This window comes from Eschrichtius robustus, chromosome 10 (assembly GCF_028021215.1).
Source record: "Eschrichtius robustus isolate mEscRob2 chromosome 10, mEscRob2.pri, whole genome shotgun sequence".
Lineage (NCBI taxonomy): Eukaryota > Metazoa > Chordata > Mammalia > Artiodactyla > Eschrichtiidae > Eschrichtius > Eschrichtius robustus.
The window spans coordinates 36,994,649-37,053,077 of NC_090833.1; the positions used below are offsets into that span (position 1 = coordinate 36,994,649).

A 58,429-nucleotide genomic window follows, 5' to 3' on the forward strand; every position below is an offset into this window, starting at 1 on the left:
TAAAGAAAAAAGCTTAGATAAATAGCTAACAAAATACAAACCTTTTCAAATCTTTAAAGAGCTGCCACATTGAAAAACAAGTAGACTTTTCCCATATGTTTCAAGGAGCAGAACTACGGGGAAAAAAATGAGATGCTATAGCAAGGCAGATTTAGCTGAACAACCCTCTAGTACCTAAAGCTAGACGACAATAGAATGGGCCACCTTCACCACAGGTGGCAGTAATCCATTGCATTCAGTAGAGACAGTTAAGCAAAGACCTCCTTGGTCATATTTCAGAGATAACAAAGAACTAGATGCCTTCTCAGTATCTAGTTTTGAGTCTACAATTTTAAGAAAAGAGCAATTTACAAATGAGATAAAAGTGAGAGTCATAAACACCATTTTAAAAGTCACTACTACCACAAGTAGACTGTGGGGCAGACAGGCAAAATTAAAGCACATAAGTAGATAAGGAACTTAGTCAAAATTAATGATGGTTAGCTGGGGGTTAATTATTAGTGGTGGGGCTATCATTTATGTACCGATTTATAAGCAGAAAAAAATTAAAAAGAAAAAATTGGTAAGAACGGTTCTAATGGTGCAGAGACAAGGCCGGAAAACTTCAATACAGGTTATCAAGAGAAACTTGACTATAGTTGAAACCAGTACCACAACCAAAAAATCTTTAATATTCTCTGCCAGAGAGAATATGAGCTGTTTGGGTACAGCAACTGTCTGTTCTTGGGACTCTGGCCCCTTCATCCCATCCTCCTGCCATTCACCACAGTCTTACAAGTCATCTCTCTCAACTCCTGAAACTCAGCCACCTTCAAACAGTCTCTTGATCTCCACAGGCAGGACTCTCTCCTCTCCTTCTCATCTGAATACAGAATGCCAAAGGATACTGTCTCTTAACCTTCTATCCTAGCTACGAATCTACTCATCCTCATCTTCCACCCCAAAATGTATTTGGCTTGATTATAATGTAATATACTGAATATACATATTCATAGTCATTTATGGTTCTATTATCTGTGTACTTTGGTGTGTATACATATATGAGAACATTCACGCACACACATGTGATAACATCCATTATTGGTAAGCATTTAGGAATCTGGCACCAGGATTATGAAATGCACTATACAGTGCCTAGCACGACACCAAGCTTAAGTGGTCACTCAATGGACTTTACAATAATAGCCACGTCATGATTCTGGATGCAAAATGTTGGAAGATGAGACTGAAGTAGATGTGAATTTGATGACTTTTTTTTCTTGTAGGAAACAGAATGGAAGCATAAGCATCTTGTGCTGTATCTAGAGGAAGAATGTTTAATCACAAGGAGAAGGTTGAAGCCTTGCTGAAAGCAAGCATAATAGAGTGCACAAAGAGTCCAGAATAAGAAAAAAGTGATAGAAGAGGAAGCAAGACAGAAGTGGATCATGCAGAGTAAATAAAGCCTAACCTTTTAAAAATCTGAGGTCTTACCAAAGAGAAAGGAAGAAAAAGAGATTTCAACATAAGAGAGTTTAAGATGGAAAAGAGCCAGAAAGGGCTGTAGGCTTAAAAAAAACAAAATCAATGAAGAAGCAGTGGTGTATGTTGGCAAAGAGAAGTGTAGAGTTGAGGGGAGGGAGAGAATTTATGGTAGAGGAAGTTGGTGTGAAGTTTTCCTCTAAAGATGCCCAGCAGAGCAAAGAAGGAATGAAGGCAAAGGCCACTAGGAATAAAGTAGGGCTGGGGCTGAAACAGCACAGGAGAAAACAACAGGGCCCAGAGTGGGAAATTATATTCTTTTCAAAAAATTAACTGACCCAGATTTTCTTGCTTGAGGCCAAAGGTAACTGGAATTTAAGGATCTTTAAAATAAATTATAACAACCCTAATCCTTGCAATTGCCTTTGGCCCAAGATAACATCAATTTAAAAGATCATGATAGAATTAGTGTCAGTTTCTGACACTGTAGAGTTGATTTTAGAAAAGAAATAAGACTAATAAATTGCTGTTTATAGAAATACTATCCTGAATAACAACTTTAGCTGTATCTATCAGCCACAGGGTAAATACAGAAACTTTATAGTTACATACATGTCCACAGAAAATAATAAGTAACCTAACATATATGGTAAAGCTGAGTTACTTATCTTTCTATACTGTAGCCCAATGAAATGTTTTACTGGATTTAGGATACATAGTGCAAGTTAAAGGGCTGCACAGACAAAAGTTAAGGTTAAAAGTAAAGACCATAAGATGAGGGAGAGGAAAACTAGAACTGCTATGCTACTGACATAGAACTGAAGCAGTAACAACACAAGAACTCCCACGCATCAGTGAGGGGAAAATGGCACAAAAGCAAGACAAAGGAAAAGACTCGATGCCATATAACTAATCTTGGTAGCCTCACTTTTGGGTTTTAAATCAAATACTGAATCAGATTCTTCAACTTTTCTATTTTTAAAAATTCAACGAAATTACTTAAATCGTTTGATAAATGTAGTCATGCAATTTTAAATGACTAAAAAATTAGAGGATCAATGCCTAATCCTTTGGCAAAGACTGAAGGCGGCAGTAGTGCTAGACACAGATAACCTTGCGTTTAAGCTCCTCCCTACTGCTTAGAGACCATCGATTCTGCCTGCGAGGCCAATCCGAATTCCTCATCTCGGAATTCAAAGCCTTTAGTGACCTCGCCACAACTGTACCCAAAGAGCCCTAACTCCCGCTACTCCCTAACCTACCTCTCACTCTCGGAGCGCACCGGCCTCTGGACAGACCTGATCTCTGGGGGGATGGCCATTTCCCCTTTCCCGCCTGGGTGGAAGTCTCCTTCCATCTAAGGCTCTGGCTGGCCCAGGCCTATCCAGCACTCCAGCCAACAGCGCTCTCGCTCCGCAGCCCCGCACTCCTCCCGGCCCTTTCCGGGCCTCTCCTCCCCGACTCTCTCGGTGTTGCCCCGGGGCCCCTCTCCCTCGGCTCCAGTGTTCCCCCGGGGACTCGCCCGCCTCCCCGGGCAGTCACAAGCTCTGCGGGTCGGTGGGTGTCTGTTAGGTGCTTCGTGCCTGGGCGAAACCCAGACCCGGACCCCTCGGGGCCCTCCCCCCAACTCTCTCGGGCGCTTCCACGACCCTCCCCGGGCTCCCCACGCCGGCCCAGCTGCCCCTCGGGGCTCCAGCCCCCAGACCTCCCCGCCGCCGCTGCCAGTCCTTCCTATCCTATCCGGCGGGGGTCGGCGGTGACTCACCGAAGGGCCAGCGGCTGGGGGGTCGGAATGCGCTCACTTCCTCGCCGCGCGCACCTGCCCGGAGCTGTTGGAGCGCCGCCCAGCCGAGCCTCCGGCGGATGTTTTTCTGTCCCCGCGTGGGCAGCGCTCGCCAGCCGCCCCCTCCCGGCCCAAGAGCCAGCCGCCGCGCCCCCCACCAACTGGCATCGCGGAGTTGAGCCCTGACCACAGAACCCCCAGCCCCCAACACACGCGGCAACCACAAGCGTGGCCTCTGGCCCCGAGAAGCTAGGCAGATGCACACGCGAGCGCGCACACCAGCAGGCGTGCAAGAAGCGGGTTCAACCAACACCTCCCCACCGCCCTCTCCCCCACCCAACTTATGGGAAAGGGCTCCTGGCTCCGCCCCAGCCTTTCTTTCCAGAAGCCCCCTACTCCTGCCCCTATATGCCTACCTCATCTTCATTACAGGCGGCTCTCACCTCTCCTGTCCCATGACCTCACACACGCCAATCCCCATCAGGCCCCCTCTGCCTACAGCATGACCACCACCACCACCTTCAAGCTCCCTAGCTCCCCCCCTAGTGTCCTCCCCCTATTGGTTTGGCTCCAGGATGCAGGAGCAGAAGGTAGTCTATGGTCCAAACATCAAGGGTGCCAGCTGGTGCCCCACAAAGGCACCAGCAGGGCTATAGACCACTGACAAGATTTCTGGGCCCTTCTATTAGTCAGGCCTTCTAATCCACCTGCTCCGGCGCAGAGCAATCCAAGGCCATGCCTCCCACACGCCAGCCTACATCAGGGCACCTTGCTCCTCTGTGAGTTTTCTTTTTTTCTCTTGGTGCTCCTCTGAAATGGAAAGGATATCAGACCTGACTAGGGTGAAGGTGCGGTGCAGTCCGCATCTCCAGCCACTTAAGCTGTCTTCTTGGAAAAAAACAGATAGGGAGTTTGGGGTGGACTGGCGAAGTTGTTTCTGAATGGTGAGGAGGTGAGAGGCAGGGTAGCCCTCTAGAAAAGTCAGCCAGAAGTAGTTGGATCTGAACCACTGAGTGGCAGGGAGTGGGAGTCTTGGGGTAAATGGAACTAGAGACTTACAAGGAAAAATAGAATAAATGCCAAAGTGATTGGCCCTGTGGGTAGGAGGGGAATAGCTGGAACAGGGGTCTTTTAAGTGTGAAAAAGTGAAAGAAATCCAGCTTGATTGGGGCAATTAGTACCAATGAGATGGCCAGCATTAGACTGGTCAGAAAGGAGAACCTGAGAGTTCACTTGAGTGGGGATGGGAGGAAGTGGATCAGAATCCTTACCAGAAAAAGCAGGAGTCCTAAAGTTAGCTGGAAGGATGGAAAAAGGATACCTCTTCCCAGGGTGGAAGTGAGGGTAATGACCTAGGAAAAGTAGGCTTATTAGCAACACTGTTTCTCAAAGCAGACATTTAGAATTTCAAGGATACAGGAACCAAAAGCAAAATGTTGCTGGAGGCAGGTTTTGAAGGTGGTAGGGATGACAAGAAGCATAAGTGTGAAAGGGGCAGAAGTCTGTGCCAGGAGATAGCAGCCCCAGCAGAAGCTTTCAGCTGTGCACACAGAGCTGCTCACCATCATTCAAAGAAAGGAACGTCTAGCACCAGCCACAGTAGTTACTCTTTTCGGAGGGCTATGTGCCAGGGACAGTACTAGGAGCATTACACGCATTATCTCATTTCATCCTCTTGACATCCCTATGAGTTGATATTGCTATCCCAATTTATAGATAAGAAAACAGGTTTAGAGAGGTGAACTAACTTGCCCAATGTCACACAGCTCTTAAGTAGAATCAGGATCTAAATCCAGAGTCTGACTCTATAACCTATACTCTTAATCACCCATCTTTAGGTTCTCCAGAACCTGCAGGAGACCCAAAAAAGGATGTCAGAGGATAAGTTCCTAAATTCTCATTCCATAATGTACAGGAGATAAGAGGGGTATCTCTGTGAAACTGGAGTGACCCATACCATTAGGGCATTTAGAGATGTTCTTCTTTGAAAGAACCATCCCCAGACATGGGGAGAACCTTTATTTGCACTATGTTTGGGGGTGATGAACAATGGATAATCTCTGGGATGCCTGTAAAAAAGAGACACCTGCCCCCCAGCCCCCCAGCCCTAACCTCTGAGGGGCAGCCATATCTCTAGGATACTGCAGGGAGACCCTGCCCTAGGGTCTGAGAGAAACATTCTCCACTCCAGGTGCCTGTTCGCTCTCCTGGAGCCTCTGGCTGTCGCACCCTACTGCATCTCCTCGGTTTGGCTGGGGCACAGGATTAGCCATCCCCAGGAAATGCCTCCCTCCGGTCCAGGCAGGGATCCCAGCATACACACCCCTGGAGTGTGTGAGTGAGTGTGTGTGTGTGTGTGTGTGTGTGTGTGTTACAGGGCGGGGGGAGATGGTGGAATGCTTCCTCTCCAGGCCAGGGAAGAGTTCTGGAGACCACCTGGGGGCCCTCACCCCTCCCACCTCCTTGCTGGGGAAGTGCCCAGTCCAGTGCCCCTTCCATGGCCACCTCCCTCCCCCTAGCTGTGTGGGGCATGAATCAGCTCTCACAGCTTGTTAAAGCTAGACCTCTTGTTTTCATGCCCTCACCTCAGGAAACAGAGTTACAGCTTTTCCAGCTCTACTCAGCAGGGGGCCAGGGTCCTCACTTTATAAACATCCCCAAGCCTGTGAGAGGGCACGGAGATGGTGCGAGACAGGAGCCCAGGGGAGAAAGACAGAAACTAAGACTCGAGGAGAGAAACAAAGAAAAGCCAAGGAGACAAGACCAGAGCAGCCTGAACAGAAGCCAAGAACGGTCCGAAAAGGCCGTACTGCAGGAATGGCCTTATGGATGCTCTGGGCTGGACAAGCTAAGGGGACCCTGGGCGGCTGGGGGATCACCTGCTTGGTGATATCTCTGCTCCTCCAGCACCCAGGAGTCCACAGCAAGTGCTACTTCCAAGCTCAAGGTAAAGCTGGGTGAGGCGTTAAGGAAGGACAGGAGCAGAGGGCACTGGGAGGAAGGGGGCTCAGGGGTCATCCTGTCAGAAGACCCAGACCCCCCGAGCTGGGAAACAGGAGAGGGTAAACGCGGGGGCGGCAGCACTTACTCCCTCCGCTCTAGCACACTAACATTTCCTGCTCTTCCCTAGCGCCCTGCCACCATGAAGGGAAATATTTCACCCTGGGCGAGTCTTGGCTCCGCAAGGACTGTTTCCACTGCACCTGTCTGCATCCCGTCGGTGTGGGCTGCTGTGACACGTGAGTGACCACTGAGGGCCAGAGAGAATGGCTCTGATGTGAGTGACTAAGAGATGGCCAGGGCATGACTAGATTGCTGCGGTGTGAGAATGAACAAAGTAGCAGTATGAAGCTGGCCGAACCTGAAGGTACCAACAAAAATGTGAGAGAGAAGGCTTCAGGCTACAAAGTAAGGGGAGTTGGGGTGGATCTGGAGGGAAAATATTCCTGCTATGAAACGAAAAAAATCCATATATGGCAGGCAAGAGCTCGGTTAGGGGGGACAGGGGCACTGGGGGAAGATATGGGAGGAATGCTGGGAGGGGGGATGCGAGACAGGGATAAAGGCGGACCTTCACTGTCCTGACTCCTTCCCCGTCCTTTGGTTCCCCAGGTCCCAGCATCCTATCGACTTCCCCGCTGGGTGTGAGGTACGTCAGGAGGCAGGAACGTGCCAGTTCTCCCTGGTGCAAAAATCTGACCCTCAGCTGCCCTGCAAAGGGGGAGGGCCCGACCCAGAGTGGGGCTCAGCTAACACCCCTATTCCTGCGGCTCCTGCTCCCCACTCCAGCTAAACTCAACTGACCGCCCTTTTGCTGACTGCCCACTGCTGCTGCCACTTCCAGGGAAACCACTAGCAGCTGCCGATTTATTCTGAATAAATAAATTAATGCTACAGCCGAAAGCCTGCCTCTCATTATCTGTGCCGCTGGACCCCAGGTGGAAAAAATGGGTCCTACTAGAGTCCAGGTGCTGAGTTCTCAGGATCCTGAAGAAAGTAGTGCCACGTGGGCCAGTTTCAGATGGTTATGGTACTGGTGCTGGGGCCTGGGGCCGCATATGAGGCCAGGGTAGGGCTTGTAGGCAGCACCTTGATGGGGAGGTCCCAGCTGAAGGTGTCCACGGGCACTTGCTCAGGCCCTGTCCAGGTGACAGGCTCGGGCTGTTCCATGGGAGGTAGAAGCACCAAACCTGGTTCTCGGGATGTTACAAATTCAAAATGCAAACGCCACTTCAGGGATACTGTGGGAAAAAAGATAAAGGTAGAAGCATTAGAAGCCAGAAGTAAAACCCAATGACAGGATGTGGTTAGCAAATGAGAAAAAAAAACATCCCTGTATTCAGGAAGAGCGGGGAGGTGTGGGGCAGGGAGCTAGGATCGAGAGTTTGGCTGAAGAAATCTAGCGTGTAAACTGGAACCGTGACAGTAAGGACAACAGCATCAACTACCTAATAACCCAAGTGTGGGACAGTCAAGACTTGGTAGCTTGAAGTAAATGCAATGGCGAGTCAGAGATCAGTGCATCACAGGGTCCCAGTGGGTAGGGGGAGTGAAGATGTGCAAAGCTGTTAAGAATTTAGGGGTCAGTGCACCCAGGAAACAGGCTGAAGGTCTGAGAAAGTGTTGAGGGTCAGAGGCTGGATGTGAGTATGTCTGGGAGTTTGTTAGGAATCAGGATTCATTATACGCTACCTAAGCGCAGCATCTTACTGTGCCCCCCACCCCTGGTAATAGTCAGGGTCTCACCAACGGCTGTGCAGAAGCCTGGTGTGGAGCTGAGAGGGATGGGGAGGGAGAAGCTCGTTCTGGTTGTATGTAGGCAGGACTCCTGGTGCCGGGCATGAGTGGCATGAGACACAGAGGGGGCACCCCCTGCCCCGCGGCGCCGCTGGTACTCAGGCTGCACACGCTCCTCCGTCTGTAAGCTCACTGAAAACTGGGAGCAAGAAGAGAAGTGCATGCTGGCAGGCGCTGGGATGCGCTGACTCCGGGTGGGAGGGCAGCCCAACCTCACGCTGTTTTACCAGAGGGACCCTGGGTGACCTCACTGCCCATTTCTACCTGCCACCCCTCTTTATGCAGGCCCTCTCTTTCCACCCTAGACCTTCAGACCCAGTTCCCCCAAAGTCCTCTCCTTTCTCACCTGCAAACAAGCTACAGTTCCTTCCCCTAAGTTTAAGGTCCCCACCACGTCCTCGCCAAGTCTGTATACAGATTTGAAGATGCCAAATGTCCCAACTTTTCCTCGGCCATCACTGATGTTGTACAGATCTGGGGAGAATGGGACACAGTAAGCCTGGGGTCCACACTGGGGAACATCTAGGGCTGGAAGCCAGAGGCCAAAAGGTGGGGCTTTTCCTTTAGAATCTGGGGTGAGGTATCACTGGATCCTCAGGAGAATGTGGCAGTTAGGAGACTCCGTCTCTGAGACAGGAATACTATGAGGGGAGGATGGGGTGCGTCAACTGTGAAGGGCTTCTCACGGAGGCTGCGGCAGGATGTGGCAGCCATGAGGCGCTCCCCAGCCAGCTCAGCGAGCCATGAGTCCTTCTTGCCACATTCATCCTCTTCCAAGAATGGACTGGATGGGGCTACTGCCTCCTCCTGGGGAAAGCGGACATCTTGAAGGCCTGGAGAGAAAATGAGTGGAGAAGTGGTGGGAGAGAACAGAGAGAAGAGTAGTGGTTAGGGTTTTAGACTCCAATCTGAGAGGGCTGTAGGTAAGGTGTGCCACGGCTGAGGTACACATCTCACCTATGCTCCAGAACCTTCTCTCCCCAACCCCCTCACACCTTCACTAAGACCAGGAAGCTTCCCTCCAGCCCCTCTCACAAACCCTCTAAGGATCATTTTGGTGAGGCTCTTCTCCAGCCCTTCCCTCCAGGAACCCTTACTTACCAGTCAGCACAAGAACCCTCAGAGGGACCCTGAGTAAAGTGATGGGTGAGTTGACACGCTGGCAGCCAATGGTCAGTTTGTAGACATACTTGACTGACTGACCCCGAAAGGAGGGTGGTCCCTCTATAGGCAGCACTTCGCTGTAGGAGTCTGGTTGGGAGGTAGTAGTCAGGGCAGCCAGAAGCAGCCAGAGAGGTCCTCCCTCCAGGAGCCTTAGAAGGCAATCGAGGGGTCAGGGGGCAGTCACTCACATGATTTCGACTCTCCAGGGTCTAGCCTCAGGTCACAGAATAGGATTTTTGGTGGAGTGGAAAGGATACACTGACCCCTCTCACCTAGAAAAGATAAGACTGCAACTTAATAACCCCATTGTCTAGTACTGGAGAAGGCTAGCACAGCAAGTGGGGGCAGTAAGCACTGCCAACAAAGGGCAACCCAAACCAAGCCACTCCTCTTTTCTCGTGAGATAGGAACAGTTTTACGCCGCCAAAGCAATAATTACACTCTCCCACATCCCCAGTGTGACAGAGACTATAATGACCCACCAGAACAATCTGACAATTTCACCCTTGGGTAACAGTGATTCCATCCCCCTCCAAAGGCAAATGCCCCATCACTAACCTCGGTGTGGTAGAAAGACAGTCTGGCTCTCAGGCTGGACATCTGGCTGACTGGAGTCAGGGGGAGGCAGTGCTACTCGACTCTCACTGGCATGGAACTGGCAGTGGATTTGGGCACTGGCCCATGCCAGAGCCTCACTGTGGGAGGAGGAAAAGAGGACATCAGAGGGCAGTTCCTGACCTCACAAATGCTCCCCCAAACTCCCTACCACACTGAGAAGACCAACACCGTGAGGCGGCTGTCCTCTGGATCAGAGAATCCAGAACCCCAAAGAGAAACCATTAAACAAAGAAAAGTATACTGGGTAAAAGGGGGAGTGGGGGAGGAGAGAGGAAAGGAGAGTGGAGGGCTATGTCACCCACATCTTCTGTTAAATAGCCTTTCCTACAATGAGAGCACAATGAGCAAGAAGGTGGTGCTGTAGTCACAGGACAACCTGAGCTCTGGCTCAGCACTATAGATACCAGGCTTCCTTCCAGAAGGACCACCTTCTTCAGTACCAGCATCCCCACCTGGATGCAGAAGTGGCCGTGGGGGGCAGGGGGTTGGTGACGGTCACCACACACTCCAGCGCCTCCCCTGCCAGAAACACAGGACCTCTGCTCAGCTCTGCTACCACTTCAATCATGGCAGCTCCGGAATCGGATCTAGAAAGAAACAAGGGGTATCAGAGGTCAGTACCACGGCGCGGAGGGGTGTCTCAGGTGAGCTTGGGGGTGAGGACCCGGGGAATGGGCGTTCAGCACCAGGGTGTCAGAGGGAAGCGCCCAGATTTGGGATGTGGGAAGGCGGAAGGGAGGTATGGCGGCAGCTGACTCGGCACTGCGGAGGGAGAGGGAGTCGCTCTGGATCCCAGCCCCCCGCCCCTCTCAGCGCCGAATATTCCCCCTACCCCGCCGGGACCCCCCAGGCCGCCTCCGCCCCCTTCCCTCGAGGTTCCACGTCCCAGCCCAGGGCCGCGGCCGCCCGGCATCTCGCGCCCCTAGCCCGGACACCTCGCACGGTCAAAACTGGGGGCTCGGTGCACCGAGGCCCTCGGTCGCCCGCCCCTCCGGGCCGGGACCTTGGTGCGTGGCTGCGGCCGCGGCAGAGGCGGGACTTCCCTCGGCCCCCCACACCTCTTCCCCCTCGGAGCCCCTTCCGGCCGGAAGCGTCCGGCCGGCAGGGCCGGAAGGGGCTCGAGTGGTCCCGCCGCCCTGGGTCACCTTCCCACGGGCTGGCACCCGGGTGCGAGCGCCGTCCCGGACACTGGCCGGCGGGACCCGGCGCCCACCCCTGGGGGGCCTGGTGCCACGACCCAGGGACTGGGCCGGGGCTTCCGCGAGCTCCCAGGCCGGCCCCGGGGGCGGTGCCTGGCGGGCTGGTCCCGGGGGCTCCTCCCCTCTCCGCGGGCCCAGTCGCCCTTTGGCAGGGCCAGCTAATCACCGCGGCCCAATGACGTCGAGGCCCGATCCTTCCCGCCCAGGACCCAGAGAGACGACCGAGGGGGAGACCGTGGCGGCTTTATTGCTGTCGCCGCCACCGCAGCAGCAGCAACAGTTACCCGGCTCCACGGAGACACCAGCTCACCTCAGCTTTCCCCAGAGGCCGGCCCTCCGAGAGAACACCTAACAATAATCCGCGCCCACATCTGGGCTTGGCTGGCCAGATACTTTGTACCAGAAAGCTCGGGAACCGAGACCACCGAGGTCGTGGGGACCCAGAATCCAGGGAATATGAGAACCGGAGTCCCAGCCTCGGAACAGACCAGCTGTGCCAAAGGGGATCCACAGGCTTATTGCCCTGAAAATACTGGAGGCACTGAGGCTGTGCAGGTTACAGACTGCCAGAACCCTGAGGACAGTCAACCCCAGAATGAGCAGGGCTACAGCAATCCGCAGGACTTTGGGCAGCTGATGGCTTCCTATGAGGGTAAAGCCAAGGGCTACCAGGTGCCTGCCTTTGGCTGGCGCATCTGCCTGGCTCACGAGTTTGCAGAGAAGAGGAAACCCTTTAATGCCAACAATGTCTCACTAAGCAACCTAATGAAGCATTTGGGTATGGGCTTGAGGTGAGTAGATCCCATTGCCTAGACTACCTTATACCTCACTTTGTTCCAGCAGAGGCAGGAAAGGGTGAGAAAGTAGGTGGATACCTTGTCCTAGTCAGGTGGCCCCCATTCCCAACATAATTCTTAAGCCCATGGTTTTGGAGGGGGAGACCAGGTCACATCTCTTTGCAACCCCCTTCCTTCCAGTACCTTGTCTTTTTAGCAAGAAAGAGCAGGAGCGTTTGCGCCTTGTAGTCATTTGGGCTCCCTCTCACACGCACCCTCTCTTCCAGAGTTTGTTCTTTGGGGTTAGCTATACTTTGTGACAGGTAGGAAGGGATACTCTGGCAGCTGTGGTACTGATACAATGTTGTTTTCTGGGGAGGGGGCGGGATTCTTAGCCCCAGATTCTCCTGAGCAGCTGGAGTATTCATTGAACCTTTTTTAGGCACAGCATTTAATAGTCCCAACACCCATCAGCTTCTTTCCTCAAGCTTTGGCTCCAGGGAGAGGGTGAGAGCCTTCCTGCTCTCAACCCTAAGGAGAGAGCGATAAGAGGTGCTGTTCACTCTCTTCCGGAATAGACGGCCCGTTATATAAAAAGCAAAGACCTTTGACCAGAGAGGCACTGCCTTAGGTGTCCCCAGAGCTTAGTAATAATCTTCCAGAGCATTTCCTGGTCTCCCCCCACACAAGGCTGGCAGACACTCCAAGAGCTTATCCTGGGCTGTAGAACTCCTCCAGATCCCTCCAGATCCCCACTGAGTTCAAAGACTAGTGATGGGGCCAAGACCTATTAACAGGAACAGGTGGACGTGAGAACAGAAAGCATCACCCAGAGGTCATCCTGAGTCAGTCCACACAGTAAACACAGAGCTGGGGAGGGAGGCTTAAAGTTCGGGAAACCCAGCCCTGGCAACCTCTTAAATAGGGGCTCCTTCTCTTCTGCAGTCAGTGCTCTGGGGCTGGGGTGGGGAGCCCCTGTACCTAACCCAAGCCCTAGGCAGTGGGAAGGGCCTGTCGCTGCCTGGGTATCTGACTCCTTTGCCAGTTCCCCTGGGTGGCCTGTACCAGACAAAAATAATCCCTCCAGGCTGCTTCTGAAATTGACCCAGCCTAGTTTTGACCCCAAAAGGCTTTGGGTCAAAATAGGATCTAGGGCTGGGGTACTGAGAGCAGCACATTGGGGTGCATGTGGTGGGGACATTGAGGTCAAGAGCCCATCTGTAGGCATCCTAGCCCCCCAGTCCCTAAGTATGAGCCGAATCACAGAGGCCTGAAGCTGTGCTCAGCTCCCTGGACTTGGCTCTGCATCCCAGGACAGGGTGGGGATCACTGACACAGGGGTTTTGGAATGAGATGAGGTCCTGCATTGAGGAGAAAGCAGGGGTGAGACAAGGAAGAATTCTGAATGATTATTCTTAAGTGGGGGCTGAAATAATGGAAAAGGCCAAATAGGTCAGGAATGGCCAGCAGCTAAGTTGAGTGAGAGAAAGGTGGGCTCTGAGAGGGAGCTGAACTGGGGGTAGGTACTGTGGTCAGGAGCTCCAGCAAGACAGAGTTCTCTTGGCCTTAGAGCGGTAAGAACTCAATTTTGGTTGCTCTCCCTTTCAGCCAGAATCCATTCATTCAGTAAATATGTATTGAGTGCTTGTTCTGCGCCTGATACTCCTTTGTTCTGCCTATCTTCATATCTTGCATTTCTCCCTCACTGCCCTAATCCGTGCTGTGCCCTCCCTCCCTTCACCAATCCTTTGTGGCCTCTAGTTTCAAAGTCCAGTTTCCTCTAAGCTGGCAAAGAAGATCTGCCTTCCCATCATCCCATCCTTCGTCTTCCCTCCCTCTCCTCTCACCCCCAGAATGTACCCTCCCTGTTCTTTAGTCAGATTTTCCCTCCCCTTGCTCCTGTCCCTGTTCATTTCTCTTATGCCCCATTGTCTGTACATACGTTCTTTGTAAATTCAGCAAATAGTTACTGAATGCAGACCATGTGCCCGGCCCTGTGCTTGAAGCTGTGGGTAATAATCAACTAGTCTGTCACTGTCCCTTTCCCCAAGAAACTTAAAAGTATGTCAGACTCACATGAGGAACACTAAAATAACAGGACAGTGTCTGATTGGGAGTTGAGACAGTGCATGCATGGATATTCCACTTTGTGGCTTTCCTATCTACTGTGCCATTTACCCTTCCAACCATTCCTTGAGGTAGGAAGGGCAAGAGGTATCCCCATTTTGTAGATGAGGAAACTAAGCCTCAGCAGGGTTACCCAATTACATGGTTACAAGTGGTGTGCTTGAACAATGTGTATAAACTAGCTGGTGAGGGAGAAGAGTGGAATTGGGAGAGAGTTTGGCAGGGCAGGGGTTGCTTAACGAGGACCCACTCTGAATGGGAATTTGTACGAAGGAAGATTAGAAAATAGACAGAGAGATGTCAAAGCCTTGAATCCCAAACAGAATCATTTGCCTATTGGATACAGAGCTGTGATAAGACCAGGAAAATGCTGGGGTTTTTAGAAGGCTTTACTGGGATATTATGAGAGAGCAAAATTAGAAAGCTTACAGTTTAAATGCTGAACTTAAAAGAAAAAGAAAAAAAAAGAGAAAAAGACTTAAAAGGAAATGCCCCAAAATGTAAACACTGGTTGTATATGGGTGGGATTTTTTTCACCTTCCACCTAGTGCATTCTCCAGATTTTCACCTTTCATAATCAGGAAGAAAAATCATCATTTTAAAAAGAAGAAAGTTATCACAGCAGCCTATGCCTGTATGTGGGGTGGGAGTGATTATAAATCAGGAAACCATAACTGGCCCTTTCAGCACCTCAGACGAAAGTTCCTGGAGTAAATTAAAGCAGTGGTGGTGGAGTTAGTGGTGTGGAAAGATCAGAAAGCTCCTTCTAAGGAGAGTAGAGAGGAGAAACAAAGACAGTCTCATACTGTGACCTGGGGTGACTGGGAAGATGAGAGGACCTTGAATTGTAGAGATGTTGAGAGTAGGAGAGGTTTGGAAGTGAAGGCAATGGGTCCTCGGGACATTTAATGGGAAGTCACAGCTGGGTGTCCAAAGAGAGGCCGGTGACTGCCGCCCGCCGCCCCTCCACTCACACTGCCCCTTGCTCCTTAGGTACTTGCAGTGGTGGTACCGGAAGACCCAGGTGGAGAAGAAGACACCTTTCATCGACCTCATCAACTCTGTGCCCCTGAGACAGATCTATGGTGAGCCTCACTCCAGCTCCCCCCAGTCAGAGAGGGCCCAGCGTCCAGGCCTACTGCAGAGCTAGGCAAAGAGGCTTTCAGCTTATTTAAGTTGCACTGACCCATCCCCTAGGGTTTTTTCCCCAGCTTTATTGAGATATAACTGACATATAACATTGTGTAAGTTTAAAATGTACAATGTGTCGATTTGATATCCCCATGGTGTTTAGAGGAACCCATCTTTATAGTCTAGAAAGTGAGAAATGGGCTCGTTTTCCTCTCCCATGCCCCACTAACCATCCTGATTCTTTCTCTAGGTTGTCCCCTGGGTGGCATTGGGGGAGGCACTATCACCCGAGGCTGGAGAGGCCAGTTCTGTCGTTGGCAGCTTAATCCTGGAATGTACCAGCACCAAACAGTCATTGCTGATCAAGTAAGAGCCAGGAGGTGGAGGAGAGGTCCAGGCAGTACTTCCCAGGCCAGGAAGGGTCTCTTCGCTAGTGTAGGATGTGGCAATTAGAGATGTACATGATTCAGTCCAGTAAGTACTTTCAGGATGCTTTCCGTGTGCCCAGCCCTGTGCTAGGATGTACTATAGGAACGAGACACTCAGAGCACACGTTCCCTGAAAGAAAAAAGGTACCCCTGTGCCCTTCATTTTTCTAGTAAATGCCTCCTACCTACTTCGCTGCCCCAGTTCCACTAGCTGAGCCAGAACCCAGCCACAGAGAGTCAGAGAATTCCAGGATCACTTAACCTGGTTGAAAGATCAGAAGGGAAAACAAACCAGCAGTCTACAAATGCACAGGAAGACAGGATGCACAGAGCGCCCACTGCTCGCCCTGATTTGCCAGGCTTCAGCCAGAGGCCAGCTTCTCTGCTGGTGGTCACTCCTCTGGAGGTCTCTCTGGCTGGGGGCCTGGGAAGCCCCTCTCCCAGGCATAGGTCTCCAGACTTCTTCCCTTTTCTGAAGCTTCATTTCTTTTCCCTGTGTTCCTTCATCAAGGAGTGATGAAGGCCTTTGATTGCCAGAGGCATGTGGTCTACCTTTCATCATATCTCTCTAGTGCCCTCCCATGTTGAGTTGTCCACCAAGTTCCTATTTCCTGTCTGAGGGAGGCCTCCAGCTTTCAGCTTACCTTCAAAGGAGAAATGACTAGCAGACCTTGAGTCCTGTTAATGATAGTGCCCTTCCTAGTTCAGGTTTACCAGCCTTGCCCAATGCCCCAAGGGTCCTCTGTGGCTCATCCCTGAGGTATCCCGGGGGAATGTCTTCCAACCTTGTGACTCTTTCGTATAATATTTAATATTTAAAGACAGTCCTACAAGGGAAGTACCATTATTAGGCCCATTTTACACATGAGGAAACTAAGATTCAAAGAGATTTAGTAGCGTGCCCAAGGTCACATGGTTGGTAAATGGAAGCACAGGGATTCAGAACCAGTTTTCTCTGTGGTTAAAAGCCCGTGGTCTTAACCATTACCTACTATTCCAACAACATAAAAAAATTATTTGATATATACATTATAGATAACAGGCATATAAACATTAAAGATATGAGGCATACTTTGAACCAAGGAAGAGATATTAATCCCTCATAGCCCTCCCTTCCAGGGGAGTCAGGGAGTCAGAATGTGAGCACATTATAACATGCTAGACTAGAGGGGTAGGGGGACACGCAGGAGAATGACTCACTGCTTGAGGAGAGGAGAGGGCATTTGTCCTAGGCCTTGAAGGATGAGGGGTTTTACCAAATGGAGAATGAACATGAGCAAAAGCGTGGGTGGAGGAGGAAATGTAGTGTTCTCAAGGAACAGTATTTGATATGAGCAGAATATAAGGGCTCAAACAGGTAACGAGTCTGATGGGCGGGGAGAGGCCACATCAAGAAGGGTCTTGAAAGCCAGGTAGATTTTAGCCTGAGGGCCACGGGGAGTCACTGAAACATTGTAAACACAGACTAACATATCTTGATTTCTCTGTAAGAAAGATCAGTCTGAAATCCAAATGAGAAGAGGCAGAGGGTAAAAGCAGAGATGGTGAGGGCCTGGCTTAGGGCACTAAGACCACAGTAGTGAGAAGGGAGCTAGATGGGGGAGGCACGACTCGGTGGTTACCCCGAGCCTGGGGGGAAGGCCTGGGGGTGAGTGAGGCTGCGGTGCGTTGGTCGCCACTGCGGGCTCTGGCAGGGCAGGAGCTACTCTGAGGAGAGGGAGACTTGTTTGAGGTACCTGTGGGTTACCCCGTTCCAGCCCATGTACCTTCTTGGTTTAGTTCACAGTGTGTTTGCGCCGGAAAGGGCAGACTGTGTACCAGCAAGTCCTGTCTGTGGAGCGCCCGAGTGTCCTGCACAGCTGGAACTGGGGCCTGTGTGGGTACTTTGCATTCTACCACGCCCTCTATCCCCGAGCCTGGACTGTCTATCAGCTTCCTGGCCAAAATGTCACCCTCACCTGCCGCCAGATCACACCCATCTTGCCCCATGACTACCAGGTGAGGCTCCCCTTCTGTGTTTCCTCCATTGCTCTCCCTTCCCCAGGATCTGTCTCTCCTGGAAGTTCCATGACCTATGCAAGAGGGGGTGGAGAGTGAACATCATGCTGGTTTCCCAGGACCACCGCCCAATTGGTCTTCTGTCTCCTGGCAGACAGCCTGCCAGGCAATGTGGGGAGATGCAAGTGGAAGACAGAGTATATTGCTGGGTATTTGAGTCAGATCCTCGGTGCCAAGGACTGATCCTGGGGAGTGGGGCCAGAAGGGATACGCTGGGACCATCTGAGTCTGATCTTCTGCTCCCAGGACAGCAGCCTGCCTGTAGGAGTCTTTGTGTGGGATGTGGAAAATGAAGGGGATGAAGCCCTGGATGTGTCCATCATGTTCTCCATGCGGAATGGACTGGGGGGTGAAGACGATGCCCCAGGGGGGTTGTGGAATGAGCCCTTCTGTCTGGAGCGTGATGGGGAGACTGTGCAGGGGCTGCTTCTGCATCATCCAACCCCTCCAAATCCCTACACGATGGCTGTGGCTGCACGACTCACGGTATGGAGGAGCCTGCCCCATACCATAGCCTCTGAACCCCTACTCTCAGCCTGGCCCGAGCCCACCCCCCATGCCGCCATGGTCTCTTCACTTCCTCAACTCCTGAGTCCCACCCTCACCACCCTAGCCTCTGGAACTTGGAGGCGGGAATATATTCAGGAGAGTCAGTCAGGAGCCGGCGTACCTGTGGGGTTTCTCCTCACAGAGTCTTTGGCCCTTTAACAGGCAGATACCATGGTAACCCACCTCACAGCCTTTGACCCTGACAGCGCTGGGCAGCAGGTGTGGCAGGATCTACTTCAGGATGGACAGCTGGACTCCCTTGCTGGTGACGGGGGTTCTGACAGGGAGGTGGTGGGAAGAGGTTGTCCCTGCCTTGGGAGCAGGGGTGGGAGGCCTGGTAATAAGCAGGCTTTATTCCCACGTTAGGGACCCCTGCAGCTGAAGGGGGTGCCTGTGCTGATTCATCTTGCGCCTCTCTCAGGCCAAAGCCTCCCCTCGCAGAAAGGAGTAGGCATCGCTGGGGCTGTGTGTGTTATGGGCAAGCTGCCACCTCGAGGCCAGCGCCGCTTGGAGTTCTCACTGGCTTGGGACATGCCCAGAATCATGTTTGGAGCAAAGGGCCAGGTCTACTACAGGTGATGGGAATGAGAGAGCACACGGTCCATGGTGCTGGGGCTCTGAGCTGGAGCCCACACCCTCATCCCTCCCCTTTCTCTCCACCGCAGGCGGTACACAAGGTTCTTTGGCCCAGATGGTGACGCAGCACCCACCCTGAGCCACTATGCACTGTGCCGATATGCAGACTGGGAAGAGAGGATCTCGGCTTGGCAGAGCCCGGTATTGGATGACAGGTGCCAACGGGGCCCATCTCTTGCCTTTCTCCCAGGCACTCACACCTCAACTGGGACTCCTTGATTCAGTCTCCACCCACCAAAGTCAGCAGAGTTGGGCTGGGATTCACTTGGGACCCCTACTCTGCTGAACCCCAGAATCCGTCCTTTCCTGGGAGGTCCACACTCATTAGACCATTCCCTCCTCCTGACTCCCCAGATCCTTGCCTGCCTGGTACAAATCTGCGCTGTTCAATGAACTATACTTCCTGGCTGATGGGGGCACAGTATGGCTGGAAGTTCCTGAGGACTGCCTACGAGAGGAGCCGGTGGAGAGCATGTGTCAGCTCCGCCCCCTCCTACGAGAGTATGGTCGATTCGGCTACCTTGAAGGTATGGGCTGCTGGTGCGCGCAGTATGGCAGGCCATATCCATGAGGCCAGTTGGTGCCCTGCCCCCAGGCGGGATGATGGGTTTTGCCTATCCCAGGGTACTGGTTGGGATGAGGGGGAGGTTTTGCCTATCCCAGGGTGCTGGTTGGGATGAGGGGGTAAGTGCCAGGTATGGAGTGTGATGGTGCCCCACCCCCAATGCTAGAGGAGCAGCTAGGCAGGGCAATATGAAGGAGCAGCAGGAATCCTGGCAACAGTGTGTCTCTCTCATTCCTCCAGGCCAGGAATATCGCATGTACAACACATATGATGTCCACTTTTACGCTTCCTTTGCCCTCATCATGCTCTGGCCCAAACTCGAGCTCAGCCTGCAGTATGACATGGGTGAGGGTCCCTTTTGTGCCTCTTCTGCCCTCTTAGCTCCCCACGCCCCTGAACCTTTGTGGTCCCTCACACTGTCTCTTCCACCCAAACATAATGTGGATCCTGCTTATTGGTTCCCCTCTGGAATCACACACACAGTTCTGTGCCCTACCCCAAGCCTACCCATTCCCTGCCCCGCCGCCCCCGCTTGTGTATCTGCTCCCCCAGCTCTGGCCACTCTCAGGGAGGACCTGGCACAGCAACGGTACCTGATGAGTGGGATAATAGCACCTGTGAAAAGGAGGAACGTCGTGCCTCATGATGTTGGGGATCCAGGTAAAAGTCCCTCCACCACAAGTGAGCTTCTCTTCCTCAATTTTTGCACCCTCTACCCTACCCTGCAGTGCAGATGAACCAGGTTTTCTCCCCTCCCCAGATGACGAGCCATGGCTCCGGGTCAATGCATATGTGGTCCATGATACTGCGGACTGGAAGGACCTGAACCTGAAGTTTGTCCTGCAGGTTTATCGGGACTATTACCTGACGGGTGACCACTGCTTCCTGAGGGACATGTGGCCTGTGTGTCTGGTAAGGGATGCATGTGCAGTGGTCATGCCAGGGGCATGCTGCCTGGTGTTTGGGGAGAGCCCAGCTGGCTACTGTTGTCTTTTCTTAGCATCTAGGTCTTCAGTATCTTGGTCCCTCTCTAGGCCGTGATGGAGTCTGAAATGAAGTTTGACAAGGACCAAGATGGACTCATTGAGAATGGAGGCTATGCAGACCAAACCTATGATGGATGGGTCACCACAGGCCCCAGGTTGGGGGGTAGGGATTTCCAGGGGCCTGAGGTGGGGAACTGGGCATCAAGAGATTGTGGGCTTAAGGAAGAGTGACTGCCTATTATTTGTACATGGGAGTGGCTAGAGCTGCCAGGCTAATTCCCTGAACCTGTGTCTCTGATCAGTGCTTACTGTGGAGGACTGTGGCTGGCAGCTGTGGCTGTGATGGTCAAGATGGCTGCTCTGTGTGGGGCACAGGAGGTCCAGGATAAATTTTCTTCCATCCTTAGCCGGGGCCAAGAAGCCTATGAGAGACTGCTGTGGAATGGTGAGTTGGGGGACCCTAAGGAATCTTAAGGAAGCTCTGGGGAGGCAAGGAGCCTTACTTTGTCCTTCCCCTCCTCCAGGCCGCTATTACAACTATGACTGCAGCTCTCAGCCTCAGTCCCATAGCATCATGTCTGACCAGTGTGCTGGCCAGTGGTTCCTGAGGGCCAGTGGCCTAGGAGAAGGAGACAGTGAGGTGAGAGACTAGGAGGAGGAACCGGAGAGAAAGGTAAGGGTTTTTCCTGGAGGTGGGAACCAAGTTTAAGAGACTGTGTTTCTTCCCTTGCCCCACTAGGTATTTCCTACCCCACATGTGGTCCGTGCTCTCCAAACTATCTTTGAGTTCAATGTCCAGGGCTTTGCAGGAGGGGCCATGGGGGCTGTGAATGGAATGCAGCCCCACGGTGTTCCTGACAGATCCAGTGTCCAGTCTGATGAAGTCTGGGTGGGTGTGGTCTACGGGCTGGCAGCCACCATGATCCAAGAGGTAACTCACTCCCTTCCCCACCTCTCTGCCATCTGTACCTTGGCCTAGCAAACTTCCTCAGCCATCAAACTTCTGTACAGCCTAATTCAATGTCATCTTATCCATCCAGAGAGCCTCCCCCTTTTCCCTGGCATGCATTCTATCTCCTGCCTTCAGGCCTGCCTGTGAGTCAAGTTTATCTCCCCCACTGGCTGGGAACTCCCTGAGGGCACAGACCCTATTCTCTCCGTCTGTCCAGCTGAAATAGCTACTCAGGGGTTGCCAAGTTATATGACTGCCATGTCTCCCGACAGGGCCTGACTTGGGAGGGCTTCCGGACAGCTGAAGGCTGCTACCGTACTGTGTGGGAGCGCCTGGGCCTGGCCTTCCAGACGCCGGAGGCGTACTGCCAGCAGCAGGTGTTCCGCTCGCTGGCCTACATGCGGCCGCTGAGCATCTGGGCCATGCAGCTGGCCCTGCAGCAGCAGCAGCAGCAGCAGCAGCATAAAAAGGCCCCTGGGCCAATCGCCAAACAGGACACGGGACTAAGCACCAGGCCCAAACTTGGACCAAAGGAAGCCGTGGCAAACCCAAGCCCAGAGTGCGCCTCGTGAACTGTGGAAGGAGGCGCTAACAGCCCAGCCTTCAGCCTGGCCCTTCCTCCTCCTCCACACCCGCCCCCACTCTCCTGCAGCCCTGAGCCACCAGGACAATCATGCCCTCCCTTCTCCCCACCCAACCGCGCCAGTAAAGAGGGGTTGAGGGTGACCCATGCATCAGAATCACTTATTTATTTCTTTCTTCACCCTACCCCCTCACTGCATGAAGTGTTCAAGGAGGTCAGTTGATTCCCCCAGGCCCATTCATGGGGTGACAGACATACTTGGGTACAAATAAAAGACCCAGAAAGCCAGTAAGTGTGGTGTGTTTGAGTCCTCAGGCTTCCTGACAGGGCACCAGGACCTGAGGCGAGCCTCCTCCCGCCCCTTTTCCTCTGAACACAGACTGGGGGCAGCAGACCATGACTGAGGCCCCCACATCCTCACACCTAGCCTGAATATCTGCCCAGCAAGATAACAGACGTGGAGCTGTGGGTAGAGAGCCATCCTCCCTCACTTGTGAGATTTGCATGCAGGGGAGAGATGGGACCTGGGCAGGAGGACGTTGAGAAACTGTCAGGCAGTGGCAACTTCAGGGGAGGCTGTGCGCTAGGAGCTTGAGGCATGTGATAGAAGAGGCAGCAAGAATTGCTAGGAGCCTGGAGCTCATGGTCCAAGCTGTCCTTTGGTACCTCTGACTGCAGGGCAGGCAGTTCCAGCTGGGGAGGGTCCTCGCTGGGGAGGGCACGAAGCTGGCGGGACAACACTGAGGAGACAAATGCTGTTCAGGGCAGGCCGGGCTTCTCCCCTAGTCCTTCCTTAATGGTATCCTCAAGGCTCTCACCTCCATGCTCAGCTGGCAGGCTCCCCCTTGTGTCCGACGAGTACATCACAGGTACGAAAAGGAGACAGAAAGAGAACAGCAGGACCTAGAACACAGGAGAAAAGAGATGAAGAAGGGCTTTGCATTGCACCCCTATCCCTGCCACCTGAGAAGAGAATCTCTCCTTCCATCACCATCCTCACCAAGACACAGGTGCTGCCGCTGCTGGCTTTGTTTGCTGTCTGAATCATGATGGCCTGGAGTCTCCTCAACTGATCCAAAAGGGACCTAGAGGAAGAGAGGGGACAGACAGCAGCCCCTGGCCTGGCACCCTGACATACAACAAAACCCTCCTGTTAAGTTCATCCCCTCCATCTGTGCACTGGATCCTCTCTTACTTTTGGACCTATTTTTGCAAGTGATCTCTTCCTCTCTCTGCACAAAATGCCTGACCTCACTAAAACAAACATACACGTCTCTGCCCGGATTTAAACTCCTTTTGCAAACCCCTTCAGTGGTTCTACACTGCCTGATCAGCTCTGCACACAATCCTCACCAGGGATTATACGTTCTCTACCTTCCAGCCCAACTCACCCGTGTTAGGGTTCCAGCCAGACTGGACTATGCTGTGTTCTCTCTGCCTAGAATGCTCCCCACACCTCCACCCCAGTATCCTATCTGCTATCAAATGCCATCCACCACATGAGGTCTTTCTTATTCCCTCCTTTCTCCTTCTTGATACTTATCCATAGTTACTTGTAAATTTATTCCCCGCTACTATGAGCTTCTTAGAATCAGAGACCCACTAAAGGCCAAGCACCAGACCTTACACGTGGGAGCTGCCTAGTTAGAAATCAAGTGTGGAGCAGGAGAAAGACTGAGACAGTATTAAATGGGAGGGATGAGAAAGGACTGATGTCGAAGAACTGCTTACAGATTCTCTTCCTCCAGGAGCTGTACTTTGTTCTGTAGCTCCAGATTCTGGGCTGTGTATTTCAGGACCCTGGAGGAATAACAGGGATGTGGGGGCATGGCCTGTATCCTCCCTTCAAAAACCTAACACTTCCAATTACCTCTGTTCTCCCCACCCCCGAGTCCCGCTCCCTTTTATACCTGCTCTCTAAACGCCCCACATACACCTTCTTCTTCCTGCGGCTCTCCTGAGCAGACTTTTTGTTTCGAATCTTCCTCCGCACTCGTTTCAGAACTTGTTCCTCCATCTGAGAGAAGACAGGAAAAGGGGTATCATCCGAGGAACATTAGACCAAAGAGTTAGAAGGCAACTGAATTCGATCTTCCCAATGCGGAAATTCCTTCTACAGCTTCCCTGACCAGCAGGCACTCTGCTTCTGTCTGAGTGCCTCCGAGGACCAGTTGTTAATGCCCTCACAAGCCAAACCACTGTAACAATTTTATTAACTAAAAAAAAAACTTCCTTATCGTGAGCCAACATCTGCCTCTATTATTTCTACCTATTGGACTTACCTAGCACCTGATCTCTGGGGCCGTAATAGAACAAAGGTCTTTAGCTATTTCAAAGCACTTGACATTTCTTCAGAGTTTAAAAAAAACTGGACAAAAAACTCATCATCTTATCTACTCTTCTCAGGATGGACTGCATCCTCTTAATATCTGTCAAAGATCTGGGCTCAAAACTGGACACTAAGATGCTTTCTGGCCAGTAAAAAGGAGAGCAAGATGGTTACTGCCCTTCTAGCAGCAACGCTGTTAGATAACTGGTATCCGACAATACAGCTTCCAAACCCCATTCACTTTCTTAGTAGCCATATCACACTATTGACTCAACCTGTACTTTTTTTTTTCGCAGCTTGTGGAATCTTAGTTCCCCAACCAGGGATTGAACCCTGGCCCTCGGCAGTGAAAGCACAGAGTCCTAACCACTGGACTGCCAGGGAATTCCCTCAATTTGTACTTTTAAGAACTTAAAATTCTTTTAACCTTTCTGTTAATGAACATTGATTTCATCACAGTATCACAATGCTGTGCATGTGAAGCCGCCACTCACTGCTTGAAAATCGGGATTTTTACACTTTTTTTTTTTTTTTCTTTTTTTTTTTTTCACTTATTCTTGTTATACTACTCAATCCAGCCTTGATGAACCCTAATACTTAATTCTACTATTCAGCTATAGGTAGATTAGCACGAAACCAGTGAAATATAAGTGTCAGGGCCCCATGCTTGCACAGTACTTTCCAAATTCCTTTACTAATATTACCCTGATAATTTTGAATTCTTACTTAAAAAGAACACCAAAATTTGTACAAGCCCTACAAAACCACCATCTGCCCTTGCACCCAGCACACTAACTACATGCTCCAGCTTCCTAGTAACAACAAATGTGCTAATCTCTCACCTCAGCTCTTTTTCAAGTTACTGATACAAAATTAACAGAACTGGCCTACTTGGGACTCACAACCCTCCTCCAATGGGAGTCTTACCTTAGTGAGAGGAAGCGTCCCAGGCAGGGTAAGCCCCTCCTTCTCCAAGAGCCTCTTCTCCTCCTCAGTCAGTATTAGCCTAGCAGTCTCCTGGGGTTCCTGAGAGATGGGCAGCAGAGTTGCAAAGGGATGTCAGAAAGGAATGGGGAATCCGGCTCCAATCCGTGCAATGCGGGAATAATCCTCCTGTAAATCAAGTCAAGTACCTGCTCTGCCGGCTCCTCCACATGCAATGGAGTCATCTGAGCCCCCTCTTCTCCATATCTCTCATTATCTGCAAAAGGGAAAGTATGAACAGCCAGGCCCGTGAGTCCTCTCCTCCCCCAAAACTTCACTTATTTCAGACTTACCTAGATCTATGGAGACATGCTCCTGTGAGAGAGAATAGGTGTGATCATGGTGGACAAGACAGGGGTTAGAGTTGCTGAAAACGTTCAACGATGCTGGGGGACTCGGCAGGCAGCTCAGGAAATCCTCTACGTCCCAATTGCTCAGAGCCTGCACAGGGTTCAGATTAACAGGCTTTAACCTATCACCACCCACTGCCTCAGGGACACACCCCACAACCGGCCCCGGGCCTCCCCGACTCAGACCCCTACCCACCTCAAAAAGTGGCAGCTCCCAACCCAGCGGAGCCTCCAAGGCCTCATCGCGCGCCGCCCCCAAACCTCCGCTTTCCTCTAGCAGGAAGCCCAGCAGGTCATGGTCACCCGGGTCCAACGCCAGCTCCATATGAGACATCTACGGAAAAGATGTGCAGAAACGCAGGAGTTCACCCCTCCACCCGGCCCCAATCCCCAACCCTATGCGCGACCCGGACCGTCAGTCGACCCCACCTATAGGCTCCTCAGCGGGGTTTTCCTCCTAGCTGCTAGCAGGGTCTCTGAAAACGGACCCGCATCCCAGACTCGATTCCCCGCAACTTCCAACACAACACAAGTGACGCACCTACCCGAGAGGCATTCCGGGACTTGGAGTTTCCCCCGACGCGGAAGCGGCGTCAGTGCGCGCCACGTCCCGGGCGCTATGCAAATAGAGAGTACGTGCCTGCCGCCCCCTCACTCCCTGAGGGCGGGCATTCTGGGGAACCGCCCTCGCCTTCTCCCCGGGCTAGAAGAAGGAAGGATTAGAGCCTAAAAGGGAACTCCGGCGCAGTTCGGACGCTTTCTCTGACTGCGCCGCACCCTCGCTTCCTGCCGGGGAGGGGCTGCCGGTAGTCGGCGGGCTCCCGAGCATCGAGAGCTGGAGCCAGAGCAGCTTCCTGCAGCCCCCGCGACCATAGAGCGCGGGCCCAGGGCGCCGCCCGCGGGTGGGGGACGTTCCCGGGACGGAAGTGGCCGAGTGAGTGTCGAAGAGAGGGCGAGGCCGGAGCCTGAGAGCCACCGGGAGAACGAGCGGGTTAGCGGACCAGCGGGCGGGGCACAGAGCCGGGCAGCGCAGGTAGGGAGGACCGGGCGAGCTGGGGCTTCAGGGTGGGGCTGCGAGGCCAGGTCCGGGAGGCGGGTGGGCGGGCGGGGCCGCTGACTCTTCTGCGTCTGTTTCGGGTCCTGTTGGAGAGGTCAGCGTCCAGTGTATCTCCGCTTGTGCTCGGAGTTAAATAGGCCGTTTTTCGGGAGCCAGGCCCTTCCTGGGAGCAGATAGGTTTGGGGGAGGGTGAGGAGTGGGTGGCAGTGTGGCGCAGGGCGGGGATCGGCTTTGAGGTTAGTTGATAGCGGGTGAGTAGGAACACATTGGGTGAGTTGCGGATTAGGTGGAGTTGGGTTTAGGAGCTAAGGTTAGCTTTTGGAGTTATAAAACTGGGGTTAAAATTTAGACTTATTAGTGTGAGTCAGGTGCGTTTTGTGTAGGTGAAGTTTGGATTAAGGGCATTATTTTGTTTTCTAGGATAGCCAACATAAGTCAAAGTTAGGGTTCAGGGTCAGGTTAAGGGTCACCAACAGGAACTAGGTTAGAAGTCCAGTTTTAGGGATTAGAGAAGGTTGGCATAGTCAGTATTAGGGATAAACAGGGAAGGGGTGAATCAGGAATCAAGTGACAAATGAGCTTTAGGTTTAGGGGTCAAGATTTAGGGTTAAGGTCGGGATTTGGTGCTAAAGGTAAAAATTAGATCAAAATTAGGGATCAGGGATTGGATTCAGGTGTGTGCTAAGAAAGGGATGAGTGTCAAAGCCAGTACTGGGAATCAGGAGACAGATTAGGGTCAGGGTTAATGTTAGGAATTTCGGGCAGTTTTCGGTGTTGTAGTTGAGGTCAGGGTGGTTGACCTCGGGCAGGTAAAATTTAAGAGATTGGCAGTAAGTAGATGCCCTTGTTTTGCGGGGAGGGCTCTTATGCCTCTGTAGTCACGGGGGCTTCTTTGGCCCAGAGAAATGACAAACTAATTTCAGGCAAGGGTTCTGGGCTTCAGCTAGAATTGCAAGCATCTGGGATTCCAGCTTCATTCTACTGTCTAAGCCTAGGGCTCTTGCTGTGACCACCACAGTTGAGGGGCAGGGGTTTCTGGACCATGTTGTTTACAAGATAGGAGGTGGGAAAGGGTTAGGGACTCAGGAGGTGTACAAGGCTTAGTAACAAGTGGGGGACTGCCTAGGGGAGAAGGGATGGTGATTAAGGGGGAAGCAGACCAAGGAAACTGCTCCCATGGGAGAAGGGGATGGCTTAATCCTCTGAAAGTTCAGCCCTACTGCCTCCCTCTTCCCTCATTCCCTGGATATTAAGCCTTCCCCTCCAACTCTCCTCCCTGGCCCTGCATTTCACACCTTTCAGGCCTACCCACTTACAGAATACTTCCCTTGCCTTTAATGCTCCCATGTTGTTCACCTTACCATCCGTTCTCAGTGTGAATTCTGCCTCCCTTCCCACCCCTGAATCCGCACATCCTACTCTCGTGCAAATCTGAGCTTTCCCATCATTTTAAAGCACTCTCCCACAATTTTCACCCACTCATTCAAGTGCATACCTCCTGGTCATCTGCTGAATACCCCACCACCAGTCCAACACTACTGCCAAGTCCTTACGGTCCCTGCTATGTGCCATTCCCTGATTCTAAGCCTCCTTAATTTCTTGGTCCAGTTATAGATCCCCTTCCCCCACTCCCCCAAGAGAAAAGAGGAAATGAGACCCAAAGAGGAAACTGGATCTTGCTGATCCCACGCCCAGCCAGGCCACTGACCACACCCCCATTTCACTCCCAGCCTGACCCTGCCACTGACCACAACACTATCCCCTACCCAGCCTGACCCGGCCACTGGCTGCACCCCATTCCCCTCAACTCCATCTTTACTTAGACACTGCCAACGTCCCTTCGCTCTCCCCCCGCATCCCACTAATGTAGCCTAATTTAGCCACTTACCACATCTCTTCTCAACCTCCTGCAGCCTGACTTGGCCTCTGACCTCACTCCATCATTCCCTGTCTTAGCCACCATCCACATAATTATTCTTCCTCTTCCCCCAGCCTGATCCAGTGACTAACTATAGACGTATTTTTCCTACTGTTATCTTCCCCAGTCTTTCTTTACACTTTGTCTTCCCCATTTCCAGGCTGATACAGTCACTAACCCTATCCCTTCTGCCCCTACCTGGCTGCTAACCACATCCCCTAACTGCAGCCTCATCTTCACATTCTCAGCTCCACCTGCTCCTTTCTTTCCCCCTTTCCCAGTTCCTTGCCTAAACTCAAGCTCTCCCAGCCACTCTGAGTGCCTACTGATGACGCGAAGCAATGGGACCCCAGCCTGACTTTGGGCCTTGGTTTCTGAGGACAGACTGTCATCAGGTCCTGTCAGTTCTACCTCTTAAAATTTCTAATGAGTGACGTCCTCCTCTTCACTATTCTAACTTTGGCTTCATTACCTCCCACTTGTGCTAATGCAGTGTCTTTATAACCAATCTCCAAGGTAGATGCCAGAGTTATTTTCCTAAAGTTTAGTTCTGATTATGCCCCTTCTCTGATCAAAGCCTCCCTTTGCCTCCTGTTGCCCTCCGGTAGGTGAAATTCCGCATACTCCTGCTGAGTTCTCCCCTGCCTTTCCACCCTAACCGTGACTTCCCCATCACTGCTCACTTGCAGGTACCCTGTGCTTCAACCAGCCTGCCTCCTCACTTCCCTGAATGCCCCTCCGTGATTTCCTGCTTCTCCACCTTTGCTTATGCTATGCTCTCTGCCTGGAATGCCACCCCTGACTCATCTCCGGCTGGCTGGAATAGTGGAGAGAGCTTGGGCTTCGGAGTCAGAGACCTGGGTTTGGATCCTGGCTTCACAACTTATTAGTTTGTGTGACTTATTAGCTGTGTGACTTGTTCAAGTTAAACACTTGAACAAGTGTTTAACTTCTTTGAGCCTCAGTTTCCTAATCTGTAAAAATGGAAATAACGACACCTACCTTGCAGGGTTGCTGTAAGGATTAAATGAAATTATGTACACAAAGCAATTGACATATAGTCAATAAAAGACAGATCATTGTTATTTTTTATTATCTTTATTTTTTTAAATTCTAACTTCAAATGACACTTTTCGTGAAGACATTTTAGTCCCCCTTCCCTGACCTAAAGGGATCTCTCCCATGAGCACATACCACCTGGTTCTTACCACATCCTGCCTTCTGTAACTTTGTATGTAGCTCATCCACTCTGCTGACTGGGAGCCCATTGAGGGCATAGGCTAGGGCTTACCCGCCACTGAGAGTTTGGCCCAGGGCCTTCCCATAACACGCCCTCGAAAATGCTCGCTGGATGGATGGAAGGAGAATGTCTGTATAACGGGAGGAGAGGTGTTGGGGCCGAGTGCTGTGTGCTTGCCGATAGAGGTGTATTTGTACGTCCCAGCTGTGTGCGTGGGGTGGAGTCCATAGGAAGATGACGTGGTTGTGATGGATCTGTGTAGGGCTGTGTGTTTGAGATAATGCGTATGTAGAGACTGTGTAAGTAGCTTTGTGGGAAAGACCTCTGTGCATAGGCTGGGGTACATAGGCTCTGTGCATAGGGAGAATGAATATGCATGGATCTGGATGTAGGTGGGGAAGGGTCGTGCTGGGGGAAGTCAGGTCCAGCCCTTCGGCTGCCCAGTCCAGCCCTAAATGAGCCTCCAGCAGCCTGAGGCCGGATATGTCAGTCTCACCCACAACCCTCCCCTCCCTCTCAGCGGTTACAGACTCAGAGGCCAAATTTGGTAACAGACTGAGTGTTACTCCCCCAGCCCTCTTACATTCTGACTCTGTCTTCAGCTTTCTGTCTCCCTTTGTCCCTCTCTGTAACTCCCTGTCTTTCTGCAGCTCCCTTTGTGGGTACCTGCTCTGACTGTATTCTCTATGTACCCCAAATTCCTTACCCCCAGTACATTTACATTCCATTCCTTGCTGGGGATTTGACCTCTATCCCCCGCCCCCCCCCCCAATTGCCCAACTCCTCTGGAATGCATCTCAGGAATGTCTTGAGGGAGGAGGAGTTCTCTGGGAGGGGGACACAGAGGGGGGGCATTGTTGCTGTTCCATAAAACATGATAGAAAGGGGAGCAAAGTTCTCAGTCCGGAACAGGAATTGGACAGCTTCTCCCCATACTTCCAGGGGCCTGGTTCTGTGCTATCATCGCCCCCAACTCGCTCAATTCCCTTTCCTCCCTCACCCTCTTGTAGCCATGTGGATGTCCACTGAGGACCAGCCTGAAAGTGAGGGTAGCCATGACTCAACTCCCTTATCGGGGTCTCACCAGAGGTTTCCGTGCTTGAGGAAGAAGGGGGTGTCCATATGTCCGGAGGAAATGGGGGGAGACATGCAATTTCAGCTTAGGGTCTAAGGTCTTTTCAGTGTGCCCTCAGCTTCGCAGACCTTCCAGCGACCCAACAGCCAGGTCTGTCCAGCTATGGGGAGAGGTGCTCCAGGAATGGGGAGGGGAGTAGAGACCTAGTAGTGGGGAGACTGGGAGAGTCCGCTCTTGGGAGTAAAGATAGAGGATGAGCTGTGGCTGCTTCTTTTTTGAGACTCTGTACTATTTATAAGGTTAGAAATTGTCTATCAGATCCCTGGTCCAGACCTTTCCCACATCTGCCTCCCGCCTCCTGTTTCTACCTAGATTTTCAATCCCTCCTAATCTCTTCACCCTCCAAAAACATACCCCTTGCCAAGTTCCCTGGTCCCCAGCTGCTGTTTCCTAACACCCCCACCTCTGCTTCCAGCCTTCTTTCTAGTCTGCTTTCTCCCCTTTCGGGCTAGCAGTTTGCAGAGGGGGCAATGGGCAGCCTGGATTTGCTCACTCTCCTAGGTAAGAGGCACCAATCTCTGTGCAGAGCTGGGTCACATCATCAGCTGTCAGGCAGACTTGTGGTCTGGTACACTCTGCACTGCCTGCCGCCTCCACTGAGAGGTGGTGCCGGGAGGGCTGGGTGAGACTGGTGTCCCTGGCCACAATGAAAATACTGTCAGGAGAGGCAGCTGAGATGGAGGGCAGAGTTTCAGAAGGACTAACTGAAGATGAGAGAGCATAGGAAGAGTTACGGTGAGAACTGGGTAGTAACTTGGTGACTTAGAAGGAGCAAGGACTGAGTTAGAAGGACTGGGCTCTTTCTCTGACCTGCTTTGAAACACACACACACACACACACACACACACTCTCTGATTCCCCTTCAGCAAAATTAAAGAGTTGAGTAGATCACTTCGGAGATCCCTTTGGATTAGAAAATCATGATTCTAGCTTGACTGCTGGGGAACCAAACATGGGCCAAGCTCCTCTGGGAGGCCCCTAGCACGTCAGGTTAGAGGAAAGCTGAGACAAGTGGGCCTGGATGGATTGAACAGCAAGTGTTTGGCCTCCCTACCGGACTAGCTAGAGACAGTGTTTGCAGGTCTCAAGAGCCCTTGGGGATTATCTAATATAATGTCTTCATTCTGCAGAGGAGGAGGCTAAAGCTGTGAGAGGGAAGATCATATGATGAGTCAGGGCAGAGCTCTGAAAATTCCAGACAGGATGAAGCCAGCAGGGTATAGTAAGAGACAAAGAGAGAAGAAGACTGAACCAGGAAGGATGAAAACAGGGCAGAGGCGGGGCTGGGAAAGGAGGTGAGCAGGGACAAGGGTAAGAGAGAAACACTTGGAAGAAAAAAGGGAGGCACAGATTCCAGTGCTGGGGGCGGGGCGGTGTCCTCGGGGAACACTGCGTTTCAGACCTGCTTTTGTACCTTGCAGACCAGCCTCTCCTTCAGATGTCTTAGACACCTTAGACATCCATCTGATGCAACTCATCTTTCATTCTTTAAAATTATTAAATAAAACAAAAACAACTTCACTGCTATCTGTTTTGGTGACTCCCTTTCCTGGGGCTCCATCTGGGGGGCCTCCTCTCCTCCAACAAGGGTGTATTCTAATGCCCTGATGCCATAGGTCAGGTATAGCCAGGCTGGAGAGGAGAAGCCGCCACCATGGTTGCACTTTCGCTGAAGATCAGCATTGGGAATGTGGTGAAGACGATGCAGTTCGAGCCGTCTACCATGGTGTATGACGCCTGTCGCATCATCCGTGAGCGGATCCCAGAGGCCCTGGCTGGCCCTCGTGAGTCTGACTACCCAGATGGCTGGGGCAGGAGTCCTTGATCCCTTCTCATTCCCAGGCTCTTGGCCTTGGGGGATGACTTTGTTGTCCCCCAAGGCTTCTCATCGCTCAGGTCTGTGCTCCTTGGTTCCGTCCCTCCCCTTTAGGCCCCGGATCACTGAGAAAATAATAAGGGGCAATGGTGCAGCCATTCAGCCACACTGGGGTTCTTATAAGTCTGAGGTGATCCATCCTCTCTTTTAGCCAGCGACTTTGGGCTATTTCTGTCAGACGATGACCCCAAAAAGGGTATATGGCTGGAGGCCGGGAAAGCTTTGGATTACTACATGCTCCGAAATGGGGTGAGTATGACTTCATCAAGGACCACCAATATCCTCTTCCATCACTTCCCTCCTTCCACTTCCTATTTTCAACACCCGCGTCTGTTGTCTCTGACCTCCCCCATGCTTTTTTTCTATTACAGGCAGTCATAATACCCTGCTTTCGAGCGAGCCACCATAGTCTTCCTTTTAGTAATCTACTTTCCTCCTGCCTCTGGCTGCCTAAAAAGGAAGTAATACCTTTAGCTTAAAGTGGGCCCCTGCCTCCTATTCCTGCCCCAATAGGACACCATGGAGTACAGGAAGAAACAGAGGCCCTTGAAGATCCGTATGCTGGATGGCACTGTGAAGACTGTCATGGTGGACGACTCTAAGACCGTCACTGACATGCTCATGACCATCTGTGCCCGCATTGGTAAGGGGCTCGTGGGGCCGGAGGCTCAGGGGGAGGCCCCAGCTCTGCCGGAAGACCTGGCTGCAGTGCCTGGGATGCTGCCAACCCACCCCCTCCCCCAGGCATCACCAACCATGATGAATATTCACTGGTTCGAGAGCTCATGGAAGAGAAGAAGGAGGAGGTGACAGGGACCTTACGAAAGGACAAGACACTGCTGCGAGATGAAAAGAAGATGGAGAAACTAAAGCAGAAGTTGCACACAGATGACGAGCGTAAGCAGAAAGGGACAGAAGAGGGCATTCGAAACAAGCAGGGTGGCAGGGGCAGCCGTTTCTGTGTTATTTACTGAATACTTGCTTTTGCAAGGCACTGTTTAAACACTGGGGATGCATCTGTAGTAAAACAGAGTCCTACACTCACGGAACTTAACATATTAGTGAGAGAGGGTAGGAAATGAAGAAACAAACAGCCAGAGATTAGATGGCACAGGGGCTCTAGGGGCTTGACATTGAGGGGACTCTCCGTGTCCCAGTGAACTGGCTGGACCATGGCCGGACGCTGAGGGAACAGGGAGTGGAGGAGCACGAGACGCTTTTGCTCCGGAGGAAGTTCTTCTACTCAGACCAGAATGTGGACTCCCGGGACCCTGTCCAGCTGAACCTTCTCTATGTGCAGGTAGGGAGAGGACTTGCCTGGCATGGGGTGGTAGGAAGAGAGGCAGAAGCGCAGTGGGGGTATCTCTGTACCCCAGACAACATTCGCCTCCTTTCGCTGTGCTCTGCAGGCACGGGATGACATCCTGAATGGCTCCCACCCTGTCTCCTTCGACAAGGCCTGTGAGTTCGCTGGCTTCCAATGCCAGATCCAGTTTGGGCCCCACAATGAGCAGAAGCACAAGGCTGGTTTCCTCGAGTGAGTGACCCTCATCCCATACCCTGTCAGGGCCCAGGACTCCCTCCCACTGTGGCCCCAGCACAATGGGCCTGTCTCCATCCCAGACCTTCTCCCCTATTTCCTCTTCTCAGGTCCCAGGGTCTGACCCATATGGGTACCTTTGCAGCCTCCATCGTCCATTTGTCTCCTCCCTGGCCTCATGTGGAATATAAATGTAGTCCAGAATCTCTGCCCCTGCCCCCTACCTCTGAAGTAAGCATGTAACTTTTCTGAGATGCTCTGAAGAATTGTACTGCAATAGCCAGAGGGAAACTACATTTTCGTCACAGGGAACATCAGATTTCAAAAGTCTCACAGGTCTCATCCACTGGTATTTCTCAGAATATATACAGTTTGGTGCGGCTTTCTCAGCTTCCTACAAGCATGGTCATCCTTCTAGTGAACTCCTTCTGCTCTTGGTTCCCTAAAATTGTGCTCTTGACCCTCTTTTCCTGAAGGAATGAGCCTCCAACTCAAGTTCCCTTAGTCTCTTTCCCTGTAAGGAGGGACACGGGCTGTGTTCAAGAGTTAGTACTAAGTCATCTCGATTTCAGGGACGATCCAGACTCCAGTCCCTTGAGTCTTCTTTCTCCCCAAAGATAATGCTCTCCTAGACATTTCCTTACAACCCTCGGCCCACAGTCCATGGCCCACATAGCCCTGATGCTGTCCACTACATGCTGACCCTCCCTTTTCTGGTGTAGCCTGAAGGACTTCCTGCCCAAGGAATATGTGAAGCAGAAGGGAGAGCGTAAGATCTTCCAGGTGAATGGGGATGGGGAAAGTGTTTGGGATGACCCGGGAGCTTTGCTGCTTAATCCTACTGACTCAATGGACCCCCGCCCCCTCCTCATCACCCCTACCCTGCTTCCACCCTCCAAGCTGTTCTCCCACCCCTCCTGCACCAAGAAAGCAGAAGACCTGGGCTTCTGGTCTCTACCTGCACACTGCATCTGCTGGGGAACTCAGTTCAGTAATCTTGTTTTCTTTTCTTTACCTCTAACCTGGGATAACTATCTTTCCTGAGTAGGATTGATAGGGGACTCAAACGAGATAGTATGCCCAAATTACTGTGAAGAGTATATATCTTCGTACAGACGGAAGGTGTTATCCCCACTCTTTGAATCCCCAACCCAAAAGGCCTTGTGTTTGACCTTCTACTTCCTAACCATCCATTCACTTCTACAGAACGTCTGCAAGTTCCTTAACTGTATCCCTGGCTTCTTGAATAATCGCTTCTGCATATCCTTTATCAGCCCCATCCCCTCACCTTCTAATTTTTTATAGCCTGCATCCCCTAACCTTTCCTCTGTTCCCATAATGCTCTCCCATCATAGTTCACATCCCAACTTGACTCCTCATCTGCGATATCATCCTCCCCACATTTTGCTAAATGTTTCCCCATTTCATACTCGAAGGCACACAAGAACTGTGGACAGATGAGTGAGATCGAGGCCAAGGTACGCTACGTGAAGCTAGCCCGTTCCCTGAAGACGTACGGTGTCTCCTTCTTCCTGGTCAAGGTGGGTTACGGATTCTTCTCTCTGCCTGCCCTTATTTCCACTCTTACCCTTTCCTCTCTGAGTCTCTAACCCTGCCCCCAGTCACATATCCTGTTGTTCCCCAAGAATCCCATTCTCTTCCTTGTGAAAACTTGCCCCTTTGTCAGTTCTCCACCATCACTTCCCTCCTTCCCCTGCATTTTCCTTCTCTTTCCCTTTATCCTAACATAGCCTTGTCCCGGGTCCATCCATAGACACCCTGGTTTAGCTCTCCTGCCCACCTCAGCACCCCACTGTGGTCTGGATCTGATCCCCTGACCAACAACACCAATGACAACCTCTGCCCCACAGGAAAAGATGAAAGGAAAAAACAAGTTGGTGCCCAGGCTTCTGGGCATCACTAAGGAGTGTGTGATGCGAGTGGACGAGAAGACTAAAGAGGTGATCCAGGAATGGAACCTCACCAACATCAAACGCTGGGCTGCCTCTCCCAAGAGCTTCACCCTGGTGAGCTGGGGTCTCGGGGGAGAAAGGGCTTTGGAGTTTTCAGAGAAGGGGCAGCCACAGAGGTCTCCCCCGCGCCCCTGCTCAGGGATAGGTGCACTGAATGCAACTCCAGAAAGAAGGAAAACTTTGGAACTATTGCAGGAACGTGGAGATTAGAATAGAGGGGAAACTCTCCTGGAGAATGAGGGAAGCTTAAATGAAACATTTTCTTAAAATCAACAGAACAAAACTGTAACCAGCAAGCTGAGATCACAGGAAACTTGGGGAGAGGGAAGAAAAAGGTGACAGAAAGAAAAATAAGCCTCCCCTCTTTCAGCAACAGCTACTTATAGTAGTTGCCTCCTCTAGCTTTATGTTTTGGCATTATGAATTGAAACCTGATCCCACCTTGAGGAAGTGGCCCACTGAGAAGGGAAATTAGTAAAGGTGGTTTTTCCATTTTGGATACTAGTACTAATCCTTAACTATGGTCATTTAATGATAAATGATAAATGTGTCCTCCCAATTCAGGGTGAGAGAAGAGAGATTTCCTAAATGCCACACATCTGAAACTATGCAGCATAAAGAGCACTCCTCGGAAATAAAGTATTTCCCTCCAAGGAAAATGAAATAGGAGGTTGAAGAAAGGCTGTTGTCCTAGAGGCTGTTGGCACGGGGTGGGGAAGCGCCCCTCATCAGCTCGACCTTGGGCTTCCGCCCCACCCTTTCCCATCCTGGGTGGATTCAGGCTTTCCCACTGAGTCCCCACCTTGTCCCCCTAGGATTTCGGGGACTACCAAGATGGCTACTACTCGGTGCAGACAACCGAGGGGGAGCAGATCGCACAGCTCATTGCTGGCTACATCGATATCATCCTTAAGAAGGTGAGCACTGCCTGACCCCCACCTTCTCCTTCTCCTCCCTTACCTTGTCCCCAAGCCGATCCTTTAGAAATGGGGACCCAGGTTCCGGAAGATGGCTGACTGCAGAATGAGAAGGCTGCCTTTTCCACTTCCCTCTTCTTTAACTCTTGTTCTTTTTTTCTCCCTACAGAAAAAAAGCAAGGATCACTTTGGGCTGGAGGGAGACGAGGAGTCTACTATGCTGGAGGACTCGGTGTCCCCCAAGAAGTACGAGGGGAACTGGGCTGACCCCATCCCTCGGGCAGGGAAGGCAAGGCATGACCCCAAGGACTGTGGGAGGTGGGGAGTCCTTAGGATGCCTCTGACCAGTCGCAGGCTGTGGTGAGACCTCACGCACCGCCCGGACCATAGGACGTGCGGAGGCGGTAGAGTGGGGTGGGAAGGCATGAGAGGAGGGGGTCCTCGGAGTGCTCCCCGTACGTCCCCTCTCTAGGTCAACAGTCCTTCAGCAGCAGTGTAACCGGGTGGGGAAGGTGGAGCATGGCTCCGTGGCCCTGCCTGCCATCATGCGCTCCGGAGCCTCTGGTCCTGAAAATTTCCAGGTGGGCAGCATGCCACCTGCCCGGCAGCAGATTACCAGTGGCCAGATGCACCGAGGACACATGCCTCCTTTGGTAAGAGTGCCCCCACTGCCGCCGTGATTCCGCGCCTAGCCCCCCTTGGCTGGGCCTAGCCAGGAGTTCGGCAGTCTTTCCCATGTCCCTATTTGTCTCCTTCTCGGCCTCAGGCTCTCTTTTACCTTCTCTCTCCTCTAAATGTTCCCTGTTACTTCTCTCTTTGTCTCATAGACGTCAGCCCAGCAGGCACTCACTGGAACCATCAACTCCAGCATGCAGGCTGTGCAGGCTGCCCAGGCCACTCTGGATGACTTTGACACTCTGCCCCCTCTGGGCCAGGATGCTGTGAGTATGGGATGGAGGAGAGGCCGATGGTGCTGAAGCTGGGACTCCAAGGAACAGGGTTGGGGTTAACTGCAGCAGAGCAGATCCTGAGGTTTTCTTCTCTTTCCTCTCAGGCCTCGAAAGCGTGGCGTAAGAACAAGATGGATGAATCAAAGCATGAAATCCACTCCCAGGTAGACGCCATCACAGCCGGTACTGCCTCCGTGGTGAACCTGACAGCAGGTAGGCCGGATGCCCAGCCCTCTGTGTGCGGTGGCGGAGGGGAGGGCGAGCACGTGCAAGCATGAGTGTGACTGGCTCGGTGTGACCGCACCTTGACTCATGGAAGGGACTTTGTGTGTACGTCTCTCTCAGGATGTGTGTGTGACTAACTGCCTGTGACTGGCCTCCTCTTCTTCCTTCTCCCGCCAGGGGACCCTGCCGAGACAGACTACACCGCAGTGGGCTGTGCAGTCACCACAATCTCCTCCAACCTGACGGAGATGTCCCGTGGCGTGAAGCTGCTGGCTGCCCTGCTGGAGGACGAAGGTGGCAGTGGCCGGCCCCTGCTGCAGGCAGCAAAGGGCCTGGCGGGGGCGGTGTCAGAACTGCTGCGCAGTGCCCAACCGGCCAGTGCCGAGGTCAGGGGCCAGGGGTTGGCTCTAGGGAGAGGGGAGGGTTTGAGCCCAAGGAGAAGGGGGCGGTCCAGGTTGCAGGATGGAAGTGTGAGACCCATGGGTGTGTAGGACCCGTGGACATGTGGGCAGGGATTAGGCAGCTTCTGACCGGTGTTCACTCTCCACAGCCCCGTCAGAACCTGCTGCAAGCAGCTGGGAACGTGGGCCAGGCCAGTGGGGAGCTGTTGCAGCAAATTGGGGAAAGTGATACTGACCCCCACTTCCAGGTTGGTGACTTACCCAAGCCCCAGAACCCCAGCTTCTAGGAGGCAACCTCTGGTCCTGAATCCAGCTCCAGTCCTGCTACTGTAAATTGACCCCTCAGAGCCAACCTGAACCTCTGTTTCCAGGGATGACCCTGGGAACCCCCAGTCCCTTTTTTGGGGATAAGAATTCAGAACCCCTGAATCCAAACTTAACCTGTTAGTTCACCCTTGGCCCTTATTGGTGATATGTTTTTGGCCGCCTGTCATCTTTCCCGGTCTTCCCCATATGTAGCCCTCACCCCAACTTGAGGGCATCTTGAAGCCCCACTTCCAGTCCTTTAGACCACACACCCGGAGGATGCTGTCCTCTCGCTCCCCCTTCCCACCCCATGCCCATCTCCTCAGCTGACTTGTCATCCTGGATTTCCCATGCAGATCTGTGCGCCCAGAGGGGCTGGGGTTCCATCTCCCCCCGATCCCCCCACGGTAACGGCCTCTGGCCTGGGCCTTCCCAGCTTTGTCCTCTCTGAGCCGCATACACTCGCTCTGCCCCCTCCCCTGGCCTCCTGGGGGAGCAGAACACGACGGGAGCTGGGGAGGCACGGCACAGGCAGGACTTGAGAAAATGGGGTCCGAAGGGTAGTACAGGGACTTGTTCCCAAGACTCCAGGGTGACTGCTTCCAACCAAGATTGAGAAGAAATGGAGAAAAGACACTGCGGGTGGGAGGGACCCCTCCATCCACCCCATTGTAACAGTGCGGCCCACCCTCCCTCCCCATTGCCGTCCGAGTGTATCCGCCTCATGCGTCTCTCCCTTTGGTGTAGACACTGTTTCTCTCGGTGTGGGTTTGTTCCTTGGTGGGGGTTCTGTCCCACTTGGTGCTCGAGGCAGGGGCTTGGGGTAGGTTCTGGTTGCTTCTGCACACACTGTTCTGTGATTGGAGTTGGTGGGACTAATGAAACAGCTTATGCCTCTGAGAAGGGTCCGTGGATCCCAAGCTGGATCTCAGGCCATGCTGACTGCCGTTTTCTCACAGGAGGTGCTCATGCAGCTAGCCAAGGCCGTGGCAAGTGCTGCAGCTGCCTTGGTCCTCAAGGCCAAGAGTGTGGCCCAGCGAACAGAGGACTCGGGGCTTCAGACCCAGGTTATTGCTGCAGCAACACAGTGTGCCCTGTCCACCTCCCAGCTGGTGGCCTGTACCAAGGTGAGCCCCGAAGGTTGCTGCAGCCCGTGCCTAGGGGTGATGCTACCACACACACAGAGCCTCTCATTTTATCTGTTCGGCCCCCAAGGCCTCACTACCCAACCTAATAACTATTGTGAACAGCACAGACACCCCTACCTCACGGCTCCTTTCCCTCCCCTCCATCTCTGACACTCAACTGTGCCCACAGGTGGTGGCTCCTACTATCAGCTCCCCTGTCTGCCAAGAGCAGCTGGTGGAGGCCGGACGGCTAGTGGCCAAAGCCGTGGAGGGCTGCGTGTCCGCCTCCCAGGCCGCCACAGAGGACGGGCAGCTATTGCGGGGAGTGGGAGCAGCGGCTACAGCTGTCACCCAGGCCCTGAATGAGCTGCTGCAGCACGTGAGGGCCCACGCCACAGGGGCTGGGCCTGCTGGCCGCTATGACCAGGCCACTGACACCATCCTCACTGTCACCGAGAACATCTTTAGCTCCATGGGTGATGCTGGTAAGGACAGCCCCCTGGGAAGACAGAGAATCCCAGTGAGGTTCCCGAGTCCGCTGGAAATTCCCTTGTAGACCCATCACCCCCCCACCAAGGACTCAGCACAGTGGGCTGGGTGTTTAATCTCTGAAATCTCCAGTTCCCCATCTGTAAAGCAGGAATGTGATATCTGCTCTGCCTTCCTTGGTGTATTTAAAGAACATACCAAAGTATACACAAAAATAGATGGAAAATGGTATTAAGAGATAGCATCCCCATTCTACTCCCTAACCCCCAAAATCCTTCACAAGGAGTCTCATCCTCTCAAGACTACTTGTGGAAAATACCCATTGGAGACTGCCCCCCCGCCCCTCCCCCCATCAAAATGCACCAGGAAATCCTTTCCTTTCTAAGATCCTAAACCCAGGAAACAGTAACTCCAGGGAAATCACTTCAAGAACTTTTGTGTCTCCTTACTGTCCCTAAAAGCCCTACCTACCTTGTCTGCACCACTTTCCTCCACCACGACACCCTCTCAGTGTCTCTGGCTCCCTTCGCTGACTGTGCCTTCGCTCTCAGGTGAGATGGTGCGACAGGCCCGCATCCTAGCCCAAGCCACCTCTGACTTGGTCAATGCCATCAAGGCGGATGCCGAGGGGGAGAGTGATCTGGAGAATTCCCGCAAGCTCTTAAGCGCCGCTAAGATCCTGGCCGATGCCACAGCCAAGATGGTGGAGGCTGCCAAGGTAGAGAGCCTTCTGTGCAGACCCCCAGACTGGGCCCTGTAGGGAAGTAGAAGGGTCCAGATAGTCACCCTCATTTATGGGAGGTGAAAAGTAGAAGATACAAGAGAACAAATAACAGGAGCACTGAGGAAATAAATACACCCCTAGGCGGTGAGTGGATGGCGCCAGGCTTCCAGCCAGTGTGACTCCCAGAGTCCTTGCTGACTGACAGGAAACTGTACCCTTTTTCTTACTCTAAGTCCAAGGCCTGCGGTTCCTACTTTGCTGCCACCACCTGTCTGCTTCCTGGATCCCTCTGCTTCCTGGTCTCCTGTGAATGCACGTGGGCATTCAGTCCCAGGGGATCCACTGCTAGCAGCACAGAGAAAGACAAGGCAGTGGGACACAGGGACACAAGGGTGCAGAGGACTGTCAGGGAGAAGCCAATAGATTCCCAGGCTCCCTGGGCTCTGGGGCTCTTCATTTTGCAGGAGTAACCAGGGCCCCTGCTTTGGTATCCCTGAGATCCCTGCTCTAAACTGCATCCTTCTTGTCCCAGAGAGCCCTGCTCACCCCCATTTGCTAGTGGTATTTTGTGGGGAGGGGGGGAAGAAATACGGCCGCTTCCCCAGAGAGGGGAAGCAGAAACAATTCTACCTAAGGAAGGGATTTCAGCATCCCAGACGGAAGCCAGAGCCCCTTTAGGCTCCCCTTTTGCCTGCCTGAGGTAGCTCGTCTCAACTATGATTACCTTTCAGTGGGGGTGGTTAGAAATGACTTCAGGAAAATACCCCTGAGTTTGGAGGGGTCAGGGAAGAGCTTATTTCGGGTCCACAGGGACGCAGGGTGGTAACTGTCCCCTGGCCACTTCTCAGGGGGCAGCCGCCCACCCTGACAGTGAGGAGCAGCAGCAGCGGCTGCGGGAGGCAGCTGAGGGTCTCCGCATGGCGACCAACGCAGCCGCACAGAACGCCATCAAGAAAAAGCTGGTGCAGCGCCTGGAGGTGAGGCTGGGAACCAAGCCAGTGTAGGTGCTGTGGGAGGAGTGAAACTGGGAGGGATGTGCGGGGACGCTGATGTTTCCTTGGGGGATAGCACGGGCAGGGTAAGCCAGGGACAGGGTATAGGAATGTCTGGGCCTCGTCCTCACTATTCTGTCCTTAAAGCACGCAGCCAAGCAGGCTGCAGCCTCAGCTACACAGACCATCGCTGCGGCCCAACATGCAGCCTCCACCCCCAAGGCCTCTGCCGGCCCCCAGCCACAGCTGATGCAGAGCTGCAAGGTGAGACGCCAGGAAGCGCCTGGGGGCGGGAGGAGGCGTGGGAGATGGGGGACTTTTCCCCCAGCTTGCAGAGAGGTGACTCTGATGACATTTTCATCTACAGGCTGTGGCAGAGCAGATTCCACTGCTGGTGCAGGGCGTCCGAGGGAGCCAAGCCCAGCCTGACAGTCCCAGTGCGCAGCTAGCCCTCATCGCTGCCAGCCAGAGCTTCCTGCAGGCAAGGCACCTTCCGCTTACCACTCAGACCAGACCCTTCCCACTCCTCAATAAGACCTTATATTTAATCAATTTCAATCTCTGCCAATAGCCTCTCCCAGTACTGAGCCCCAGTGCTCACCACATCCTGACCATCATCAGTCCCTGTACCCAAGCCCAGAGGGCGTATGGTACACTTCATCTGCCCACCTGTTCCCCAACAGCCAGGTGGGAAGATGGTGGCAGCCGCGAAGGCCTCAGTGCCAACAGTTCAGGACCAGGCATCGGCCATGCAGCTGAGTCAGTGTGCTAAAAACCTTGGCACCGCACTGGCTGAACTCCGTACCGCTGCCCAGAAGGTATAGGAGCTGGCTGTCTTTTTGGAAGATGAGGGGGGAGTCCTAGGATGATGGAGAATCTGTTCAGAATATTCTAAAGTGGGTAATTGTGTGACCTGAGGTGTGAGGGAGACACAGTGTACCTCCTACACCTCAACCCCCCCACCCCCCGTATCTTTGTAGGCTCAGGAAGCATGTGGGCCTCTGGAGATGGATTCTGCTCTGAGTGTGGTACAGAATCTAGAGAGAGATCTGCAGGAAGTGAAGGCAGCAGCTCGAGATGGCAAGCTTAAGCCCTTACCTGGGGAGACGGTAGGTATTCGAAAGACCTCATTCTTACTCAAACCCTGAGGTCTTCCTTGTCACCCGTGCCCCAGAGCTGCCCAGAACCTTCATTCAAACTGCCAGCTGTCCCTGAATAGCTTCTCAGGTTTCCCTCTTCCCCGTTCCTCCTGCACCTGATCCGCTGAATCTCCCCCTTCATCCCTAGATGGAGAAGTGTGCCCAGGACCTGGGCAACAGCACCAAAGCAGTGAGCTCTGCCATCGCCCAGCTGCTGGGGGAGGTTGCCCAGGGCAATGAGAATTACGCAGGTACGTGGACAGGGCTGGGAATGGGGCATGTGGTGAGGAGGATAGGGGAATGGGAGTTGGACGGAGGAAGCCACCGGCATCAGGGCCTGGCAGTGAAGGTGCCTTTTCCCCTCCTTCCTCTCTCCTTGTTTCCCCAGGTATCGCAGCTCGGGATGTGGCAGGTGGGCTGCGGTCACTGGCCCAAGCCGCCAGGGGCGTAGCTGCCCTGACATCAGATCCTGCGGTGCAAGCCATTGTGCTTGACACAGCCAGTGATGTACTGGACAAGGCCAGCAGCCTCATCGAGGAGGCGAAGAAGGCAGCTGGCCATCCAGGGGACCCTGAGAGCCAGCAGCGGCTTGCGCAGGTCAGGTATTGGGACAGGGCCACTCCCTCCCTCTCCCCCAGATCCCATCAGAAGGCCCACCCTGACGGGGGAAGAGTCTCATCGACACCACAGCTCCTCTCTGGATTCCTCCCTTCCTTCTCAGTCTTAGTAGAAGTGTCTTAGCTAGACTGAGGCAGGGGCCTAGCTGAAAGCCACATTTGGGGAAGTTTGGTCACCATCAGTTGATATCCTAACGTGATACCCTACTCTGTTCAGCTAAAACACCCCCTTTCTGCTTTCACTTTCAGAGTCTCCCATGGGTGGAGGAGGGGATCTCCCAGTTGTTTCCATTTTGGCAACCCCTGTCTCCTTTCCCACCTCAGGTGGCTAAAGCAGTGACCCAGGCCCTGAACCGCTGCGTCAGCTGCCTGCCTGGTCAGCGAGATGTGGACAATGCCCTGAGAGCAGTGGGAGATGCCAGCAAGCGACTCCTGAGTGACTCGGTAGGAGGACAGGGGTGTGGAGGGAACACAGGGAGGATGAAGGACTCCAAGCTTCTACCTCTGGACCTCTCCTTGACCCTGACTCCCCAGATGTATCCCCCTTCATTGCCCCCAGGCTCTGTGCCCACCTCTCAGCGCTCCTTTACCAGACTCTCCCTCACGTCATTTCCCATTCTTGCACCTGATTTTGTCTCTGACCCTGCAGCTTCCCCCCAGCACCGGGACTTTTCAAGAAGCTCAGAGCCGGCTGAATGAAGCCGCTGCTGGGCTAAATCAGGCAGCCACAGAACTGGTGCAGGCCTCTCGGGGAACCCCTCAGGACCTGGCTCGAGCCTCAGGTCGATTCGGACAGGACTTCAGCACCTTCCTGGAAGCTGGTGTGGAGATGGCAGGCCAGGCTCCGGTACGAAGAGGCACTGGGTCCTGTTCAAGGGTTAGAACAGAGGCATCTCTGTGACCACGGAGTCCTCACCTGCTCCTGGCTCACTCCCCTCCCCAGTCTCTAGCAGTACTTGAGTGTCTGGGACAGAAGATCCCTTTTAGAGACAGATAAGAAAGGACTGGACAATGTGTTGACCTTCTTGCCTTCAACAGAGCCAGGAGGACCGCGCCCAGGTTGTGTCCAACTTGAAGGGCATCTCCATGTCTTCAAGCAAACTTCTTCTGGCCGCCAAAGCCCTGTCCACAGACCCTGCAGCCCCCAACCTCAAGAGTCAGCTGGCTGCAGCTGCCCGGTACGTAGGAGCTGGAAAGCCCAGCCCTAGAATGTTGAAGAGACTGGGGAGGGGACATCTCATGAGAAGTCCCTGGCTTAGGAGTTGTTCCAGGCAAAAGAGAAATGGCTAGAGACTTCCTCCACGTACAGGATGCAGAAATGATGACCTTTGCACCCATTCACTTGACTTTCTCTTCCTCGCAGGGCAGTAACGGACAGCATCAACCAGCTCATCACCATGTGCACCCAGCAGGCGCCAGGCCAGAAAGAGTGTGACAATGCCCTGCGGGAATTGGAGGTGGGCTCTGTCAGGCTAAATGGGGTTGAGGTTGAGGAAAGGGTTCTTGGTTGGAGGGTGAGGGGGCGTCTTGGATCTCACTTCACCCTCCCCCTCTACAGACGGTCCGGGAACTCCTAGAGAACCCGGTCCAGCCCATCAATGACATGTCCTACTTTGGCTGCCTGGACAGTGTCATGGAAAACTCAAAGGTAAGTGCACCCAGGAACCCAGGAGGGCAGCGGACAGGAAGATGGAACTAACCGGGGGCTGCTCTATCCCTCTGAGGACAGGCTCTGACTCTCCTGACACACTCTGTTCCTCAGGTACTGGGTGAGGCCATGACTGGCATCTCCCAAAATGCCAAGAACGGAAACCTGCCAGAGTTTGGGGAGGCCATTGCCACAGCCTCCAAGGCCCTCTGCGGCTTCACCGAGGCAGCTGCACAGGTCATTCTCCTGAGATGGTCCCTGGAATGCCCCTGCTTTCCCTACCCCACCTCCTCGCAGCCTGACACACTTGCAGATAAGTCAAAAAGTTATGCTTGCAAAGCCAACTGTATGGAAACTGGGGATCTTTCCCCCTCCTAAAGTAGAGATATTTGTCAGCAATCATAGAACACCAGCAATTCTGATCACTGTCACTCCTGAGCCCTGGTGCTTTGAGTTATGGTTACACTGTCCAATCATTGGGCTGTTTCCAGACCCAGCTTTCTTGGTATATGCTGATTAGCATATGCAAGTTATTTTCACATAATTATTACTTTGGGGGGGGGGGCGCGGAGCAGGGGGGTGTGCCGCAGGGCAAGTGGGATCTTAGTTCCCTGACCAGGGATCGAACCTGGGCTTCCTGCAGTGGAAGTCTTAACCACTGGACCACCTGGAAAGTTCCCACATAATTGTTACCTTATTAGAATAGTACCAGGGACTAAATTTCCAGTTACTTGCGTCACCACTTAACTTTGCCTTTTCTACATTATGAAGTGTAAAACGACCTATTAGCTCAGAGTATTTTGCTTTCATATATGAATCCTTAAAACAAACTGGCTTGAGAGCTCATCATCTCAGACTGTTTCCCTGAAGGCCTATCATCCTGCTCCTTCAATCTCCCTACCTCCCTGTGTCCTGTTCTGTTGGGTGGCCTGCTGTATATGGTTTGACTTATTTCTGGAAAAGCATGTAGAGGAAAAAGCAAAGCTACCATGTGTTGGGTGAAGTAAAAATCAAACCTTATGATGGTCTTCCAAGCAAAAACAGATTTTGGCAACCATTATACCCATCCCTTCCCTCTTTCCAAATCTCTGAAGCTTGGAGGTATCGTAAGTGTTAATTAGCCTAACACCCTCTGTAGTTTTACAACTATCTCTAAAAGAGGTTTTGTGTGTGTGTGTATGTGGCTTTCAAACTTTTTTTTACTGCCACTTACAGTAAGCAGTACTTTTCACCTTAAGACCCAGCATACAAACACATACACATAGAATTTTAATAAAAACCTTATTGTGTGTCTCTCCTTTTTTTTTTTGTACTTTTTTAATCTTCTGAAATGTTTGAACAAATTTAACAAAACAGGAGAGGTTTTTTTCCCTCTTATAGTGTAACTGTAGCTAATACCTCCACTCACATAGAACCCTGGCCACTAAACTTACCCCTGCTCCCCTTTGTCCCCACTATCGCTATTCGAGTCCCACCTAAGGAATATTCCTTATTCCTCACCCTACCTCTTCTCTCTCCCCAGGCTGCATATCTGGTTGGCGTCTCTGACCCCAATAGCCAAGCTGGACAGCAAGGGCTGGTGGAGCCCACGCAGTTTGCCCGAGCAAACCAGGCAATTCAGATGGCCTGTCAGAGTTTGGGAGAGCCTGGCTGCACCCAGGCCCAGGTAAGTCAAAGGGACAGGCACCACGGACAAGCCTGGGAAAGGCTGCTGAGCCAGGACAGACCAGCCCCTGGGGGGAGAGGGAGATGCAGGACACGTGGGGAAGGAGAGGTTGGGGCCCCAGCTCTGACCTCCCACCCACAGCATCTCTGGGTCATTGTCTTCTCCGGCCGTGCTTCTCATTGTTCCTTCAGTTACTGCCAAGTTCACCACCTCTTTATGGATGTTTGAGCTCACTCTCCTACAGAGCCTGTTACTATTTCTCCATTAGTGTGTTGGCTTTTCATCTTCCTTTCCCCCGCACCCTGCTCATGCTCATCTTTGGGTATCTCTCTGTCTCCCAGATCTGGACTTTTCAGGTGACTTTGTCTTTCCTAATTAGACTTCCAAGGGTATGGCTATACATCCCCCAAGCTAAAGGGGCTGCTCCCTGGAGTGGACACTTCCCTCCTGCCCTCATCGTGGCTCTTGCACGTTTCTATCTCCTCAGGTGCTCTCTGCAGCCACCATTGTGGCTAAACACACGTCTGCACTGTGTAACAGTTGCCGCCTGGCTTCTGCCCGGACTGCCAATCCTACCGCCAAGCGCCAGTTCGTACAATCGGCCAAGGAGGTGGCCAACAGCACGGCCAATCTTGTCAAGACCATCAAGGTTCCCGGTGTTTGAATTCTCAGCCTCTCCCTGACCTATCCAGTTTTCTCTCTCCTGACCCCCTGTCATTCCCTGAGGCTTTCTACCAAATCCCACCTGCCTGAGCCCAAGGCCTTTCCTATCCACGCTGGTCATCACCAGCCTCTCCCCACACCCTTTAAGCTCAGGAGGGAGACCTGGGCTGCACCGCCTTTGTCTACAGTCCGTCCTGAGGGCCTCCCCATCACTCCCTCTCCAGGCGCTGGACGGGGCCTTCACAGAGGAGAACCGTGCACAGTGCCGAGCAGCAACGGCCCCGCTGCTGGAGGCTGTGGACAATCTGAGTGCCTTTGCGTCCAACCCTGAGTTCTCCAGCGTTCCCGCCCAGATCAGCCCCGAGGTGAGGCCGGGTGAAGGCAGAACAGATGGGCCGTCTGCTGCCTCATCTTCCCAGGAGTCTTGAGATTCACCTCCCTGCTTCCCCTCTCCCCAGGGCCGGGCTGCCATGGAGCCCATTGTGATCTCTGCCAAGACAATGTTGGAGAGTGCTGGGGGCCTAATCCAGACAGCCCGGGCCCTGGCAGTCAATCCCCGGGACCCCCCGCGCTGGTCGGTGCTGGCTGGCCACTCCCGTACTGTCTCAGACTCCATCAAGAAGCTCATTACAAGCATGAGGTACAGGGGGCGGGCTGGAGAACTGGTGTGACTGGGGGATATACATTGTGACAGAATGGAGGGGTGGGCACTTAGGTGCAATGAGATGGGATGGTGTTGGAGGACACCTGTTGTCCAAGATTTGGGGGATACAGGGAAAGGCAGGCTAGCCTTATGTTAAAGGGACGTTCTTGGTGTTGGAGCCTGTGATGTGTCTGCAGGGACAAGGCTCCAGGGCAACTGGAGTGTGAGGCGGCCATTGCAGCTCTGAACAGCTGTCTGCGGGACCTAGACCAGGCTTCCCTTGCCGCAATCAGCCAGCAGCTTGCTCCCCGTGAGGGAATCTCTCAAGAGGTAAGAGGGAAGGGGGTTCTATGAAAGGTGTCTGGGAGGAGCTATGGCAGGCTTGAGGAAGATGGGGGATCTGGGAATGGGCTTCATAGAAACATCGAGGGTATGGAACATGCCAAGGGGGTTTTAGTTAGTTGGATGTGGAAGGAAGAGTGGGGTCCTGTGCAACTAGAGGGTCCCTTTGCAGGTCACAGTCAGAGCTAAAGTTCACTTCCTCCCCAGGCCTTGCATACCCAGATGCTCACTGCAGTGCAGGAGATCTCCCATCTTATTGAGCCACTGGCCAGTGCTGCCCGGGCGGAAGCCTCCCAGCTAGGACACAAGGTACCTGGAGAGACACGTGGGGAGACCGGGATAGGGTAAACCAAGGGTACCTGGCCCGGCTGACCCATTCCAATCCCTTGCCTCAGGTGTCCCAGATGGCCCAGTACTTTGAGCCACTCACCTTGGCTGCAGTGGGTGCTGCCTCCAAGACCCTGAGTCACCCTCAGCAGATGGCACTCCTGGACCAGACCAAAACCTTGGCTGAGTCTGCCCTGCAGTTGCTGTACACGGCCAAGGAGGCTGGCGGTAACCCCAAGGTACGGAGGGCCGGGTTGAGAGGCTGCTTCTATAGTAAGAGAAGCAGGAACAGCTGGGCCCCAGCTCACTCACTCTGCCCCACAGCAAGCAGCTCACACCCAGGAAGCCCTGGAGGAGGCGGTACAGATGATGACAGAGGCCGTGGAGGACCTGACAGCCACCCTCAACGAGGCAGCCAGTGCTGCCGGGGTTGTCGGCGGCATGGTGGACTCCATCACCCAGGCCATCAACCAGGTTGGAGTCTTGGGGTGCCCATGGACAGAGCCTACTGTGGACCAGGGTCCCTGAGCCCAGTGGCAGAGACCAACAATCTTTCCCCTTCCCCCATTCTCTCCCCTTAGCTAGATGAAGGACCAATGGGTGAACCAGAAGGTTCCTTCGTGGATTACCAGACAACTATGGTGCGGACAGCCAAGGCCATTGCTGTCACCGTTCAGGAGATGGTGAGTTTGGGAGAGAATAAGAGGACTGCTCTTGGAAAGTTGAGTTTGGACATAACTTCACTTCTTCCACTGTCTCCAGGTAACGAAGTCAAACACCAGCCCTGAGGAGCTGGGCCCTCTCGCTAACCAGCTGACCAGTGACTATGGCCGTCTGGCCTCACAGGCCAAGCCTGCAGCTGTGGCTGCTGAAAATGAAGAGGTAACGTGGAGGCAGTTGTGACCTTCCCCAGCGCCTCACAGAAAACCCCAGAGGCATGCCCCTTGTCCCATCATGTCAGCCTCTGGGGCTGTCCCACCCTCGCCCCCTCTGATCTTTCATAGAAAGGGGAACTCCTCAGGGCCACTCCACGAAAGAGTGATCAGGGCTCTGCATAGGGACAGCATCAAAGCCTTTGGTCACAGGCATAAAGGAGACAGCCCAGGATCTAGAGCTTTCCTGGTCTGCCGCTGTTTCTCTGCTGACCCTCCTCTGGGCCTGTGGCTGCTTTTCTGCTGTGCTGCAAGCCTGTATTCCCTTCCTAGTTCTTCCGTGTTGTAAAGCCCTGAAGCGCTTCCTTCCCTAAGCTCCTGGCTTTCCAAGAAAGCAAGTAATTGGATCTTAGCATGACACACCTAATCCCCAACCCCAAACCCCTCCACAACCGCACACAGGCCAAATTGTAAGCCATGGCCTCTGATTCAGATACCCCAGCATGAAGTGCTTCTCCCCTCCTCCTCACTGTGCTTAACAAGGTCCTCACAGCTGGTGCCCACAAGCCAGTATTTTCCATGTGTGGGAGGTGACCTCCTGACTAAAGGCTATGAAACAGGACAAGCCTGTGCTAGGCGCTTTTTCTCACTACCTCAGTCTGCAGTGCATGGTTTCTTAGGTCCTTAGTGACTCCTCTGAGCGCACTGGACGTACCTGAGCGCCTCTTGTAAAATCCATCTCCCTTTTTCATCTGCTCACAGATAGGTGCCCACATCAAGCACCGGGTTCAGGAACTGGGACATGGCTGTGCTGCTCTGGTCACCAAGGCAGGCGCCCTGCAGTGCAGCCCCAGTGACGCCTACACCAAGAAGGAGCTCATAGAGTGTGCCCGGAGAGTCTCTGAGAAGGTGACCGAGCTCATCCCCACGGACTGAGGGCCAGGCTCCCCAACCCTGCAGCCTTTCCCATCCTCCTCCAGCCTTCCCAGCCCTCCCCTCTGTCCCTTCTCTCAGACACCGGTGACCTTTCCCTTTCACGGGGCACCAGCCACAGTCGCCACATGACTCTCCTCCCCCAGGTCTCCCACGTGCTGGCTGCGCTCCAGGCCGGGAATCGTGGCACCCAGGCCTGCATCACGGCAGCCAGTGCTGTGTCCGGCATCATTGCTGACCTCGACACCACCATCATGTTCGCTACCGCTGGCACACTCAATCGAGAGGGCGCTGAAACTTTCGCTGACCACCGGTGAGGAGGGCACTGGGCCTCATGGAGGCAGGGTGGGGTTTGGGCCACAGAGGCTGGAGGGGCCGGGGTAGGCCTGAGAAGAGCTGACTAGGCCGGACCCTCCCCCAGAGAGGGCATTCTGAAGACTGCAAAGGTGCTGGTGGAGGACACCAAGGTCCTGGTGCAGAATGCAGCTGGGAGCCAGGAGAAGTTGGCACAGGCTGCCCAGTCCTCTGTGGCCACCATCACCCGCCTCGCCGATGTGGTCAAGCTGGGTGCAGCCAGCCTGGGAGCCGAGGACCCAGAGACCCAGGTATCCAACTCACACCCCTAATTCTGGCCAGAACCACTTCCTGTTCCCCCTTTTCTTCCCACAGACCAGAGCCTCTGCTCTCCCACACAGGTGGTGCTGATCAACGCGGTGAAAGATGTGGCCAAGGCCCTGGGAGACCTCATCAGTGCAACAAAGGCTGCAGCTGGCAAAGTTGGGGATGACCCTGCCGTGTGGCAGCTCAAGAACTCTGCCAAGGTCGGAGGAAATGAGAGCTGCTTCTGGGGAGCGAGCGGATCATTGTGCTTCCTCCTGTTCCTTAAAATGATCCCTCCTTCCCTCCCTCCTCTGATGCCCCCAGGTGATGGTGACCAATGTGACATCACTGCTTAAGACTGTGAAAGCTGTGGAGGATGAGGCCACCAAAGGCACACGGGCCTTGGAGGCAACCACTGAGCACATACGGCAGGAACTGTCAGTGAGTGCAAGTCTGGGGCATCGGGGACTTGTGTCGGAGAGCAGGGTCGTGATACATAGTGAACTTGCGTGACACACACACACACACACTCTCTCTCTCTCTCTCTCTCTGTCTCTCCTGCTCGTTGCCAGACTTCTTACACGAGCTGCACTCGTGTCTTCCCCTTCCTCACCTATTTCCGCCCTAGCATTTGACACCTCCCTTTCATCCCCCCACTTTCTCTGGTCACCAGTGGCCTCTTAGTTGCCACATGCAGTGGCCGCTTCTTGGCCTTCATCTTCTTCAGACATTTCCAAAGCAGTTGACTCCCTTAGCAAGCCTCTCTTTGAAAGCCTTTCTTCCTTTGGCCTTCTTGACACTGGCTTTTCTCTTGCCTCCCACGTCTCTTCTATAGTCGTCATTGAATCACCTTCAACCTAGTAAACGTAGAGGCCTTCCCAGAACTGCACACATCGCCCTCTTACTCTATCCTCTTCTTTGGCAAGTTTAACCACTCTCTTTATCATTCTCTAACAAGTTGAATTCCAATTCTGAGTTTAGTTATTTTCAACTGCCTGTTTGACATCAGCACCGAGAGGCAGTGCCTCCCAACCAGCTGTTCTTCCTGACGTGCTGCTTCCCACTAATGATGGTAACAGCCTCCCAGTCCTGAAGGTTCCCTCTCAGTCATCTTTGACTTCACTGCCTTACTCACCATATCCAGGCCATCGCCAGGTCCTGCCAGCCACCCTCCTCTGTTCTCTTTTCCTTTCATCCCTCCTCTCCAGGCCCACTGGCAGCGTTCTCCCTCACTTTGACTGCTGTGCCAGTTTTCTACCTGGTGTCCCTGCCTTCAGTCTCTGTCACTTTCATCTTTCCTACTCATCTTTCTAAGCTTTTTTTTTTTTTTTTTTAATATTTATTTATTTGGCTGCGTTGGGTCTTAGTTGAGGCATGCGGGATCTTTCGTTGCGGGCTCCAGAGCACATGGGCTCTCTGTAAGTTGTGGCGCGCGGGTTTAGTTGCCCCACAGCATGTGGGATCTTAGTTCCCTGACCAGGGATCAAACCCGCGTCCCCTGCATTGGAAGGCGGATTCTTAACCGCTGGACCACCATGGAAGTCCCTCATCTTTCTAACTTCTAAATTCGTCTTTCTCATCTTCTGTTTTCACCTCTCCTTAGAGATGGCTAAATTGAAATTCCTAACTTTCTGCTTCCCAAACCTGATCATTCCCTCATCTTTCCCATATCAGTAAATGGCACCTCTTAGTAACTCAGTTCCTAAAGACAGAAACCCAGCTTTAACATCTTTCTCTCGTTCCCTACATCTGAGCCCATCAGCAGTTCTTTTAGTGCTCCCTCCAGATAGATCTCATTTTCCCTTTGCCCCGTCTCTGCTACCACCACCTTGTCCAAACCATCATCGGTCCTTAGCTGTGTTGATGTGATAGCATCTGTTTAATCTCCCTGCTTCCCCACTCCACTCACCCCCTCCAGTCCATCCTCTCTACACGGTAGCCAGAATAATCTTTTTTTTTTTTAGGCCATGCCATGCAGCTTGTGGGATCTTAGTTCCCCGACCAGGGATTGAACCTGGGGCCATGGCAGTGGAAGCGCCAAGTCCTAACCACTGGACCGCCAGGGAATTCCCAGAATAATCTTTTAAAAATATACATCAGGTTATGTCACTTCAGTGCTTACAACCCTTTAGTGACTGCCCTGGCATCTGTGGTAAAATCCACTCTCCTTACCATTGCCTCCCAGGCCCCAGGGCCCCTGCTCTCCTCCCCTTCCAGGCCCCAGGCCCACTGCATTCTCAGCTCCACCCACTGCAGGCCCTTGCTCTTGCTCTCTTCCAGCTTTTTGAACATCTGGTTCCTTCTACTCCTTTAGGCTTCAGCTTAAACATCCCCTCCTTCTGAGGCCTTCCCTGACCACCTTTCTGAAAAAGGACTTCCTTTTTCTTTCTCATCACAGCACCCTCTTTTTTTGCTTCACAGTCTAGTTTCCTCTGCTCGTTTACCTATGTATAATCTGTATCCAAAACCAGAATGTAAGCTCCACGAGAACAAGGACCTTGTCTACCTTATCCCCCCCATTGCATTCCTAGCACCTCACACAGAATCTTGCCACCTAGCTGATCTTTAGTAATTTGTTGGATGAACACATACATCAAAATATTTTTATGACTTTTACATATTATGTGAAATTCTAACTTCCTTATTATATTCAAGACCCCAACAATCTTTTCTCCTCCATCTGTGTATTCTAGAACATTCCTTGATACTCTCCCACTTGACGTCCTGGTTATTCATGCTCTACCACTTACCTAAAATGCCCTCCTGTTATCTATATTTCTTAAGACCCAGCTCCTTGCCCGCCTTCACCACTCCCCCTGTCAAGGCTTCTCTTTAGTTTACGAATGAAAACCCAGCTCAGAGGTACTTCTTTAATTTCAAACAGATAAATTCTCCCTGATCACTTCAGTCAGAAATGACGACCAGCTGCCTTCTATTATATTAGCTGTGAATGTGTGAAAGTCTCCAAGCACTTGACCTATGATAAATATTCAGTGAATGCTTGTTGAGTGAACACATGGATGAATAAACCAATCACATGACTGCTGCGCTTACAGCCTCACTCACTGTGGAATTTTTCTTCTTGTTCTACCCCCAACAGGTCTTCTGTTCCCCAGAGCCACCTGCCAAGACCTCTACCCCAGAAGATTTCATCCGCATGACCAAGGGTATCACCATGGCAACAGCCAAGGCTGTTGCCGCTGGGAACTCCTGTCGCCAGGAGGATGTCATTGCCACAGCCAATCTAAGTCGCCGTGCAATCGCAGATATGCTTCGGGCTTGCAAGGTAGACATCCTGGTGGTGAGGCAGAAGTTTGAGGCAGTGAGGCAGCTTTAGGGCAGAACATGGTAGGGAGAAACTGTAGGGACTTGGGGGACTGGGAGCTCCCAAAGGATCCTAAAGCTAACATATTACCCGGTGGTATAGGAAGCAGCCTACCACCCAGAAGTGGCCCCTGATGTGCGGCTTCGAGCCCTGCACTATGGCCGGGAATGTGCCAATGGCTACCTGGAACTGCTGGACCACGTGCTGCTGGTAAGGCGGGAGTTGTCTGCTCCTCACACCAGCCTCCCTGAACACACAGTTCCCTTCCCACAGGCCTCAGACCCCGCTCTCTAATTTTTTGTTCCAATCTCCCCCCCCCAACCCTACCATCTCTTCCCCAAATCTGTTCTTATTTCCAAGTCTCCTTTCCACTGGGGCCCCATCAGTCTTAGCATCTTTGGTTCTCCCACTCACCTCTTCCTCTTTTTGTTTTCTCCTCTCTCCCCACCTGACCTTCTCCTCCTCTACCTCATCATCTCTTCTTTCTTCTCATTTCATCATTCTCCTTGTTCCTTGTCAGCCGGTGAGTGACACACAGCCCCACTGTCTTCACCACGTGTGCCGTGTGATGCGTGGAGTCCACCTGGATAGGCTGTGTGGTGTTTGAGGCTGTGGTGTGGAGCGGTCTAGGAATGGAGGCGGGGTGGGGAGGGTTTTGATCTGCCCTTTTTCAAAGGTCAAGGTGGAAGCTAAGATCTGATGTTCCCTGCTCCCTGCCCCCGTCTTCCCCAGACCCTGCAGAAGCCCAGCCCAGAACTGAAGCAGCAGTTGACGGGGCACTCAAAGCGTGTGGCTGGTTCAGTCACTGAGCTCATCCAGGCTGCTGAGGCCATGAAGGGTGAGGGGCCACCAGGGGCAGGGAGGGAAGGGAGACCCTTGTCCCGGGGAGACCTCTACTTCCGGTAGTCTGCTCGGAGCTGGCCTCTGCCCATGGTCCTCACAGATGCCAAGGCCCCGGTGCTAGTAACTGTGCTGCCCAGTGCTCCTGACCTCCCTGCTCTGCCTTAGCCTCTTCCTTTCCCACTTCGTCCCACCAGGAACAGAATGGGTGGACCCAGAGGACCCCACAGTCATTGCTGAGAATGAGCTCCTGGGAGCTGCAGCTGCCATTGAGGCTGCAGCCAAAAAGCTGGAGCAACTGAAGCCCCGGGCCAAACCCAAGGTCAGTCCTGCTCCCTCCCTCTTCCCTACCCTCAGAACATCTGCACCTTCAGCCCCCTCTTACTTTGCATCTCTCTCTGCAACCTTCGTCTGTTCTTTGCAGGAGGCGGACGAGTCCTTGAACTTCGAGGAGCAGATACTGGAAGCTGCCAAGTCCATCGCAGCAGCCACCAGTGCCCTGGTGAAGGCTGCATCCGCTGCCCAGAGGGAACTGGTGGCCCAAGGGAAGGTAAGGACTCGGATAGCCAGCAGAAAGGGGACAGCAGCAGCTTTGCCGTCCACACCTGCCTGCATTGTAGCCGGGGGGCTCTTAGGACCTGCGGAGAGCACAGGTCTAAGCAGGCTCCCGCCTTCCTCCACAGGTGGGCGCCATTCCAGCCAATGCACTGGATGATGGGCAGTGGTCCCAGGGCCTCATTTCTGCCGTGAGTGTATAACTCCCCCTACATCCCTCTGAGCTTCAGAGACTTGAGAAGGCTGGAGAGGGGATGGACCAGGGCAAGAGGCATATTGTAATCTAATCTCCCTGTTTCAGGCGCGGATGGTGGCTGCAGCCACCAACAATCTGTGTGAGGCAGCCAATGCAGCTGTACAAGGCCACGCCAGCCAGGAGAAGCTCATCTCATCAGCCAAGCAGGTCGCTGCCTCCACAGCCCAGCTCCTCGTGGCCTGCAAGGTCAAGGCTGACCAGGACTCTGAGGCAATGAAACGGCTTCAGGTGAGGAACCTTGACCCATCCCATTGTACCTTGAGCTGTGCTGCTTTAAACTGTCACCCCCAAGGCATGCTTTCTGTGAGGGAGTTGAGGGACTCTCTCAGCTGGGACCCTACCTGAGTTCTCAACTCATGCTGCATTCTCTCTACCCAGGCTGCCGGCAATGCAGTGAAACGAGCCTCGGATAACCTGGTGAAGGCGGCACAGAAGGCTGCAGCTTTTGAAGAGCAGGAGAACGAGACAGTAGTGGTGAAGGAGAAGATGGTCGGGGGCATTGCCCAGGTAAGCTCTGTCCCAGACACTCTGAGGGACACTGTCAGCAGGGCGGTCCCAGTGCCCGTGCCGGTCCCAACTACCCTAAACCCTAACGCACACACGCACTGACCCGAGTCCCTGATCTCCATCCCTCAGATCATTGCCGCCCAGGAAGAGATGCTTCGGAAGGAACGAGAGCTGGAAGAGGCGCGGAAGAAGCTGGCACAGATCCGGCAACAGCAGTACAAGTTCCTGCCTTCAGAGCTTCGAGATGAGCACTAGGGCGGCCGCTTCTGTTCGACGCAGACCTAGCCCAGAGACTGTGCCTGCCACCACCAAAGCCTTCTGGGCTGTCGGGCCCAGCCTGCCACCCCAGCACTGCCCGAAGTGCCTGCCAAACCCCGGGCCTGGCCCTGCCCAGTCCCACTGCACATCCCCTGTCCCTTCCTGGATCCAAGTGCCTTCATGCCCTAGGGCCCCCTAAGTGCCTGTCCCTCCCCAGAGTATTAACGCTCCGAGAGTATTATTAACGCTGCTGTACCTCAGTCTGAACCTGCCAGGGCCCCAGCCCGCTGCACCCCGCCAGCAGCTTCCAGCCAGTCCCCACAGCCTCCGCTCTTCTCCTCCTTTTTGATACTGGCGAGCCCCACCCACAGCTACCTGTGGGGGCCGTGAGGGTGCAAGCCCCCAACAGGTCATGCTCCAATAAAGGTGATTCTGCCTGCAGCCTCTGCCTGGCTTCATGAGGAGGTTCCCCCAGGGCAGGGCAGAGAGAGTGGGATTCAGTTCTGTACCCACATGATCTGTCTCAGAAATGGAGTGGGGGCAGACCGGCAGTCTCCCCGGAGGCCCCTTCCTCCTACTTGCACGCAGATCCCTGAAGTCATCCTAGTCAGGAAGCTGTCCCCGAGGAGTCGCACTCCTGTTGTCCCCTAGCTCACTGGCCAGCGCCTGCGCCTCACCAAGTGTCATTCTTCTGTTGCTGGGACACCAGCTGCCGCTGCTCTTTGTGGCTGCAAGGGACACTCTGTGCTTCATCACTGCTCAGAGTATGTGAACAAATCCAGTCCCTAGCCAAATCCGAATTTTCAAAAAGCAGCTTTGCTGAAAACAGTAAGCCTATGGATACAAGTGTCTGGGCCTAAGAGAACTGTGGCCACAGATTTGGTTGAGGCAG

General features: G+C 53.1%; 5 protein-coding genes across 14 annotated transcripts; 3 read left to right on the top strand and 2 right to left on the bottom strand.

Moving 5' to 3' along the window:
* Nucleotides 1–6,061: 6,061 nt before the first annotated feature.
* Nucleotides 6,062–7,037, top strand: MSMP (microseminoprotein, prostate associated). The gene is made up of 3 exons (XM_068553513.1): nt 6,062–6,191; nt 6,375–6,483; nt 6,857–7,037. Exons 1-3 carry the CDS (start codon nt 6,062–6,064, stop codon nt 7,035–7,037), a joined length of 420 nt encoding a protein of 139 aa, XP_068409614.1.
* Nucleotides 7,038–7,082: 45 nt separating this feature from the next.
* RGP1 (RGP1 homolog, RAB6A GEF complex partner 1) lies at nt 7,083–11,102 on the bottom strand. Of its 5 annotated transcripts, none has more exons than XM_068553506.1 (9): nt 10,969–11,102; nt 10,276–10,410; nt 9,764–9,900; nt 9,394–9,477; nt 9,143–9,292; nt 8,728–8,874; nt 8,388–8,515; nt 7,991–8,180; nt 7,083–7,485 (listed from the first exon to the last, which is right to left on the bottom strand). In XM_068553506.1, the coding sequence occupies exons 2-9, from the start codon at nt 10,389–10,391 to the stop codon at nt 7,262–7,264; spliced, it is 1,176 nt and encodes a 391-aa protein (XP_068409607.1). In that variant the 5' UTR covers nt 10,392–10,410; nt 10,969–11,102; the 3' UTR covers nt 7,083–7,261. The 5 variants fall into 5 exon arrangements, with proteins under 5 accessions (XP_068409607.1, XP_068409609.1, XP_068409608.1 ...); XM_068553508.1 differs by lacking the exon at nt 10,969–11,102 and adding an exon at nt 10,882–10,899; XM_068553507.1 differs by lacking the exon at nt 10,969–11,102 and adding an exon at nt 10,827–10,871.
* Nucleotides 10,899–22,101, top strand: GBA2 (glucosylceramidase beta 2). 4 transcript variants are annotated; one of them, XM_068553501.1, is made up of 17 exons: nt 10,901–11,813; nt 14,919–15,010; nt 15,307–15,422; nt 17,264–17,482; nt 17,789–18,028; nt 18,254–18,356; nt 18,513–18,666; nt 18,757–18,882; nt 19,082–19,254; nt 19,533–19,637; nt 19,845–19,952; nt 20,053–20,204; nt 20,327–20,433; nt 20,581–20,723; nt 20,803–20,918; nt 21,018–21,209; nt 21,503–22,101. In XM_068553501.1, exons 1-17 carry the CDS (start codon nt 11,479–11,481, stop codon nt 21,800–21,802), a joined length of 2,781 nt encoding a protein of 926 aa, XP_068409602.1. In that variant the 5' UTR covers nt 10,901–11,478; the 3' UTR covers nt 21,803–22,101. The 4 variants fall into 4 exon arrangements, with proteins under 4 accessions (XP_068409603.1, XP_068409601.1, XP_068409602.1 ...); XM_068553500.1 differs by having other exon boundaries at nt 10,900–11,813; nt 19,533–19,952; XM_068553503.1 differs by having other exon boundaries at nt 11,691–11,813; nt 17,794–18,028; nt 19,533–19,952.
* On the bottom strand, nt 21,965–26,120 carry CREB3 (cAMP responsive element binding protein 3). 3 transcript variants are annotated; one of them, XM_068553511.1, is made up of 10 exons: nt 26,022–26,120; nt 25,673–25,810; nt 25,420–25,567; nt 25,276–25,343; nt 25,070–25,168; nt 23,724–23,830; nt 23,545–23,613; nt 22,814–22,898; nt 22,632–22,716; nt 21,965–22,553 (listed from the first exon to the last, which is right to left on the bottom strand). In XM_068553511.1, the coding sequence occupies exons 2-10, from the start codon at nt 25,808–25,810 to the stop codon at nt 22,237–22,239; spliced, it is 1,116 nt and encodes a 371-aa protein (XP_068409612.1). In that variant the 5' UTR covers nt 26,022–26,120; the 3' UTR covers nt 21,965–22,236. The 3 variants fall into 3 exon arrangements, with proteins under 3 accessions (XP_068409612.1, XP_068409613.1, XP_068409611.1); XM_068553512.1 differs by having other exon boundaries at nt 26,018–26,118; XM_068553510.1 differs by lacking the exon at nt 26,022–26,120 and adding an exon at nt 25,906–26,007.
* Nucleotides 26,121–26,200: 80 nt separating this feature from the next.
* Nucleotides 26,201–57,978, top strand: TLN1 (talin 1). The gene is made up of 57 exons (XM_068553499.1): nt 26,201–26,509; nt 32,443–32,610; nt 32,854–32,951; nt 33,216–33,345; nt 33,447–33,599; nt 33,860–34,002; nt 34,112–34,239; nt 34,965–35,025; nt 35,679–35,783; nt 36,114–36,269; nt 37,031–37,132; nt 37,302–37,378; nt 37,605–37,785; nt 37,960–38,073; nt 38,187–38,295; nt 38,485–38,693; nt 38,858–38,956; nt 39,974–40,141; nt 40,332–40,626; nt 41,182–41,348; nt 42,203–42,331; nt 42,494–42,610; nt 42,714–42,827; nt 43,030–43,164; nt 43,327–43,455; nt 43,634–43,736; nt 43,874–44,082; nt 44,427–44,546; nt 44,752–44,949; nt 45,141–45,280; nt 45,466–45,559; nt 45,661–45,750; nt 45,865–45,987; nt 47,273–47,416; nt 47,904–48,065; nt 48,304–48,444; nt 48,538–48,719; nt 48,920–49,052; nt 49,272–49,373; nt 49,460–49,630; nt 49,716–49,865; nt 49,973–50,074; nt 50,154–50,273; nt 51,026–51,172; nt 51,343–51,509; nt 51,618–51,801; nt 51,892–52,017; nt 52,121–52,237; nt 54,897–55,082; nt 55,224–55,331; nt 55,854–55,959; nt 56,159–56,283; nt 56,386–56,511; nt 56,645–56,707; nt 56,818–57,000; nt 57,151–57,279; nt 57,409–57,978. The coding sequence occupies exons 2-57, from the start codon at nt 32,481–32,483 to the stop codon at nt 57,532–57,534; spliced, it is 7,626 nt and encodes a 2,541-aa protein (XP_068409600.1). The 5' UTR covers nt 26,201–26,509; nt 32,443–32,480; the 3' UTR covers nt 57,535–57,978.
* The last annotated feature ends 451 nt before the right edge of the window (nt 57,979–58,429 follow it).

Excerpts from the sequence above, each read along its gene's own strand:
- MSMP (XM_068553513.1), top strand. The coding sequence starts at position 6,062 with ATGGCCTTATGGATGCTCTGGGCTGGACAAGCTAAGGGGACCCTGGGC. Across the intron at positions 6,192-6,374 it reads GTGCTACTTCCAAGCTCAAG|CGCCCTGCCACCATGAAGGG; the intron begins GTAAAGCTGGGT and ends GCTCTTCCCTAG. Across the intron at positions 6,484-6,856 it reads GGTGTGGGCTGCTGTGACAC|GTCCCAGCATCCTATCGACT; the intron begins GTGAGTGACCAC and ends TTGGTTCCCCAG.
- RGP1 (XM_068553506.1), bottom strand. The coding sequence starts at position 10,391 with ATGATTGAAGTGGTAGCAGAGCTGAGCAGAGGTCCTGTGTTTCTGGCA. Across the intron at positions 9,293-9,393 it reads CCCTGGAGAGTCGAAATCAT|ACTCCTACAGCGAAGTGCTG; the intron begins GTGAGTGACTGC and ends CCTCCCAACCAG. Across the intron at positions 8,516-8,727 it reads CACATCCTGCCGCAGCCTCC|ATCTGTACAACATCAGTGAT; the intron begins GTGAGAAGCCCT and ends CATTCTCCCCAG.
- GBA2 (XM_068553500.1), top strand. The coding sequence starts at position 11,479 with ATGAGAACCGGAGTCCCAGCCTCGGAACAGACCAGCTGTGCCAAAGGG. Across the intron at positions 19,953-20,052 it reads TCATGATGTTGGGGATCCAG|ATGACGAGCCATGGCTCCGG; the intron begins GTAAAAGTCCCT and ends TCCCCTCCCCAG. Across the intron at positions 20,434-20,580 it reads TGGGTCACCACAGGCCCCAG|TGCTTACTGTGGAGGACTGT; the intron begins GTTGGGGGGTAG and ends GTCTCTGATCAG.
- CREB3 (XM_068553511.1), bottom strand. The coding sequence starts at position 25,810 with ATGTCTCATATGGAGCTGGCGTTGGACCCGGGTGACCATGACCTGCTG. Across the intron at positions 25,568-25,672 it reads GGGAGCTGCCACTTTTTGAG|GCTCTGAGCAATTGGGACGT; the intron begins GTGGGTAGGGGT and ends AACCCTGTGCAG. Across the intron at positions 25,344-25,419 it reads GCATGTCTCCATAGATCTAG|ATAATGAGAGATATGGAGAA; the intron begins GTAAGTCTGAAA and ends TCCCTTTTGCAG.
- TLN1 (XM_068553499.1), top strand. The coding sequence starts at position 32,481 with ATGGTTGCACTTTCGCTGAAGATCAGCATTGGGAATGTGGTGAAGACG. Across the intron at positions 44,950-45,140 it reads AGATGGCAGGCCAGGCTCCG|AGCCAGGAGGACCGCGCCCA; the intron begins GTACGAAGAGGC and ends TGCCTTCAACAG. Across the intron at positions 57,280-57,408 it reads TGGTCGGGGGCATTGCCCAG|ATCATTGCCGCCCAGGAAGA; the intron begins GTAAGCTCTGTC and ends TCCATCCCTCAG.